Source organism: Silurus meridionalis, chromosome 22 (genome assembly GCF_014805685.1).
Source record: "Silurus meridionalis isolate SWU-2019-XX chromosome 22, ASM1480568v1, whole genome shotgun sequence".
NCBI classification, from domain to species: domain Eukaryota; kingdom Metazoa; phylum Chordata; class Actinopteri; order Siluriformes; family Siluridae; genus Silurus; species Silurus meridionalis.
In genome coordinates this window covers 17279242-17351330 of record NC_060905.1, presented here as the reverse complement: position 1 = coordinate 17351330, position 72089 = coordinate 17279242, and the positions used below count along the sequence as shown (strand labels likewise).

At 40.3% G+C, this 72089-nt stretch overlaps 2 protein-coding genes across 7 annotated transcripts in view; both read right to left on the bottom strand.

Annotated features, from left to right (window-relative positions):
• Window positions 1-21650, bottom strand: part of LOC124375896 (serine/threonine-protein phosphatase 6 regulatory ankyrin repeat subunit A) — a 41976-nt gene extending 20326 nt beyond the window's left edge. The window contains exons 1-2 of one of the 2 annotated variants that reach the window (XM_046834611.1): window positions 21460-21650; window positions 4694-4777 (exon numbers count right to left, since the gene is read on the bottom strand). In XM_046834611.1, the coding sequence (XP_046690567.1) occupies window positions 4694-4777; window positions 21460-21486 (111 nt within the window). In that variant the 5' untranslated portion in view covers window positions 21487-21650. Of the gene's footprint in view, window positions 1-4693; window positions 4778-9391; window positions 10065-21459 lie in introns of those variants that run through there. The other variant, XM_046834612.1, reaches the window with a different exon arrangement.
• A 2643-nt stretch (window positions 21651-24293) lies between these two features.
• On the bottom strand, window positions 24294-69780 carry snx13 (sorting nexin 13). Of its 5 annotated transcripts, none has more exons than XM_046834606.1 (26): window positions 69649-69780; window positions 51538-51650; window positions 51330-51432; window positions 48706-48795; window positions 45453-45574; window positions 44213-44334; window positions 39716-39820; window positions 39478-39566; window positions 38770-38853; window positions 37505-37643; window positions 36799-36887; window positions 36611-36710; window positions 36325-36518; window positions 35180-35284; window positions 34316-34448; window positions 34180-34217; window positions 34031-34100; window positions 33288-33430; window positions 31853-31960; window positions 31656-31766; window positions 31412-31573; window positions 29867-29938; window positions 28658-28803; window positions 28449-28517; window positions 28251-28363; window positions 24294-27088 (listed from the first exon to the last, which is right to left on the bottom strand). In XM_046834606.1, the coding sequence occupies exons 1-26, from the start codon at window positions 69763-69765 to the stop codon at window positions 26856-26858; spliced, it is 2970 nt and encodes a 989-aa protein (XP_046690562.1). In that variant the 5' UTR covers window positions 69766-69780; the 3' UTR covers window positions 24294-26855. The 5 variants fall into 5 exon arrangements, with proteins under 5 accessions (XP_046690562.1, XP_046690559.1, XP_046690560.1 ...); XM_046834603.1 differs by having other exon boundaries at window positions 33288-33463; window positions 51297-51432; window positions 69649-69669; XM_046834604.1 differs by having other exon boundaries at window positions 33288-33463; window positions 69649-69669.
• Window positions 69781-72089: the final 2309 nt, after the last annotated feature.

Genomic DNA, 72089 nt, shown 5'->3' with positions numbered 1-72089 from the left:
CACAGCTAATGCTATTACAACAACAACTACTACTACTATTACTAACATCACTGCAGCTACTACTACTGCTATCACAGCAACTACTACTGCTACTATTACTAACATCAACACAACTAATACTATTACAACAACAGCTACTACTACTATTACTAACATCACTGCAACTACTATTACTAACATCACTACAGCTACTACTACTATTACTAACATCACTGCAACTACTACTGCTACTACTGCTGCTATCACAACAACTACTGCTACTACTATTACTAACATCAGCACAGCTAATACTATTATTACTAACATCACTACAACTACTATTACTAACATCACTGCAGCTACTGCTACTATTGCTAACATCACTGCAACTACTACTGCTGCTATCACAACAACTACTACTGCTACTATTGCTAACATCAACACAGCTAATACTATTACAACAACTACTACTACTATTGCTAACATCAACACAGCTAATGCTATTACAGCAACAACTACTACTACTATTACTAACATCACTGCTACTACTACTATTGCTAACATCACTGCAACTACTACTACTACTGCTGCTATCACAACAACTACTACTACTACTATTACTAACATCAACACAGCTAATACTATTACAACAACAACTGCTACTGCTATCACTAACATCAGCACAACTAATACTACTACTATTACTAACATCAACAAAACTACTACTACTATTACTAACATCAGCACAGCTAATACTATTACAACAGCAACTACTACTACTACTACTATTACTAACATCACTATAACTACTACTACTATTACTAACATCACTAACTACTACTACTACTACTGCTATCACAACAACTACTACTACTATTACTAACATCACTATAACTACTACTACTACTACTACTACTACTATTACTAACATCACTACAACTACTATTACTAACATCACTGCAACTACTACTATCACTAACATCAACACAACTAATACTATTACTAACATCAACAAAACTACTACTACTATTACTAACATCAACAAAACTACTACTACTATTACTAACATCACTGCAACTACTACTACTATTACTAACATCACTGCAACTACTACTACTATTACTAACATCACTACAACTACTATTACTAACATCACTGCAACTACTACTACTACTACTACTACTATCACAACAACTACTACTACTACTATTACTAACATCAACACAACTAATACTATTACAACAACAACTACTACTATTACTAACATCACTGCTACTACTGCTACTGCTACTATCACAACAACTACTACTACTGCTATTACTAACATCACTGCAACTACTACTATTACTAACATCACTGCTACTACTACTATTACTAACATCACTGCAACTACTACTACTACTATCACAACAACTACTACTACTACTATTACTAACATCAACACAACTAATACTATTACAACAACAACTACTACTACTATTACTAACATCACTACAACTACTACTACTATTACTAACATCACTGCAACTACTACTATCACAACAACTACTACTACTATCACTAACATCAACACAGCTAATACTATTACAACAACAACTGCTACTGCTATTACTAACATCACTACAACTACTACTACTATTATTAACATCAGCACAGCTAATACTATTACAACAACAACTACTGCTACTATTACTAACATCACTACAACTACTACTACTACTATCACAACAACTACTACTACTACTGCTATTGCTAACATCAACACAGCTAATGCTATTACAACAACTACTACTACTATTACTAACATCACTACAACTACTACTACTATTACTAACATCAGCACAGCTAATACTATTACAGCAACAACTACTACTACTATTACTAACATCACTGCAGCTACTGCTACTATTACTAACATCACTACAACTACTACTACTATTACTAACATCAACAAAACTACTACTACTATTACTAACATCACTACAACTACTACTACTATTACTAACATCACTGCAACTACTACTACTACTATTACTAACATCACTACAACTACTACTACTACTATCACAACAACTACTACTACTACTACTATTACCAACATCAACACAACTAATACTATTATTACTACTAACATTACTACAATTATCACTACTACCATTACTACTATTAACACTGCGAGAAGTACTACTACTATTAAATAATACTACTGCTATCAATACTACCATTACTGCTATCATTTGTATTATTAAAACTACTATTATCACTAGTACTAGTACTTCTACTACTATTATTATTATGTTTATTATGAACATAAATACCACTTCTACTCCATCTACAATAATACTAATATTACAACTACTGAATACTACTATTAATACATTACTACCACTATTGTCACTAACTAACACTACGAGTACAACAATGAAATACTTCTTATAATACTATCACTGTTAATACTACTACGATCACTTCCACCATGACTACTGCAGATACCCAGATTTCTACTACTACTAAACATTTCTGTGATCAGCACATGAGGGTAATTCAAGAAGGCTAAAAGGTTAAAAAGGTTCATCTCTTTGAAATTTTGATTTAAAACAATACCACAGTCCTGGATGATACTGCAAGTGAGCTATCTGTGGTGCTGCTGTTACTATAACTAGCGAAGACCTGACACACAAAATACTTCACCCTCGGCATCCAACACGTGTTAAGCAGGAATACCTTCCATAATCTAATAAAAGGGAGGCAGGTGGAAACATTTCTCGTTCTCTCCCACATCCAAGGTCCTTAAAGCTACAGACACGCTTTAAATAGTCCAAATTATATAGTCAAGAGTCATAAACGCTAGGAAATCATCATGATATCGTAACTCTCATGTAAGAGATCATCATATCATAATTTCATGAGACCTTATTTTTTTATAAAATTATTATTATATTATATATTTTCATGAGACCTAGCTTTATAACTTCACACGGGATCATGACACCATAACTTAATGAGATCATGAAATCCTAATTTCATGAGAAACCATGACCTCATAATTTCACGAGAGATCATCATGACGTCAACTTTATGAAAGAGCATCATGACATCATTTAATGATGGATCATCATGACGTCTTAAGTTCAGGAAAGATTATTATGACATCATAATTTAACGAGAGATCGTGGCATATTAATTTACTAATCATATCATAACCATGAGATCTTGACATCATAAGCTCATGAAAGATCATTATGACATCATAATGAGGTCATAACTTCATGAAAGGTCATGACATAACGTCAGGAGAGATCATTTTATTTTTGGAAACAGATTAGTGTGTAGGAGAAACGGATTAGTGTGTAGGAGAAATGGATTAGTGTGTAGGAGAAATGGATTAGTGTGTAGGAGAACTAGATTAGTGTGTAGGAGAAACGGATTAGTGTGTAGGAGAAACGGATTAGTGTGTAGGAGAACTAGATTAGTGTGTAGGAGAACTGGATTAATGTGTAGGAGAAACGGATTAGTGTGTAGGAGAAATGGATTAGTGTGTAGGAGAACTAGATTAGTGTGTAGGAGAACTAGATTAGTGTGTAGGAGAACTAGATTAGTGTGTGGAGAACTGGATTAGTGTGTAGGAGAAACGGATTAGTGTGTAGGAGAACTAGATTAGTGTGTAGGAGAACTGGATTAATGTGTAGGAGAAACGGATTAATGTGTAGGAGAACTGGATTAATGTGTAGGAGAAACGGATTAGTGTGTAGGAGAAACGGATTAATGTGTAGGAGAAACGGATTAGTGTGTAGGAGAAACGGATTAGTGTGTAGGAGAAATGGATTAATGTGTAGGAGAATGCAGATTGCTGCATGATAAAGCACACTGCTAAATCCACAAGCCTCAGAGATCAATCGAGGTGCATCTCTCCTGGGGCAGTGTGTAAGAGTGTGTAATGCTGTGTGTATTTGTGTGTAGGTGCGTTATGAGTTTCGAAAGTCACGTGACATATAAGGCAGTACACGAGTGAAAAACTGCACCGAGCTGCCTGGAGATGCACAATAAACCCTCATTAGACCCACAGCACTGAGACTTGCTCACGAGTGTGTGTGTGTGTGTGTGTGTGTGTGTGTGTGTGTGTGTGTGTGTGTGTGTGTGTATGATGACTTTATATAGATCCCAGGCTATCCAGCAGCTCATTATCTAGAAACTAACAGGACAACACCAAGAGCAGGCAGTGAGGAGAGGCACAGCGAGGGGTGATTATAGGGAATCGATGGGTGAAAGGCCGGGGCATTATTTATTGTGTGTGTGTGTGTCTGTGCGTGTGTGTGAGAAGTGTGTGTGACTGGAAAACGAAGAGCCGAGGAAATGGGAAACTTTGCATGACGGACGCACCTCCCTACTGCTAATGTAGCTTTTAGTGGTCCAAAGAAAGTGGTGAAAGCTTCTGTGAGGATGATCTGTGAACTGACCAAACCATGGGATATTAACAATGAGACTAAAACACAGGCTTCCATAGAATATTGTGTGGAGCATCATCGCCATAGCGACGATTTAGAGTTCAACAAACGAGATTCCAGTTTCCTTCCTTTCCACGTGTCCTCATGTGGTAAAAAGGAAGGAAACAAAGGAACAGGAACAGACCGGTCCGTCCGGTGTTCGATCGGCTCTTAAATACGAGTTTAAAGCATTTTAAACAATAAATAAATAAACAGATTGAAAGATTTACCTGGACGTTGACGTCCTCCTTTTTGAATATGAGAGCACGAACTTCATCAGGATCCACATTAAAGATGGCTTTCAACAATGAAGGCTGTGGACAGACACAGTATTTATGGTTATTAGATCTCGTTTTTGCTCATCATGATCCGCTGAGATCAGCTCACCATCCTTACAATCAAAAAAATATTTTGTTGAAAATAATGAAAAAAAAAAGAATTGATATCGAATGACGCCGTCTGGAAGCGCCGCAGCTTCCTTTCATCCAGCTCAAATGCTCTTGAGCACGTTTGACTTACACATATACAGTGGTGTGAAAGCTTCATTTAAAAACTGCATGTTGTGTTCACTTGTGTTATCTTTGACTAATATTTAAATTAGTTTGATGATCTGAAACATTACAGTGTGACAAACATGCAAAAAAATAAAAATAATTTAAACAGGAAGGGGGCAAACACATTTTCACACCATTGCACATACACATATAAAGTGCATTCAGAATGTATTCAAAGAACTTTACATTTCCAGCTTAATTCCAAAATAGATTCATTATTTTCCTCAAGATTCTACAAACTAACCCACATAATGACAACATGAAAGTAGTTTGTTTGAAATCTTTTTCAAATTTATTAAAAATTAAAACAAAATTAAAATCATGTACAGTATTCACAGCCTTTACTATGAGCTCAGGTGCATCCTGTTTCCACTGATCATCCTTGAGATGTTTCTACAACTTGATTGGAGTCCACCTGTGCTAAGTTCTGTTGATTGGACATGATTTGGAAAGACACACACCTGCCTATATGAGTTCCCAGAGTAAACAGTGCATGTTGGAGCTCAAACCAATCCATGAAGTCCAAGGAATTGTCTGTAGACCTCAGAGACAGGATTGTATCGAGGCACAGATCTGGGGAAGGGCACAGAAAAAAAATCTGAAGGTCCCAATGAGCACAGTGACCTCCATCATCTATATTTGGATGAACCACCAGGACTGTTTCTAGAGCAAAGCCGCCCGGCCAAACTGAGCGATCAGGAGAGAAGGGCCTCAGTCAGGGAGGTGACTAAGAACCCGATAGTCACTCCAGGGTTTCTCTGTGGAGAGGAGAACCTTCCAGAAGCACAACCATCTCTGCTGCACTCCAACAATCAGGTCTATATGGTGAAGGGGCCAGACAGAAGCCACTCCTCAGTAAAAGGCACGACAGCCCACCTGGAGTTTGCCAAAAGGCACCTGAAGGATTCTCAGATTATGAGGAACAAAGATTAAACTCTTTGGCCTGAACGCTAAGCGTCATGGCTGGAGGAAACCAGGCACCGCTCATCACCTGGACAATACCGTCTCTACAGTGAAGCATGGTGGTGGCATCATCATGCTGTGGGGATGTTTTTCAGCAGCAGGAACTGGGAGACTGGTCAGGATTGAGGGAAAGATGAATGCAGCAATGTACAGAGACGTCCTTGATGAAAACCTGCTAAATAGGTGCCAAGCTTGTAATATCAAACTTAAAAACACTCAAAGCTGAAATTGGTGCCAAAGGAGCGTCAACAAAGTATTGAGTAAAGTCTGTGAATACTTATGTACATGTGATTTTTTTTATTTAATTTTTTTTTAAATTGCAATGATTTTAAACATACTTCTTTCATATTGTCATTTTTGGGTAACTGGACTCTCTATAGATTTAACACTGTGTTATTAAGTGTGTATTTTGCAAGTGAGGACCATTTCCTCACAATGTTACGACTCTGATGTTTCCTGTAATCAGCAGATCAGTTTATATTTCAGCGTATCTTTATATATCTGTAGAATTTCTCTGTATTACCCAGAAATAATCTGGGTTCTGATGTATAAACGTTTATACACGACAAAATTTTTCAGACTGCGACATGACAAAAATATTGCACCCTTTTTGTTAAATGCTGTTTCGAAGCTGCTTTTCGTGTTGACGTCGATGCACTGAAGTACTGACCTACTGCATCTGAGACAACTCGGTCTTAACGCACTCCCCAAAGTGTACCTCGTGCTAGCCGATTAGCGCTAATGCATACGTATTCTAACCGCAAGCAGGAACTAATGTTATATCCGGATGTCCACATGCAGTATATCACTCATATGGGTGTTTTACAGCATGGACTACTGAGATATGTTTGGTTCAGGTTTGTCCTCTAACTGAGTCGTCAGCTCGAGTGCACCAAGATTCTTGATCGGGAGGTAAATTATACATGAGCTGTAAAAAGCGCTGCATCGTCGTTTTCCCGGGCGGCGAACGCTGTGTTTCACGACCTCTGGAGAACTCCTGTAAATGGTTTGAGTTACGGTCCATCACGGAGCAACCATAAAAAAAATAAAAACCATTTTGAGGTGACATTATAAGTCTGTATCTACAGCCACGGCAGATTCTAGTCTCTCTCTGTACACATTTCCTGTACGGTTTTGTTGTTTCCTGCTCACTTTTAGTGGCATAAATTTAAAATTAAACTAAATGAAAGATATTCCAGAGGAAAGATGATTAGCAAAAGGAAAAACCTGTGATATAAACGCTATAAATACTTTTGTTACATAAAAACTAAACAAGCTACTTCAGATGTGGCTTTACCAAAACGCTTGCCACTGCTAACAAGCAGTTCCTGACCATGTAGATAAGAAAATGAATGCAGTTTAATCTTAAACAGTGTTCTGTCTTTTGTTATAAATGCTGACATATACAGTGTTCTCTCTGAGCTCGGTGGGAAATAAGCCACGGACTCCTTAAGAATTTGACAGCGTCTCTCAATTTCTGTACGGTTTATATTCCCTGTCTTGCGTAAAAAGACATTTTTTGCAGACACAGCAGGGTATAAACAGACAAACAAATCAGAATAAATAAATAAACAAACACAGAACAGATGAACACAATCAGACAACAAACCAATTACAGAACAGACACAGAGACAGGACTAGAACCAGGACCAAAATAGACACGTCGCACGTGGTGGGAATCGCCATGGGAACCGCCATACGAATGACACGAGCATATTAGTGCTGTAACATGATTACCCAGCGAAACCAGATACAGCATAACCACGCTAAAAAAACTGGCATAACGACCAGCTACTACGTCCCTGATGTACACAAATTTGACTAATATTTCTAGTAATAGACTGTAGAGTTCGAGATTTATTGTTCTAGATTAATTCTTTTATAATTCATAGCAAGTAATTGGCTTCTAAATGCGAGCCAAATCTTTACAAAATTATTTGTGCCGTATTATAATCCCATTAGATACCTTAGATTAGATTAGATTCGATTAGATTTGATTTAGACTGACAATCATTGAATTAAGGACCATCATAAATGTACAACATTGTACACACTGACACACACACACACACACAGAAATTTACATAAAATAAATAATAATAAATAAAAAAAAAATAAAGTCCTAATGCCGTTTCTTTCTTTCCTTCGGTCTCTGAACAGAAAGTGAATCGACCTGACAACAAGGTGTGGAAAAACAAAACCTCACACACCTCGAACTGCTGCAAACCAGGTGCAGAGACGTGCTTGTTTACACACACACACACACACACACACACACACACACACAGGAAAATCACAGCTGCTCCAAGTCTGGGAATAGCACACAGCAGCAGAGCCATAAAAAAAAGAATTCTTTTGTGTGTGTGTGTGTGTGTGTGTGTGTGCGTGTGTGTGTGTAGGCAAGACCAGATTTAAACACAGACATTCCGTGTTTTTCAGGGAATGAGGTTCATAACAGGAAATCCTGAGAATGATTGAACACCACAAGGTTCTTGTGCTTTACTATTGTCTCTGTGTGTCCTCATAAAGCAGGACCTCAGAACAGCAACTTCAGCGTGTCCACACACAGTCATAGCTGAGGTGGTAGCTTAGTGATTAAAAGTGTTGAAGGTCGTGAGTTTAAATCCCAGTCGCACCAATTTGCCACACGCTTTCTGGGCCCACGGCCCCCTAAGGCCCCATAGCTGTAAAATGTTATGACGTTGATGACGTCCTATAAAAGAGCCTGGGGTGTGTGTCGCTTAGAAACGGGGACAAAGTCAAGTTTATTTCTATTGCGCTTTACACAATGGACATTGTCTCAAAGCAGCATTACAGAATTTTATAATTAAGGTGAATGAAAAATCAAAGAATTCGACACCTTCCGACCCAATCAGAATGGAGAATTCAAGTGCCCTTTGATGTTTTAAAAAATAATTCGAATGAAAGATTTAAATAATAAAACATTTAAATTTTAAATCTGTAGATTAATCAATTATCAAAATAATCGTTAGTTGCAGCCCTGATTGAAATCGCTTCCTTGTAGAACCGGTATTCTGTTTCTCGTTGGCCGTGAAACACACACACACACACACACACACACACACACACACACACACACACACACACACACACACGCGTGTTAAACTATTGCAAATATCTGGATTGTTGCAGTGTCAGGATTCCGAAAGGTTACGCAGGACCCGAGTGCACGATATCATCGCTTTGTATGCTAACCTTTTGATCACGCTGCAAAAAAAAAAGAACTCAGGAGAAGAAACAGCAATGCAGTAATGAATGGTGTGTGCCCCCCCATCCCTCTTTCTCTCTCTCTCTCTTCTCACACGCATCAATTCAAATGATTAAGCGGAAGATAAAAAATAAACAACTATGATGCAAATTCTTCGTTTTATCCCATCCTGTCGTCCTCACCTTCTCGTCCTCGGTGTCGGACGGGGAATGCTGGGAAACGTGGTCCTGCACTGTTTTGGAATGCAGAGGGGAGGGCTCGTCGTCCTCTACCTCCTCCAGGACGACGATACACACGCGACTCATTCGCTCAGACCTCATCGGTGCTTAGAAAATAAAATTTAAAAAAAACGCAATACCCCCCCCATCCACCTCCACCTCTGTCGTCGTCCTCGTCCTCATCCACTCTGATCAAAGCCCTCAGGTCACTCCAGAGTGCAGAAGCAGCGATCCGGTATCCGACTGCGTTTCTGGAAAAGCCGCGAGCGTCCTGTCGTCATCTCTGGCTGACGCGCATGCTGGTGCCGAGCGGAGATCCGGGGATTCCTCGGCGCTAAAGCAGCGATCTGGGATGCCTGGAGGTCACGGCGCGATCCCCGGATCGTAAAAACCCTTGTTTAGATCTGCGCTGGGGCTCGACACTGCTGATTAGCAGGAACAAAGCTGAGCTGCGGGATCTCTCCGTCCTCCTGCCTCCCTCTCTCTCTTTCTCTCTGTCCATTCATGCCGCATGGCAGCCTGCTGAAACCAGCGTTTTTTTTGTTGTTTTTTTCCCCCAGCTCCAGCCCCCACTGCGACTCCGCCGTACCAGAGACAGAAAGAATGAAGGAGAGAATGAAAAAGAAAATGAAAGAGGAGGTTGGACGTAAAAAAAAAAAAAAAAAAAAAAAAAGCCCACTACGAACCAAACCTAAAAACAGAAAAGAGCAGCAGGTAAGGATGGAGTGAGAGGGGGAGGAAGAAAAAAGAGGGAGAGGAATTGAAAAGAAGAGAGTGAGACGCAGAGAGAGAGAGAGAGAGAGAGAGAGAGAGAGAGAAAGAAAGACTAAGAGCGTGACCCAGACGTGCAGACGAAGCCGCCTCTGCACCTCGGGTTATTCTGTTAATGAATGGCAGGAGGAGGTGCAGCGAGTCGTCCCAGGAAGACATGAGGACGGCGGTGAAACGTGAGAGGGGATAGGAAAAGACAGGTTTAACGGGGGATACATGGCAGCTATGTGCATGGCTCAAAGGTTCTGTTGGGGGAGGAGGGGGCTTGGGTTCGACAGGAAGACGACAAAGTCAGCACTTTTCACCTTCAAACTTCACCTTCATTTGCCCCCGAAATCAAACCTTTTCCTTTCACAGGAAAGCAACAAACACTCACACGTTCACTCAGATACAGTGGACACTTTTTTGGCCTTCAGCATCAGAATCATCAAGATCTCATTGGTTACTTGGTTCACTGACGAATACTGTCACAAGACCATTTTTTGGAGGTCGCTGGACGGAAAACACAGTCCAGTCAGGTTTTAGGTGAACAGGAGGTTCGCAGCAGTCAATCAATAAGCTCGTTTGAAAATTACGTCACGAAGGGTTCGATATGTGTGTGTGTGTGTGTGTGTGTGTGTGTGTGTGTGTGTACTATAAATTTACTCGCAGACAGACAGAGCTTTGTGTTTTATAAGAAAGGACGGGGCACTGGTTAGTACTCTGGTACACACACACACACACACTCTGGACGTTCAGGAGGCTCCTCTGTGTCTCTGCTGAATCATTCTCCACTCAACAGCTCAAATAGAAAGTGAAAAGGATCATCATTTGATGAACATGAATATGGTGAACATGTGCCTGTAAATCGTTTTAGTTCATTTTAGTTGCCATTTTGTTGCTTTTGTGCAGAAGAAACATAACAGTTTATTTGTTTTTAGTAACTTATTTCAATAATTTTTTACCGCCCGCGTTCACCCGTTAACTCTTGTCCCGCGACGCACTCGCTTGGAGTAGGACTTCTGAGGGCCTTTTTTTTTTTAGCTGAGTCCTTGACAGACCTCATATTTCCTCACAAAACTCTATCTATTATTACAGATAAATATACAAAATATCCACTTATAGATACATAAATAGATACAACTTTACTGTCACTGTACAGTACAGATACACATCCATCCATCCTACAATCCAGCCATCTATCCATCCATCCTCCAATCCATCCTACAATCTATCCAGTTAAAAACATCCATCCAATCACTCACATCCATCCATCCATCCTCCAATTCATCCATCCAGTCACTTACAACCATCCATCCATCCATCCTCCAATTCATTCATCCAGTCACTTACAACCATCCATCCATCCAGTCACTCACATCCATCCATCCATCCTCCAATTCATTCATCCAGTCACTTACAACCATCCATCCATCCATCCATCCATCCATCCATCCAGTCACTCACATCCATCCATCCATCCATCCAGTCACTCATCCATCCATCCATCCAGTCACTCATCCATCCATCCATCCATCCATCCAGTCACTCACATCCATCTATCCATCCATCCATCCATCCTCCAATTCATCCATCCAGTCACTTACAACCATCCATCCAGTCACTCACATCCATCCATCCATCCTCCAATCCATCCATACCATCCAGTCACTTATATCCATCCTCCAATCCATCCAGTTACTCACATCCATTCATCCATCCATCCATCCATCCATCCATCCTCCAATCCATCCATTGCGTCCATCCTCCAATCCATCCAGTCACTTATATCCATCCTCCATCCTCCAATCCATCCAGTTACTCACATCCATTAATCGATCCATTCATCCTCCAATCCATCCATCCAGTCACTTACAACCATCCAGCCAACCTCAAATCCATCCTGTCACTTACATCAATTCTCCATACTCTAATCCATCCAGTTAAAACCATCCATCCAGTCACTTACATCCATCCAGTCACTTACATCCATCCATCCTGTCACTTACATCCATTCAGTCACTTACAACCATCCATCCATCTATCTATCTATCCAGTCACTAACATCCATCCAGTCACTTACATCCATCTAGTCACTTTTATCCATCCATCCATCCATCCAGTCACTTTCAACCATCCAGCCATCCATCCATCCATCCTCCAATTCATCCATCCAGTCACTCACATCCATCCATCCATCCATCCATCCATCCATCCAGTCACTTTCAACCATCCATCCATCCATCCATCCAATTCCTTACTATCATCCATCCATCCACCTAGTAACTTAGAACCAAACATTATTCCATCCATCCATCCATCCATCCATCCAATCCCTTACAATAATCCACTCCAGCAGCATGAAGCATCAGACGCTCCATAACTAAGAACTACAAAAAACAACGGCTATTTTTTATTGTAACCACCAGGCGGAGAAATTCAGGAAGGTGTTTGCACATGATGTGTGGGAGAAAGGTACAAAGAGAAAAACCATTAGAGCTTCACAGACTCTGCTCCAGGAGATGCGTATGAAGCTAATTGCTTTCATATGAGCAAAGGAGAGTGCCTGGAGGAACATTCTCCACTCACCGCAGTCCGTGTGAAGCCAGCAAGCTCTTTTCCACATGCCATAAACAGATCTGCATGAGCTCAGAGGAGGAAGCAGTCTGGATCTCTGGATGTGAGCAGAAACTGATACATGATACATCCATCAACCCATTCAATTACTTCCATCCATCCATCCAATTATTTACATCCATCCATCTGTCACTTACAACCATCCATCTATCCATCTAAAACCATTAATACATCCATCCATCCATCCATTCCCTTACAGTCATCCAGCCATCCATCTAGTCACTCACAACCAAACATTCTTCCTTCCATCCATCCATCCAATTCCTTACTATCATCCATCCATCCATCCATCTGTCACTTACAACCACACATGCTTCCATCCATCCATCCATCCAGTCACTTACAACTGAACATTCTTCCATCCATCCATCCATCCATCCATCCATCCCCTTACAATCATCCGTTCATCCATTCAGTCCCTTACAACCACACATTCTTCCATCTATCCATTCATCCATCTAGTCACTTACAACCGAATATTCTTTCATCCATCCATCCAATCCCTTACAATCATCCATTCATCCATTCAGTCACTTACAATCATCCATCCATCCATCCATCTAATCACTTACAACCAAACATTCTTCCATCCATCCAATTACTTATATCTATCCATCCATCACTAACAACCATCCATCCATCTACAACCACTGATAGCTATCAATCCATCCATCCATCCATCCATCCATCCTCCAATCCATCCAGTCACTTACAACCAAACATTCTTCCATCCATCCAATTACTTATATCTATCCATCCATCACTAACAACCATCCATCCATCTACAACCACTGATATCTATCAATCCATCCATCCATCCATCCATCCATCCATCCATCCTCCAATCCATCCATCCATCCATACATCCAGTCACTTACAGTCAATGATAAATCTATCCATCCTTTTTTTATTTACATCCATCTATCAAATCATCTAATTACTTACATACACCTATCCAGTCACTTACAATCATCCATCCATCCACTGACAACCAGTGATCCATCCATCCATTTAACCAGGCAACCATCCATCCATCTATCTGTCTGTCTAGTTAATTACAACCAATAATCCATCCATCCATCTATCTATGCATCTATCTATGCATCCAGTTCCTCAACCATCCAACCATACATCTGTTTAGTCACTTACAACTATCCATCTAACCATCCATCAATCTATCCATCCATCCGGTCACTAACAACCATCCATCCACCCATCTCATCACTTACATCCATTTAACCATCCATCTGTCCGTTGACTTCTGAGAGACACTACCACTCTGAGAGGCTCTTTTTATACCCAATCATGTCGCCAATTGACCTAATAAGTTGCAAATTATTCCTTCAGCTGTTCCTTATATGTATTTAACTTTTCCAGCCTCTTATTGCTACCTGTCCCAACATTTTAGAAATTTTAGCTCTCATGAAATCCACAATGAGCCAATATTTGGCATGACATTTCAAAATGTCTCACTTTCAACATTTGATATGTTTCTATATTCTATTGTGAATGAAATAGAAGTTTATGAGATTTGTAAATTATTGCATTCCTTTTTTATTCACAATTTGTACAGTGTCCCAACTTTTTTGGAATTAGGTTTGTAATTTTGTCCATATAGTTTGTATGTGTGTGTGTGTGTGTGTGTGTGTGTGTGTATATAATTCTGCTAATATAAAAACACTCATGTTGGTACAAGGCCTGCTTTTCAATATGACAGCTCGGTTCACACCAGCAGGTGGAAACAAAAACAAAAAACGAGCAAAACCCTGCCTTATAGAGCAGCAGAGAGGGAAGCGTTTTTTATTTCCAACCTCCAAACTTAGATGAATTATTCTTAGCATCCAGTGAGATCAGTATCATAGTAACGGAGATACGTATCTGAGCTTTTAGGAACTAATGATCTGAGGGAGAAACTGCTGAGGGGAAAAAATAAACCCAAGAGGAATCAGGTGAGAAGAAGCTGTTTGAGATGAACACCAAAAGCTCACACTGTTGTTTGCCCTACTGCAGTCTTGCATCGATCTACATCTCATCACCTGGCTGAGAACGTTTTCATACAGGTTCCTGATCCCGTTCCTCTCCCTCCCATTGTCCTCAGGCCCCCTCTAGAGGAGAAGCAGCACATTGCTTCGGTGGAAGAAGGTTTCTCCTGTCACACACTTCTGAGATCAGGTTTCTAAAAAGATAAAGATCTCTGTGCCTTGAGGAAGTGATGCTACAGTGACCCCCTGACATCTATAGTTTTTAGCACACACTGAGTTACACTCTAAACCCTCTACTTTCCAGAAGAGCAGCTCCGAATGTAGGTTTGTCTGAAGGCCCTTGTTTGAAAACCTGTTTCCGTAGCAACAACGAACATGTATGGAGGATGTTCTGTGTACGCAGGCATACTATAAAATATAATGTGTGTGAGTGTAAGATATGTGAGGAGACGTTCACTGAAGAAGCCTCCAGTGTCAGAGGGAAAATAATTCACAGAGAAAGTTCTTCTGGTTCTTTGTAGATTGTAAAAGATTGAGACATGGCGTGTGTGTGTTGAAGCAGTGTTACGTTGTGGTTGCATGGCCACAAAGAGCAGCGTAGGCTCACGTTGCAGGATGCCTGAGTCTCACATACAGGAGTGGACTTTCACTTACTTTTATTTTTGCAACATGATGAGGAGAACTACATCACACACATGAGGAGGAAGTGCGGGGGGACTGGTGAAGGACAGGAGAACGAGTCATGTGTCTAAATGTGCATTTAACTGTGTGTCTCCTCTGCCAAGTCGCTCAAGTTCCTCATACTTCAACTACCAATCATTTCATAAAGGACATGGAGACAAAAATAGCTTATAATGTCATGTCGGGTTTATGAACCCAATGTGTGTGTGTGTGTGTGTGTGTGTGTGAATACATATATAATATATGGTCTAAGATGATTCCAATGAAATGGTTTGTTTGAAATCTTTGCAAATTCATTAGAAATAAAAAAAAATAAAATAAAAAAATAATTTACTCAATATTTACTCGAAACTCCTTTGGCACCATTTTCAATTTTTTAATTTGATATTACAAGCTTGGCACCTATTTTTGGGCAGTTTCTCCCATTTTTCTTTGCAGGATCTCTCGAGCTTCATCAGGTTGGATGGGGAGCGTCGGTGCACAGACATTTTCAGATCTTTCCAGAGATGTTCAATCAGGTTCAAGTCTGGTCTCTGGCTGGTCCACTCGAGGACATCCACAGAGTCGTCCTGTAGCTTAAAGTCGTTCTGGTGGAAGATGAACCATCGCCCCAGTCTGAGGTCCAGGGTGCTATGGAGCAGGTTTTCATCAAGGATGTCCCTGCACTTTGCTGCATTTATATCTTTCCCTCAATCCTGACCAGTCTTCCAGTCCCTGCTGCTGAAAAACATCCCCACAGCATGATACTGCCACCACCATGCTTCACTGTAGAGGTGGTATTGGCCAGGTGATGAGCGGTGCCTGGTTTCCTCCAGACATGATGCTTAGCATTCATGCCAAAAAGTTTAATCTTTGTTTACATTTACATTTACATTTGCGGCATTTAGCAGACGCCCTTATCCAGAGCGACGTACAAACGTGCTTTAAATCTCTAGTAGTGAATAAATCTACACTGGTACGCAAGAATACAAACTCAATATAAATATAACTCGAATTCTACAAACTTGGAAAGTGCTAATTTAGGTATTTCAGGAAGAGGTAGGTCTTCAGTCGTCGCTTAAAGATAATCAGGGACTCTGCTGTACGGACATCTAGGGGAAGTTCATTCCACCACCTCGGTGCCAGAACAGAGAAGAGCCTTGAATTGTACTTACCTCTCATTCTGAGAGAAGGTGGTACCAGTCGAGCAGTGCTGGAGGATCTCAGACAGCGTGGTGCAGTGCGAGATGTGATGAGGTCACTGAGGTAAGATGGTGCTGGTCCATTTTTGGCCTTGTTCCTCATAATCTGAGAGTCCTTCAGGTGCCTTTTGGCAAACTCCAGGTGGGCTGTCATGTGCCTTTTACTGAGGAGTGGCTTCTGTCTGGCCCCTTCACCATATAGACCTGATTGTTGGAGTGCTGCAGAGATGGTTGTTCTTCTGGAAGGTTCCCTTCTCCACAGAGAAATGCTAGAGTGACCATCGGGTTCTTGGTCACCTCACTGACTGAGGCCCTTCTCTTCTGATTGCTCACTTTGGCCATGCCGCTACGCTCTAGGCAGCGTCCTGGTGGGTATTTTCTGTGCCCTTTCCCAGATCTGTGCCTCGATACAATCCTGTCTCTGAGGTCTTCAGACAATCCTTTGACTTCATGGCTTGGATTGTGCTCTGTGGGACCTCATATAGGCAAGTGGGTGTCTTTCCAAATCATGTCCAATCAGGTTGAAGTTGTAGAAACATCTGAAGGATGATCAGTGGAAACAGGATGTACATGAGCTCAATGTTGGGTGTCATGTCTATTGTGTGTGAGCACCATTGTCATCCAGCACTGCCTTTATACTCCTGGGTATGGAATTCACCAGAGCTGCTCAGGTTGTTGCTGGGATCCTCTTCCGCTCCTCCATAATGACATCACGGAGCTGCTGGATGTTACACACATGGAGCTTTTCCACCTTCCACTTGAGGATCCCTATAGGTGCTTAATAGGGTTCAGGTCTGGAGACATACTTGGCCACTCAAACACCTCCACCTTCAGCTTCCACATCAAGGCAGTTGTCATCATGGCGATGTGTTTGGGGTCTTTATTATGTTGAAAAACTGCTGTTCTGCCCGGTTTCTGAGAAGAGGGCATCATGTTCTTCAGAATGTCACAGTACATGTTGAAATCCATGTTTACCTCAATGAACTGCAGCTCTCCAACACCAGCAGCACTCATGCAGCCCCAGACCATGATGTTACCACCACCATGATTGACTGTAGACAGGACACAATATTCTTGGTTCTCCTCACCAGGGCGTCACCACACAGGACACCATCTGAGCCAAACAAGTTTATCTTAGTCTCATCAGACGCCAGACATTGTTCCAGTAATTCATGCTCTTGGGCAGGTTTTTCTTCAGCAAACTGTTTGTAGGTTTTCTTGTGAGCAGTTTCAGAAGAGGCTCCTTCTGGGACGACGGCCTGCAAACCGACTTGTTGCAGTGTGAGGCGTTTGGTCTGAGCACTCTGTTTCTGTAAACTCTAAATCAATGCTGCAGCACTCATGAGTCTGTTTTTTTTAAGCAGCTTCTGCACCTGACGCACAGCACGAGGTCTCAACTTCTCTGATGGACCCTTGTGAGGTCTGTTCTGAGTGGAACCCGTCTTGGAAAACCTCTGTTTGACTGTACTGTAACTCAGTTTCAGGGTGATACTGATCTTACAGCCTCGGCATCTTTGTGGAGAACAACGATTCTAATTCTCAAATCTTCAGAGAGTCTTTACCATGAGGTCCATTTTGAACATCCAGTGGTCAGTATGAGAGAATTGGACTCAAAGCACCAAATTATAACTGCTCTAATACAAAATACACATATCTGTATGGTCCTGATAAGCAGATAAAAACATGAACATGATGAATAGGACATGTGGCTTTGCCTGGTTACACCACGTACAGCTGTTATCACTGAGGGTGTACTTACTTTTGTTGCCAGTTATTTAGACAATAATGTCTGTTATTTTTAGAGGACAGTAAATCTGTACTGTATACAAACTGCACATTAACTACTCTAAAATATATCCATGTTTCAGTTCTATAGTATTGTTTTTAGAAGATAAACTATAATAATTGCTGAAATGTGAAGGGTGTACTTACTTTTGTGAAATACTGTATAATTATATATATATATATATATATATATATATATATATATATATATATATATATATATAAAAATTAATGAACCAAGTAAAAGGACAGAGTGACAGAAAGTGCGTGTCGAGACAAAGCAGAGACAAAAAGCAGACATGCACGTCTGTGTTGAGTAGAGAAAAGCAGACGAGTGAGCGTCCAACACGCCATCAGGAGGACCAGCTGCTCCTGCACACGAAGTCCAAACACAAACCACACACACGCTGTGCTGCTTTACACACACTCCCCTCATCTACACGTGTGTGTGTGTGTGTGTGTGTGTGTGTGTGTGTGTGTGTGTGTGTGTGGACACACCAGGCAGAACCCTGAGCTCCATCAGTTAAACTCTAAACCCATTAACTCACTTCCTCCCATCCCTCAATTCATCAATTCACTCACTTCCTCCCATCCCTCAATTCATCCATTCACTCACTTCCTCCCATCCCTCAAGTCATCAATTCACTCACTTCCTCCCATCCCTCAATTCATCCATTCACTCACTTCCTCCCATCCCTCAATTCATCAATTCACTCACTTCCTCCCATCCCTCCATTCACTCACTTCCTCCCATTCCTCAATTCATCCATTCACTCACTTCCTCCCATCCCTCCATTTATTAATTCACTTACTTCCCCCATCCTCAAGTCATCAATTCACTCACTTCCTCCCATCCCTCAATTCATCAATTCACTCACTTCCTCCCATCCCTCCATTCACTCACTTCCTCCCATCCCTCCATTCATCAATTCACTCACTTTCTCCCATCCCTCAATTCATCAATTCACTCACTTCCTCCCATCCTCCATTCATCCATTCGGTTAATTTCACCTATCCCTCCATTCATCAATTCACTTACTTCCTCCCATCCCTCCAATCATCCATTCAGTTACTTTCTCCCATTCCTCCATTCATCAATTCACTCACTTCCTCCCATCCCTCCATTCAGTTACTTTCTCCTATCCCTCCATTCATCAATTCACTCACTTCCTCCCATCCCTCCATTCATCAATTCACTCACTTCCTCCCATCCCTCCAATAAATTCACTCACTTCCTCCCATCCCTCCATTCAGTTACTTTCTCCTATCCTCCATTCATCAATTCACTCACTTCCTCCCATCCCTCCATTCAGTTACTTTCTCCTATCCCTCCATTCATCAATTCACTCACTTCCTCCCATCCCTCCATTCAGTTACTTTCTCCTATCCCTCCATTCATCAATTCACTCACTTCCTCCCATCCCTCCATTCAGTTACTTTCTCCTATCCCTCCATTCATCAATTCACTCACTCCTCCCATCCCTCCATTCATCAATTCACTCACTTCCTCCCATCCTTCCATTCAGTTACTTCCTCCCATCCCTCCATTCATCAATTCACTCACTTCCTCCCATCCCTCGATTCATTCATTCATTCACTTACATTGTCCTATTATCCATTCACTCACTTCCCCTACCCCTCCATTCATCCTACAACTCACTTCCTCCCATCCCTCCATTTATCCATTCACTCACTTCCCCCTTTCCCTCTATTCACCCATTCACTCACTTCCTCCCATCCCTCAATGTATTAATTCATTCACTCACTCCGTCCTATAATCCATTCATCCATTCACTCACTTCCCCCTATCCCTCCATTCACTCACATCCTTCCATCCCTCCATTCACTCACATCCTCCCATCCCTCCATTCATTCATCCATTTACTCATTTACTCACTTCTTCCTATCATCCATTCACTCACTTCCTCCTATCCCTCAATTCATCCAATCACTCACTTTCTTCTATCCCTCCCCATTCATCCTTTCACTCACTTCCTCCTATCCCCCATTTATCCATTCACTCACTTCCGCCTATCCCTCCATTCATCCAGTCACCTGCATCCATCCATGTATCCACTTTCATCCACCCTCCTATCCATCCAATTTCTTCTGTCTATACCTCCATTCATCCAGCCACATCCCTCCTTCCATCTTTCGGTCCATCAATTCAATCAATTTATCCATCTGTCCATCCATCAATCCAGTCGCATCTTTCCATCCACCACATCATATGCCTATATCCACCCAATCACATCCCTCTATTAATCCGGTCACTTCCATCCATTCATTTCCCTTCATCCATCCATCCATCCATCCATTCAGTTGAATCCCTTCACCTATCCAGTCACATCCAACCACCCATCCAGTAACATCCCTTCAGTTACTTTTATTCTTCCATCCATCCATCCATCCATCCATCCATCCAGTACTTCCTTTCATCCCTCCATCCATCCACATCTCTCGGCCCTTTTATCTAATCACTTCCATCCATCCCTCCATCCATTCACTGTAAATACAGTGAGATCAGGTTTAACCCCGAGTTACTGATTGATAGATTGTGAGTTTGATGTGTGATAGTGATAAAACCAGCCTGGTGCTCCTGCTGAAACAGTCACACAGAGAACTGTGTTTAGCTGCAAGTTAGTATGATGAAAGATCTCACTAATATTGATCAGTGTATAAATGACATTCAGACCATACCGCAGTGTATAAAGTGTTCTGTGTGGAAATAACATGTATTTCATTACATATAGTGCATTATATTTATTTCATTATAAGCTAAACCAGCTCACTTCACCTCGTTAGCTAGTTTTTATTCCCACCCGAATTACGACCAATCCCGCCCATCCGTTCTGATTGGCCAGGACTTATCGTCGCGTCCTTCTATTCGTTGAAAGTACTCATAAATTGACCAATAACAGAGAAGCACTCGATTTGACACGTAAAACGGGCGGAGAACAAAATATCCCTACGAGTACCAGTAGCGGGTTTGAGTACCGATAATGAGCGCGCGTACCTGCTCTCGGATTCGGAGAACCGCCATGTTTCTGGCTGGGCGCTGGATTTCATGCGTCCAGGTACGGAGCCGGACCTACACCCGGGAGCTCGTTCAGGAGGTAGACAGGTTTGTTGCTGCTCCCCCCGGAGCGCTTCCCACACACGATCTGCTGCTCCACAACATTACCGCCACAGTGACCGAGCAGATAGAAGACACGTGATTGGCTGGAGCTGTGCGCGACCTGGCAGTAACGTCCGCGCTGATTGGTTTAGAAATGTATGGGGAGAGTAAACTCGTGCAGTTAAGTAGTTTACAGATGAACCCTGTTGCCTGTGGAATATATTTAACGTTTATAAAAAATAAAAAATATGTATCACTCCATTTACTTACTTCCTCCTATCCCTCCATTCATCCAGTCACCTGCATCCATCCATGTATCCACTTTCATCTATCCCCCTATCCATCCAAATACTTCTGTCTATACCTCCATTCATCCAGCCACATCCCTCCTTCCATCTGTCCGTCCATCAATTCAATCAATCCTTCAATCCAGTCAAATCCCTTTATCCACCTGTCCATCCATCAAGCCAGTCTCATCCCTCCATCCACCCCACCATATGCCTATATCCACCCAGTCACATCCCTCTATTAATCCAGTTACTTCCATTCATCCAGTCAGTTGAATCCCATATATATATATATATATATATATATATATATATATATATATATATATATATATATATATATATATATACACACATATACACACATACATACACACATATATACACACACACACGCACACACACACACACCTTCTCCTTCAATAGTTTTCTTAATTTGTATTTATTTTATTGTAATTTTACATTGATCCTGAAACAATCCAAACTATAAAAAAAGAAAGAAAATGTATGGAATTATGTAGTAAACATCATAATTATATTTTGTGTACATCACATAATCTCATGCCATTCTCTGATCAGATTTATGATTCACCTGATTTTCAGTTCACAGATTTGCCTTGTCAAGAGTTACTCTGTGATGTTTCTGGCCTTTTTATTATATACTTTAGACCATCAGAAGAAAGTGTGAGTACACAGTCAATAGCCCTGTTAGTGCTATGACAACTATTCAAGAACTTTAAATGTATTCCCAAATGCCGTCTCCAAAACTATCAAAAGCTCTCATGAGAACTGTGCCAAAAAAGGAAGACTGAGAGCTACCTCTGCTGCAGCGGATAGGTTTATTAAAATTACCAGCCTCTTCAAACTATATGTTCAAGGAGGACAGTGATTGTGAAGGCCAGGTCATCCATGACAGCTAAATCACCCGGTCTAAATCCAGTTGAAATGCCAAGAGTGTGCAAAGCAGTCATTAAAACAAAATGTGGCTACTTTGAAGGAACAAAAATATAAAAAAGTATTCTGGTTTAACACGTTTTTGTTTACTACATAATTCCATACATGTTCTTCTACAGTTAAAGTTATAAAGAATATAATATAAAGAAAGAAACCCCACTGAAGGAGGTGTTTAACTAAAACACATTGCTCAGTTCTCTACATCTGGAATCAGTCACGTTTTAAATAACTATAATAAATCATTGTGTTGAAGTGTGATTTTGTAGCAAAAACGCTCAAGGATCAGGTGTGGTGCGCCACCTCATGGCCACTTTTTGTACAACAACCTGATAGATATGAGTCTCGAGTGCTATATACAGTAACACATATAAAGGAGTAAGATATTTGACACCACGTGACCAGTCATGCGAGTATAAGGATCTGAGCGACTTTGGCATTGGCTATGTTTGGATGAGTGGACAGGGTGAGGACATCTCCAGACCAACAAGATCTTGCACGGTGTTATTGGTATACCTACCAAAAAAAAAACAAAAAAAAAACACTAATAAGGTTTAGGAGCAAAGATTAGCACGTTTGGTCTGATCTCACAGAAGAGCACCTGAGACACAAATTATTGAAAGAGTTACAAAGATGCCTGACCACCAACATTGGGCATCTGAACCAGTCCACAGAGTGATGAAAAAAGATCCTGCTGAATCATTTTCTTTTACCTGAAGGAGAAAAGATGGCATCAGGATAGGAAGAAATTGAATTCTGGCATAAATGTGGATTATCTCTCTTCCGGAATGGGTTGAGGGACATCAAAACACATCCACAATCTCCATGTCAAGATGATTGAGCTTCAATGGTACGTGCTGGACAAGCAAGGAGGATCATCTGCAAGGAAGGAAAACCGGTGTACCAGATAAAACCAGAAGGCTCTCAAGATTGTTTATGCTGATAGACCATCACCAACCCAACACTGGGCATCTGGACCAGACCATGAAGTGATGAAAAAAGTCAACCTGGTCCTGATGAATCATTTTCTTTTACCTGGAGGACAAAAGATGGCTTGACAGTAGATATTGACCTGGTGGGCGCAGTGTGATCCTCTGGGTGGTGTTCTGCCAGAAAACCGTGGGTCCTGGGCATATACAGTTTGTGGATGTTAGCTCTTCAGGAACTGTTTGGAAGACATCACAAGGCAACTAAAATGTCCATCTCCTGCAAATCGAGGAGGATCATCTCCCAATTTGCTATAGCAAAGCTCCTTCTGAGGTCGTGTGGACAGTCTTGGTGGCACGAGGAGGAACTATACAATATTAGGCAACCCTAATCCTGGATTAGGCTCCTGGAAAGATGCAGTTCATCTTCAAGATCTCCAAACATGTGGTTCAGTAGCGCCAAACTTTGCAGGTTGATCCTGAGCCCAGGATCAACCTCTTATCTGAAAAAGAGATTTTTTTTCAATTTTTTTCATTCTCATAAAAAAAAAAAAAACCAAAACAAAAACAAAGTCAAACTGTTTATTATTATTTTTTTATTCTCATAAAAAAAAAAAAAACAACTGGGGTGGTGAGAACTTCCTCAGACGGATTCCAAATCATGAGAAATGACACCGTTTACTGCACAGTGAGTTAGTCAAAGTTTTATTAGTGTTATACTGAGTTCTGCTGCTCAAAAAGAAGGATCTCAGAAGCAGGATGCAAACACTCGAAACCATTTAGTGTCTTTTTTTTTTTTTTTTTTTTTTTAGTCGATTGACCATAACATTCATCTTCACTTCATTAATTTTTTTGTTTGTTTGTTTGTTTGTTAAAGAAAAATAAGAAAATATAATCGACAGGACGTTTAGGCACACTGTTGACACGTACTGTACACGCATATGTACATAATTATCCATTCATACATCTGGAGATACATACGGAGACTGGAAAGGAGAGCTGTGCTGCGTTACCGAGAAACGTTCACTCTGGGGATTTCTCGGTGAAATCGGAGTGTGTTAACTTGTTCGAACATCAGTTCAACCGGTCGTAAAACAGAGGTTTTTACTGTAATCAGGAATGACCGGTTGGTGTGTGTGTATGTGGGAAATATAAATAAAATAAAATGCATCACCCTCATCTGTACGATTTAAGTGCTACTTCGTTCAAAAACCTCGGACGAACCCTTTAGGGCTTACTGTGCTGACCGAGAAGATCGCGTGATTGCGCTTTCCAAACCCCACCTCATGCATGCTGTAGTGCCTAGAGGATCCTAGAGAAGCGTAGGGGATCCCAGAGACACCCTAAAGGAGCCTGGAGGATCTTAGAAGATTCTAAAGGATCCCAGATGAGCAAAAAGGTTTATCGAAGAGCAAGGAGGAGCATAAAGATGCCTAGAAGAGCCTCGAGGATCCTAGAGAGGCCTACTGAAGTCGAGAGGATCCTAGATAAGCAAAAATAAGTCTAGAGGAGCATAAAGAAGCTTAAAGGGTCCTATAAGAGTAAAAAGGATCAGAGGAGCCTGGAGGATTCTAGAGGCACAAAAAGGACCCTAGAGGGGCCTAGAGATGTCTAGAGGGTCCTGGAGGATCATAGCTGAGCAAAAAGGATAGTAGAAAAACAAAAAGGAGTCTAGAGGAGCCTTGGAGGAGCATAAAGAAGCCTAGAGGGTCCTAGAAGAGTAAAAAGGATCCTAGAGGATTCCAGAGAAGCCTGGACAATCCTAAAGGAGTGTAGGGGATCCCAGAGACATCCTAAAGAAGCCTGGAGGATCTAAGAGGAGTCTGGAGGAGCCTAGGAGAGTAGGTATGAAGCCATGAATTGATGTGCAAGAAAAGAGAAGCACTATGGTCATGGGGAGAGGGGAAAAAAAACCCACAGACTTATAAAACAAGTCTCTAACATAAGCTGAGTCATTTACAACGACGGAATGTATTCGGATGGGGTTTGATTTTTTTTTTTGGGATATTTTTGCATTATTTTATTACTTTAAACCTGAAAATATTTTTTTTTTTACCATTTCCACACGTGCAAAGAAAAGAAAATAGATATATATATTGCACAAAAGAGTGACGACAAAATAAAACTGGGATTTGGGATCTTCCGAAACGTGTGTTCGAGGGGAAGCGCGTTGGCAGCACGCTTAAGTGTCATTCGGTTGTATGGAATTCATTTCCAAACTGGCGCCGGGATGCGCTTCCTTCTCGGACGTTAAAATGCTACAACACGTGTGTGTGTTTACGGCGTTTACTAGTGTTTAAAACGTCCAGGATGTGCAGTGTGGTAGCTTGAAGGACGTGAAAGACAGACAGGAGACGGATACATTCTTTAACGCGTAGTGCCGGAGTCCTGCAAGGTGCTGAAACGCGTCCGCTTGTGTGTGTGTGTGTGTGTGTATGTGTGTGTGTGTGTGTGTGTTTGAGGGTCCTGCTAGTAACGCAGTCTGAGTCGCAGTAGGACATTTCGCCGTTCCTCCCTCAGAAAGCCGTCGGTGCTGGACGTGTATTTGGTTCACAAATCGATCACGTGTTTTCGACGTGGTCATTAAAAACCTGCCGCCATGCCACCAAAAGCCCGCCTCCCGGGCCCTAAAAAAAAAAAAAAAAACGATCTCGCGATTAAAAATCCGCGGTTCACGTCGGATTTCCCTCCTGGGATGCCTAAAATGTTAAAAGTTTTTTGTTTGTTTGTTTTTTATCCACTGCTGGGAATCGTCCCACATTGCAACTTTACCCCGAAAATAATAATAACATTATTAATAACAATAATAAAAAAAGGACAAAACGAGAGAGAAATACTGAAACGCTGGACTGTACTGATGAGGCACCGCAGCATCTTGGTGGTGATGCTCCACAACGCTAAAAGAAATCGTCTACGCTACGGTGTGGAGGCGGTGCTTCTTCTCGTACAACAGGAAGGACTGCGAGGGCTGGGGTGTGTGATTCACATGCACGCACACACACACTCTCACACATACGCCTATACACACATCCCCAGCCCTGTGTCTAGCTCCAGCTTCAGCATTGGCCGGTTTCCTCTCCCTTGTGGGAGCGCTGCTTCCTGCTGCTTCCTCCTGCCCCGAGCCTCTGCGTCACCTCTTCTGTAAGGTGCGGACTTTCTGGGTGTAAGTGCGGACGCGGGGCGAGCGCGAGTGCAGCTTGACGAACAGCTCGGGGAACTTGTACTGAGGGAACATCGTCTCCAGGAAGCCCTCCAGGAACACGTAGACCAGGCGGCGGTTCAGCTGCTGGTGCTGGAACATGTCGAAGACCCGGAGGATGCCCTTGCGTGTCGTTTCCGCCCCGATGATGTGCTTCAGCTCGTCTGGTGGGGGGAAATGTGGGGGTTGGGGGTTTAGAAACACAAGAATAAACAGCGATGGTGAGGAACGCTTCGGATGTGTGTAGAAATATATCGATGCGCGTCGAGTATCGCGGTTCTTTGCTTGCCGATACTGTACACGATCTCAAAAACGCAATATCGATATTTACAGATTGTTTAGTTTTGAGTTAGACCGCTAGATAGGAGGTACTAGCAAAAGGATAAGCACAGCACTAATGCTAGCGGTAATATCCACCTGTTTCCTAGGGGGCGCTGTTGTAAAAACGATTAGCGGGAGAACTTCCAAGATCAGATAACGCTTCTACTACTACTAATATAACGCGATCATCAATCCTACTTTATATTAGGTGTCTTTCCTCTTGGAAACACTGCAAGATCGCGCCCCATGTTACCTTTTTCAGTTGTTGAAAAATCGATCTAAACTTGTTTTTCCACACATCGATTACTCCAATGCTTTGCTCGTTAAGGTTTCAAAATGGATCTTGAACAAATTGCAGCTGCTACAGTAGGGTTCTGATGAAAATCAGGAGTTTTTGGAGTCGTTGCGTCGGCTCTCTGTTAGGTTTCAGATTGATTTTAAAATTCGTATGCTAAACTAAAGACCTTACATGGTGTGGCACCTCATTACTTGTCACTTCGCTCTTCTAAATCGGGTCTTTTAGTTGTTCCTCCTACCCGTTTACATTCTAATGATCAGGTTTTTACTTCTTGTGCACCAAAACTTCTTTCTCTCCCCATCGAAGTAAGACAGGAAGAATTTTATTTAATTATTTTATTTATTAAAAAACTCTAAAAACTGACTTTTTCAGGATAGTTTTTAGGTGATAGTTAGGTTAGCATTTTCTTTTTTTTTTCTTCATTCTTGAAAAATTACTTTTTTCAGATTTTAAAAATGCTAAATTGCTAATAATAATAATAATAATAATTATTATTATTCTAAATGTCTAGAAAGCACCATTTAGTTTTTGTTTATGGTGTTTCTCAACAATTGTGGCAAAAAAACAACAAAAAAAAGCAACAGGTTTGCGCGAGAGTGCGCGTTTCTTTCAGTCATTTTCATCTAAAGTGCATCACCAGTCCCTGTGATCTGGCGTTTATCTGGGAGAAGTGTACGTTCTGGCTGGAGATAAATGTGTGAACAGACCTGGCATGATGCCCAGGAGGTTAGTCTTAGCTGCTACTCTGGTTCTCATGCGTATGCTCTTGTCTCGGCGTGGCGGCGTCTCCGCCAGGATTCCGTTCGGCCAGTAGGAATCTCTGTGAGGACAAAAGGTGATGTCAGGAGTAGAACAAAACAAACACACACAGGTGTGAATCTTAAATACAAATACATGCGTTTTACCTGAACCTCTTGACGTAGTCGGCTACTTGTTCTGGAGACGTCATGAAGTCCACGTGATCCACGATTTTCCTGAAATGACAGTAAACTATATATTAATTAATATTAATTAATTAATTAATTAATTAATTAATAGAATTCAGTGTCCTCACAAAGAGTTGGAGTCGTCGAAGAGTTGATTCCTTGTGTGGGCTTAGATGCACATCACGTACCTGTTGATTGTGTCTCCATACGTGGCTCTGATGAGCTGCTGTAGAAGGTTCTTGATGTTCCTGCGAAGCCACTGATTCCTCTCCTTCAGGTCAAACACCTCATCCATCAGCAGCAGCATCACACGCAGGGGGATGTTATCGTCCACCTTTACACCGTCAAGGACAAATCAGGCTGTACGTTAATCAAGAACATGCAAAACAAAGTGTTATACGAGTGTGTTGCCTTTACACCCATATGTGGTCTACAAGACCTACGGAAGTTCCACATAGGCCTTACTGATCATCACACCCATATTTGGCTTACAAAACCTACAGGACTTTTACAAAGGCTTTACTGATCATCACACACATAAGTGGCCTACAAAAACCAACAGGACTTCCAAACAGGTTTTACTGACCATCACACACAAATGTGGCCTACAGAACCTACACGACTTCCACACTACCACATCCATATGTTGCCAACAGAACCTACAGGACTTCCAGAAAGGTCTTAATGATCATCACACCCATGTGGCCTACAGAACCTACAGCACTTCAAAACAAGTCTTACTGACCACCACACCTATATGTGGCCTACAGAACCTACAGGACTTCCACAAAGATCTTACTGATCATCACACCCATATGTGGCTCCTTATCAAACGGGTGCACGTGACCTCATGTAGTGCTGTTAGATTTATAATAATATTAGACAGAGACTGTGCTGAATCTGTATAAATAAAGGAGCTGCTGAAGTTAACGTCTGGTGCTGTTTTTCGCTCCATTTCTCATTTTTCTTCTCGAGTTCATCTCCAAATTCATCTTATGTTTTTACTAAAATTAATGTATTCACCAAAAAAGTTACACCGCATGCAGAAATTCTCACTCTGCATGGACCTGGAACTGTATGTTACTATGGTTACAGTTCAGACACTGATCATTTACATTAATGGTATTTGGTAGACGCCCTTCTCCAGAGCAACTTACAGTTATCGCAAGTGTACAGCAGAGCAATGGAGGGTTAAGGGCCTTGCTCCGAGGGCCCAGCAGTAGCAGCTTGGAAGTGCTGGGATTTGAACCAATGACCTTCCGATCAGAAGTCCAACATATTTTCTGCTCAGCTACCACTTTTACCTGTGCGTTCAACACTCGGAACTCCCAGCCAATCACAGTCCAGTATTCAGACCAACCATGGGAAACGAGTGTTTATTGGAATTGGGAACTCACATTGTCATCCAGCTGAGCAGACACTCGGCAATGTTCAGGGTCGATGTCTGACTTTGGGATTAAGGGCGGCACCTAAAGGGAAAAAAAAATCAACACTTTAGATTAGATTCAGCTTTATTGTCATTACACAAGTTACAGTACAAGGCAACAAAATGCAGTTGGCATCTGCCCAGAAGTGCACTGGAAGCAGTGTAAAATATTTATATACGCACTGGTCGTTAAGGATATGATACTATATGATAGATATAAATAAATAATGACAGATGAATGAACATGATAAAATGAACAATTTCCTACACAATTTTATACACTTTTTATACCACAATAGAAGGAAAAAGGAGTGAAGTGACAGCTGAAAAAGGAGAACATCTTTCTATCCATCCAACCAACCAATACGCTCTACATAGAGAAGTATTGAGACACCTGACATTTCCACCCTGATATGGTTCTTCCCCAAACGGTTACCTCATCTTTGGATGCTGTAGCATTCAATTTTCCATTCACTTGAACTTTGAGGTCCAAACCTGTTCCAGCATGACAATGTCCCTGTACACAAAGCCAGATCCATGAAGATCTGCTGTACCTGGGTTGGAGTGGAAGATCTAAAGACTGAACATCTTTAGAATGAATGTGAACGCTGACTGCACCCCAGGCCTCATCACCTCGCCTACATCACTTCCTGACTTTATTAACACCCTTGTGGCTGAAGAAAACCTCCCGCAAATCTCCACAAAGTCTAGTGAAACATCTTCCCAGATGAGTGGAGCTTTTTATAACTCAAACGAGGACTTTAAATGTTAATATTGCTTTCTGGAGTTGAATTGGCAGATTAAATCAATTTTAAACACGTCAGTGCCAAAGAGGCGATTTTTAACACTATAAACAAAAAAACAACAGAAATGAATACAATATTTGAGCAAATACATGAAAAAGCATTAAAAAAAAGTTAATCAACTAAAGTATTAAGCAATAAAATAAGTTTTGAGGGTTTTTTGGGTTTTTTTTACCTCAGGTTTATACATTTTTAGTCACAATTGCACATATATTCAGGATTTCTTTCAAATTCCTGTAGCAAATTATAGATTCGATCCAGCATTCGTCTGTGCTACAAAATTTAATGATAATCTCCTATGACTTTAATAACACCTTTGTGTCTGAATGAATCTCCACATCTTCCTAGAACACTGGAGGTTATTATAAGAGCAAATGTGGAATGTGATGTTCAAAAAGAAGAACACAAAAAAACCTCTTATGGTCAGGTGTCCACAAATGGGTGTATCTATTTGATGCCTGTAGACTTTTCATAGCAAGGACACGTCCAATAAATATCGGGTTTTCTGCAGGTTTCACAAATTGAAGACCTTTTTAAGACCATTAAGAACGAAATTTAAGACCTATATCACTTCCCCTATAGCAGCGAGAGCATTTCAATGAGCGTTAGAAGTTGCGCTACATGGACATTGGAGAATTAAAAAAGCGAATTGAAGGCTTTTTAAGACCCTGTGGAAACCCTGAAATGCTATTTAGCAACCGTAATGCACCTGCCTTGAATATGGACTGTTTGATATCCTGACCCAGTCTCTCGGACATGCGCCCCATGTTGTCCGACACTTTGGTCATTCCTTCGGCAAGACTGTCGGGGAGCGACTTCACCGCGTTCGACACGTTCCTCATGGAGCTACGCAGAGGGTTCACAAACGTGTCCATCTACACACACACACACAAATAATCAGTATATATAAAGGAGCTGCGCCGGCTTGAACCTGGTAAACCCGTAACCCGCTCTCACCTTCCGTGCGAAGTCGCCCTTGCCTTTGTTGTACGCCTTGTTCTCCAGGAAATCGTAGACGTAAGGAATCAGCATGGGGCAGGCTTTCACCATCTCTGGATTCAGAAGCAGCTGAAACACAAAAAACAGTGCGTGTTCCTACACGGATCCTACGAGGAACAGAATGGGTTGGTGTTTGACCCCCAAAGCATGCTTACCTGCAAATACGCATTCAGATCCTTTTTCCTTCTCTCCAGGAACTCCCTGTCCATGTTGTTGAACGTTTTCTTCCCAGGAAGTTTTAATATCGAGTTGAGGTTCTCAAACTGCAGTCAATAAACAGAAGACACAGGTTCATAGATCAGTTCCTGCTTGATGTAGGACATGCATTCAATTCAATTTTTTATTTGTAGAGATTTGTAGGGACCAAAACCATCGTCAAAGTTCTTGATATGAATTGAGTGCCTTCACGTTATACCACAGTGCTTCTGAATTCTCCATTCACATTCTTCCTCGTGAAGTCTCCGATTTTATCCTCGCCACTGGCTCACTCATTAGGAACAATCTTTCAAGCACTAAACTTGTACACTCTTTTATACTTTTAAATCTCTATCTCTGGAAAGCTGCTTTGAGACAATGTGCTTTGTTAAATACCCTCTACAAATCAAACTGAATTAAATATCAATTTTGCAAACAGGAATTTCTACATTTTTTTCATGTTTTTTTCTTATTATTTCCTTTAAAAAAAAACACAGAAAATACCGGTGCCTGAATGGATGTTTATAAGCCAATATAAAACTGTAACTGTTTCACAGCATGGAATGAAACTAAAAATGGACAAAGTGTACAACATGTCATCCTTCAACTAATAGAAGTAGAAGATTTATTGGTTTTGCTGATTAATCGGCACCGATAGCTGATTGCTGGATCTATAGGCAAAAATCCACAGATTTTTCCGGGTTGCGTTGTACAGTACGAGAGCGGCCTCTAGAGGCGAATAACTGCCACTACGTGCTGCTTAGTTGAAGTATCATTCATATTGGATGGAAGTGTTATTTATTTATTTGTAGAAAAAAAAAAGTAAAAAAACAAATTAAACATGTATTTTAAAAACCAACAGTTGATTAATCGGCTATCGGCAAGTACGATCCATTTTGGTTGATCTATAAATAGGAAAACTGGAAAATTGGAAAAATATTTGAGGTATAAGTTACTAAACACATCAGGTCATGCTGTTATTAAAATTAATCTGGTAGTAATGAGTTACTCTGAATTACTTATTAGTAAGTTGGGGGTTCCACTGCTGCCACTGTTGGGCCCTTGAGCAAGGCCCTTAACCCTCTGCTTTCTAACAAGTTGGGATCTTTCACTGTGCTGTAATGTATATGTGAATAACCAAAAGGCTCATCTTGTAGGGAAGGTCAGGGGTTATAAGACATGGTGATCGGGAGCTTATGAGTTCAAATCCCAACAAGACGAAGCTGGTCACTGCTGGGCCCTTGAGCAAGACCCTTAAACCTCACCTGCTCAGTTGTATAAATGAGATAATTGTAAGTTGCTCTGGATAAAAAAACGTCTGTCAAATCCGACAAATGAATCCCGAGTGTCCTCCTGCTGATGTTCATGCAGAGTCTGCAGGTTCTGTGGGTTTACCTGCTCGGTGATGCGCATGTGGAAGTCGTGGAAGTCGCTGTAGCGGCGGTAGGTCTTCCAGATGTCCTCACTGCCGTCAGGGTTCTTCCGGAAGACGGTGATGGCGTACAGGGCGTAAGTCTTCCCGTGGTCGTTACACACGCCTAGCACGGGAACGTGGGTTAGAGGAGCATCGACTACTCAACACAAACCAGCGGACACCAGGATACAAGCGCAGCGGCAGATGAAGAAGAAAGTGGGCGGACGCGATAGACATCGCGTGAACCCCCGGGGCCAAGCCACAGGAGACGAAGGAACAACAAGAGTGGCAGGAGAGGGGGAAATCAAAAAAAGGTGAAGAACAGAAGAAACGGTGAAGGTGTTGGAATGACAGAGCTGTGATAGAAAAAAAAAAAGATCACACAGACAAAAAAAAAAAAGAAAAGAAAGAAAGACATGCGAACAGCCGGTGACTTGATAAAAATGGTCTGACTGAAAAGACTGGAGAGTGACTTGAAAAGAGGAGAAAAGAAGAAGGGAGGGAAGAAAACTAGCATGCACTGATGAAATTTATATTTAGTTCAATAGGATCTTTGCCATATATAAAACAGTTTAATGGCATCAACAGTGTTAATAAGTTGTTTTCTGTACATTACAAATAATTTTTAGAAGTTTATAAATAGAGTAAATAATGTTATTTCAGAAAAGCTTCAAGTTCATTTAAAATCACATGGAACACACAAACCCACACGAGATGTTCGTACCGGTATCGGAAATAAAAGCATGCAGCGGCAATGACTCGTCTGTGGTGGCGTTGGTGAGGTCATCCAAAGACTGAAATACCACAGAAAACACACATTAGACAAAACCCAGGAGTCAAAGAGAAGAAAAATCATGTCAAAGGAAAATGTACCAAATTAATGCTTCCAGTTGGGGATCCATTAAAAGACTCTGCAGGCAGACAGACAGACAGAAAATAAAACTTCAGTCAGCACTGAGTCAAGTATGAAGGGTGTTGGGTGGTTGTGACGTGCAAAACGTCTCTTCACCTGCGTCGCCGTCGTCTGATCCCCGATAGCTCGGCTCCTTCAGCATGTCCAACTCAGCCAGCATGCGAACATACAGGGGGTGCTGCTTAAACGAAGGGTAGAACCGTTCGTCCTTCAACATCATATCGTACACCTGTGTGTGGGGGAAGAATGGGGAAAAAAAAGTGAAAACCAGTATAATCTAAAGTTTTCAGACCCTTTTTGGGACATTATCTCAAAAGCATCACACCCCTATAGATTAGAGGTCGACCGATTTATCAGTTTTGCTGATTAATTAGCACCGATAGTCGATGGCTGGACTATCTGCAAAAATACGGATAGTTTTTCCGGGTTGCGTTATGCAGTACAAGAGCAGCCTCTACAGGACTCACTGACGCCTTTATTTATTTTGGATATAACTGTTTTTATAGATTTATTTTAGCCAAGAATGCTGGAGTGTTGTATGGAAGCTGTGGCATGATTAATCAAACATATAAAGTAGCGACGGCAGGTTGAGGGAAAGTAGCGCAGTAAAAATACCGTTCTGGCACGAAAAATTTTATTGAGTAATAGTAGTTTTTTTAACTACTTAATAAAATACGATTCCTTAGAAAACCTATTTAACTACAGTAACGAGAGTATATGGAATTCTTTTACACACTTTACACCACTGTTTATCGGTTATCAGCAAGTAAGTTCCAACCAAGCTATCGCTAAAATCCACTATGCCACGGCCTCTACTGTAGATGGTCTTCCTGAACTTGGATTGATCTGGAAATCTTTACGTCTAAGGCTGCATCAATAGAATGGGTGTGGAAGGGAAGCTAAGGGGTCGGAAGAAACCTCCTGATGAAGTTCAAGAAGCTCTAGTGGACGTTGTACTACCTTTCTCTGGATATCGTCGAAAATCTCTGGGGTTGGATCCTCTTTGTTGAGTTTCTCGGCCAGTTTCTCCACACAGGCCCGATCCACTTGCACTCTGGGAGATGCCTACGCGAACACATACAGGACAACATTTCTGGATTTATTTGTTTCGTATTAATTCCCTACATCTGCAGCCAACGATCCATGCCTCTGAAAAACTTTTCTGGTTGCTGCAGAGAAACCCATATATTAGGGGTGTAACGGTACTGAATTTTTCAGTACTGGATTATCGTGCAATCCTTTTTACGGGCAGAACATGGTTAAAATCTGAGGTTCCTCAGGTACGTATTAAATGGTGGACGGCAAGTTGTTTAGTCTCCGCCTCCCGCTTTGAGCGCATTTTTTTATTATTAAACTTGAACACGTACACAACAATACCAGGGGTATAAAAAAAGAAACTAGAGTTAGCGCAGTGTCACTGTGGCTACTCACTCCGTACTGGAAATACGATTTGTAGTGTGTTGTTTTAGCGCATGCGTGAAATCACACCACTTCCGGCCATCGCCAACGCTATGGATTCTTTAGTGTTTGCTTCAAAAGAGAAAATCCTGACCTCCACATTTCGAGGGAGTGAATGAATGAAGGATGAAAGGAATGAAAACATTTTTTTAATTAATGCTGAAATAAGTTTACAGTTAAGTAGAATGTATCTGTACAAAATTAAATATCAAATATAAACACACACACACATTTGTATTACCCAAATGGGGTCCAACAAACTATTTAATTAAATTTTTCATTTATTTAATTTAATTTCATCAATTAAATTGTGCTGATTTAATCGATTACTCGCTTTAATCACTATAATAAAAACTGTATTGCATTAATTTGATTTACTCAATTTTATTGCTTATAAAACATTATTTTATATATTATTAAACCAAGCAGGCACTTTATTAAAAATTGTTTTTAAAAATATAAAAATGTCTACGTCCACAAACGTGAATCATGATAAACTTTGTTAATAAAAGAAACGGCAAGCAATTTTATGTTTTGTATTTGTTCCACGTACCGAAATTGAACCAAACCGCGACTTAAAAACCGAGGTACGTACCGAAGCGTGAATTCAGTGTATCGTTACACCCGTACACAATAGTGTGGCTGACCTTGTCAGAGAGGTACTGCTCGTAGACACCGAGTGCAGCGGCCTTCAAAAGACCCTTAGTCTGACCGCTCTGCTTCCTCCCGTCCTTCTGCCAGCTCTGCAGAACCTCGAGCTGCTGCTGTGCTGTGACCCGGTATCCCTCCACTGTCAGCCAGAAGAACAGATCCGCCTGACCCCCCATCTGCTGCATGTAGTCTGAGTTACATGTAGAAGGAGAAGGCAGCAGTGAAATCATTTGCGATCATGATGATAATTGGAATGACAAAATGTATTTTTGCTGAACCGACCCATAAAAAACTGCAGCGCTATGTTGTGCACGAGGATATGATCCAGCGGGATTATGCACAGCCTGCCGAAATTCGCTGCAAGTTTCATAGCATCCACTTCCTGTGGGAAAAAAGACAATGGGGTACAATGAATAGCGGGAGACTTGTCACAGTTATAAAGTGTATTTATGTCAGGTTCAGGTTCATACCTTCCCCGACTGTAGCCTTTGTATTCTTGTTTCGCAGACTTTTTTGACAAAAAGTAAACTGTTAATCTGATTCTTTATATTGTTGATTTCTGCGGAGAAATGACACAATATATATAATATATTAATTATATATAATTAATAAAAATGTGCTATACATTTGTTATTTTGAATGTGACCAATAATTTGTGACCGATAATTTGATATGTAGATGGATTTCTCGTCGCTTAACCACTTATCACACGCGTTCTCTCAGCACCGCTGCTGCTACATTAATATGACGTATCGCAATGCAACGGAGACCGAGACGTGTCCTGAGATTCACATAAAATACAGATTAACATGGCAGAGGTAGAGCTGCATCTTCCTGTAGACTGCACAAGAAAAGAACATGTTTTAGTTAATCTTGCACTACCAATGCATGTTTATGAAAAGGGCATGCGTTAGAAAGTCAGAAGGCACTTAAGTAAACTATTTGTACCATATTGAATTGCAGAGCATCATATTTTTGCCACTGAATCGCATTGTGTTAAACTGACTCGAAATCAGATCGTTCTAAATCGTATTGCATCGGTAGGTGCTTCATATGTATCTTTAGTGTATCGCATCATTGGCTATGCAGCGAGATGCGAATCACATTGATTTATGGAGATGCGCATTCCTAATATCTCTATACACACACCGGTTTGGTTTGTGTGTGTGTTTTTACCATCTCCTGCGGTATCGAGTGAGCGCAGGTACTGGAGCTCCTCCAGTACTTTGTCTTTGACAGCCTCTAGTTCAGCTGGCTTGTCGGTCAGTTTCAGGATATTCATGAAGGCTTCGTAGTTGCAGCTGGAGTCCCGGATCTACACACAAGCACACAAGGGACTTATATTTAAACTAGTGTCGCACTATAAACACACACCAATACTACAAAGGTATTACGCAGCCCTGCATATAAAAACGTTACAATTCCTTATTTTATTAGTATCGGTACTTTAAGAGTGATAGCTTTAGTTCTGAGTGTTCGACAATAGGGGGCAGCGTGTGGGAAGCGTACTGCTTTTACAACAGTGCGTGACGATTTTGTTTATTCGTCTCAGATGCACTCCAAAGTTCAGTAGAGGCATGAAACAAAACTTATAAATAAAAATGTTAATGTATTTTTTATTTAGATATTTATTTGAAATGTAAATAGTTCTAATTTATTATAGCGGACACCAAACATGTTTATTAATAAATCAAAAAGTTCCATTATTCAATAGTTTTTTTTTTGTTTTGTTTTTTAACACATAAGCAACTCCTGCGTTTGTGGGTCCTTCAGTGCGCTCTCCATGGTGCTATTTTCCTACGAGTGTCTGTAAGAGCTCCAGTAATGACATTGATGTTCTGATCAAAAAGAAGCCATACGGACAAAAGTTTGTGGACATCTGAATATAAGATTGGTATGTGTTTTATTTTTTTAACATTTAATTCCACAGGGAGTCTCCATTTGCTCTTATAATAAGCTCCACTATCCTGGGAAGATGTTGCATTAGATTTTGTGGAGATTTGTGTTTATTGGTGTTAGTAAATTCAGGTCCTGAAGTAGGTGATGTGAGGAGGCCTGGGGTGCCATCAGGGTTCCAATTGATCCCAAAGGTGTTCAATAGGTTTTGGAACTCTATAGAAGATGATCTTCCACTCCAACCCATGTAAACCAGATCTTCATGGAGCTGGCTTGGTACACAGGGGCGTTGTTTTGATGAAACAGATTCGTGTCTCCCAGTTCAACTAAATGGATGATTTCATGCTATGCATCTAAAAGTACAGCTGTGCACCTCCAATTTTGTGGTGACAGTTTAAGGAAGAACCACGTTCAGCTTGGAAAGATGGGTGTCCCAATACTTTTGGCTGTCCAGTGGGCCGTGGTGGAAGGAATTGCTGTTACAGACCATGAAACATCTGCTGTAATTCAGAAACACACAAGAACACAACAAGTAACAGACTTACCATCCAGATGATGAACTGGTTGATATAATCAGGATCACTCAGCTGGTTAATGAGCGGCAGAAGGACTCCTCTTGCCAAAATTTCCTGGACAGATGAAGTCATTTCAGTGAACACCTTTGTGACAAATAACAGAACTGACCATACAGGTTCATGATGATCTTCCATGAATGTTAAAAAGGAAGTGATTAGCTGTAACTAATCACGTTATAAAATTGACCATTTCCACTTCCAATTTCTATTTCAATTTCTATTCCCATTCTCAGTTCCATTCCTGCCTTAAATTACAATTGATACTTGCATTCCCACCTCCAGTATCCATTCCCACATCTAATTCCACTTTCATTCCCATCTTAATTACCATTCCCGCCTATCATTTCAATTTCCACTTCTATTACCATTACCACTTCCTTTTCCACATTCATTCCCACTTCCAATTTCTTTTCCATTTCTCATACAATAACTATTCCCACTTTATTCCCATTTCTGTTACCATTCCCATTCCAACTTCAATTACCATTCTCACTTCCAATTCCTTTGCCATTTCTCATACAATTACTATTGGCACTTAATTCCCACTTCTATTCCCATTTGTTATATCATCACTCTTTGATTCCTATTACCATTCCTTATACCAATATCATGCCCAATTCTATTTCCTGTTCCAGTTCCATTACTATTCCCACTTCCATTATCATTCCCCTTCCTCACCCTGAGGAAGTATCTCATGTTCTTGTTGTGGAAGTCTCCAGGAGGTAGTAAAAGATACAGCAGCACCTCGCACAGATCTCGCAGGAACCCTGGTGTGAGAGAACATGGTTATAAACCTCGCATCTTCACAAAGCGTTCTGCATCATGGTCTAAACTATGACGCAGGTGACTGAACACTGTATCTATGCGTGTGTATGTATGTGTACTGTCTCCTTCAGTCCTGTACAGCGAGACCCACCTTCTTCATCTTTATTTGAGGTGCACACTACATCTCTGCAGATCTTCCTCTCCATCTCCACCTCGGTCTCAAAAAAGGCATCCAGGAGCTCATCCGGAGCTTCACCTGCACCAAACACACACACAGAGATGGAGACGATATGTCCAAGTTTGTCTGAGAGTCTTTGTCTCAGTCTTTCAGAATTCTTGCTTGTGGGTTGTCTTTCTCAATCTCACTCTCTTTCGGTCTGTCTTGTTCTTCATCTATCTCAGTCTCACTGTCATTCTGTACTTCTCATGTTCTCACCATCTCTTAAACACTCATGTTACTCAGACCTAAACTCAGCTCCATGTAAAGCAGAAACCAAACTACACACTATTGTCAAAAGTAAGGGGACACCTGACTTTTTCACCCATATGTGGTTCTTCCTCAAACTTGGACGCAGCATGAAATTTTTCCTTCATTTCACCTAGGACACCCAAACCTGTGTACAAAGCCGGCTCCAGGAAAATTCACATGGGTTGGAATGGAAGATATCGTGCTATACAGCTCTGAGTTCAACCCTATTTGGGTTTGGAATGAATGTGAATGCTGACTGCACCCCAGATCTCCTTGCCTCACCCTCATCAGTACATACAGCTGAATCTCTGCAAAATCTAGTTGAACATCTTCCCAGAAGAATGGCTGTCATTATAAGAGTAAATGGGGACTCAATGTGGAATGGGATGTTCAAAAAGAAGCACATAGCATTCTTATGGTCAGGTGTCCACAATCTTCTGGGCATATAGGTGGATATTTGGTGGATATTAGGTGAATAACTGTCTGTCTGTCACAAACCATTAAAAAGTAGATTTATTTTAGTAATTCAATACAAAAAGTGAAACTGGTACAGTATATAGATTCATTACACACACACACTGATATATTCCAAGTGTTTATTTCTTTTCATTTTTATGATTTTGGCTAACAGCCGATGAAAACCCAAAATTCTATAAAAAAAAATAAAAAAAAAGTTCAATATTGGAGACTCATGGTGTCTCACTCTAATCAGCTCATTAAATCCAAACACCTGCAAAGGTTTCCTGAGCCTTTAAATGGCGTCTCAGTCTGGTTCTGGCTACTTAATCATGGGGGAAGACTGCTGACTTGACAGTTGTCCAGCAGACGATCATTGACACCCTGCACATGGAGGGTAAGACACAAAAGGTCATCGCTAAAGAAGCTGCTGTTTACAGAGTGCTGTATCCAGGCACATTCATGAAAAGTTGAATGGAAGGAAAAAATGTGGTACAAAAAGGTGAAACGATGCCCATTCAAAAATTTAAGGAGCTTCACAAAGACTGGACAGCAGCTGGAGTCAAAGGACAAAAAGGACTGGACTGTTGCTCAATGGGCCAAAGTCATTTTTTTAGATAAAAGGAAAGAAAATTTGCATTTCATTTGGAAATCAAGGTCCCAGAGTCTGGAAGAAGAGAGGAGAGGCACAGAATCCGAGTTGCTTGAGGTCCAGTGTAAAGTTTGCACACTCAGTGGTGGTTTGGGGAGTCGTGTCATCTGCTGGTGTTGGTCCACTGTGTTTTATTAAGTCCAAGGTCAGCACAGCCGTCTACCAGGAAGTTTTAGAGCACTTCATGCTTCCCTCTGCTGACCAGCTTCATGGAGATGCTGATTTCATTTTCAGCAGGATTTGGCACCTCCCCACACTACCAGAAGCACCAAAAGTTGGTTAAATGACCATGGTGTTGGTGTGGTGACTGGCCAGCAAACTCACCAGACCTGAACCCCATGGAGAATCTATGTGGTATTGTAAAGAGGAAAATGAGAAACAAGAGACGAAAAAATGCAAATGAGCTGAAGGCCACTGTCAAAGAAACCTGGGCTTCCAAACCACCTCAGCAGTGCCACAGACTGATCACCTCCATGCCACACTGAATTGAGGCAGTAATTAAAGCAAAATGAGCCCCGACCAAGTATTGAGTACTACTCTTCTTCTTCTTTCGGCTGCTCCCGTTAGGGGTCGCCACAGCGGATCATCCGTCTCCATACCACCCTGTCATCTACATCTGCCTCTTTCACACCAACTACCTGCATGTCTTCCCTTACCACATCCATGAACCTCCTCCTTGGTCTTCCTCTTTTCCTCCCACCTGGTGGCTCCATCCTCAGCATTCTTCTGCCAATATAATTCATGTCCCTCCTCTGCACATGTCCAAACCTTCTCAATCTCGCCTCCCTCACCTTGTCACCAAAACGTCCTACATGCGTTGTCCCTCTAATAAACTAATTTCTAATCATGTCCATCCTCTTCACTCCTAACGAAAACCTTAACATCTTCAGCTCTGCTACCTCCAGCTCCACCTCCTGTCTTTTACTCAATGCCACTGTCTCTAATCCATACAACATCGCAGGTCTCACCACAGTCCTATAAACTTTCCCTTTTATTCTTGCAGATACCCTACTATCACAAATCACTCCTGTCACTCTTCTCCACCCACTCCACCCTGCCTGCACTCTTTTCTTTACTTCTCTAACACACTCTCCATTACTTTGCACTGTTGACCCCAGGTACCTGAACTCCTCCACCTTCTCCACCTCTTCTCCCTGCAACCGCACCACTCCACTGCCCTTCCTCTCCCTCCCTCACGTACTCTGTCTTACTCCTACTGACTCTCATTCCCCTTCTCTCCAGCACATATCTCCACCTTTCCAGGCTCATCTCAACCTGCTCCCTACTCTCACCACAAATCACAATATCATCTGCAAACATCATAGTCCAGGGAGACTCCTGTCTGACCTCGTCCGTCAACCTGTCCATCACCACTGCAAACAGGAAAGGGCTCAGGGCCGAGCCTTGATGCAGTCCAACCTTCACCCTGAACCAGTCTGTCGTACCTACTGCACACTTTACTGCCGTCACAATGTCCTCATACATGTCCTGCACCACCCTCACATACTTCTCTGACACACCTGACTTCCTCATACAATACCACAACTCCTCTCTCTCCACTCTGTCGTACACTTTCTCTAAATCCACAAATACACAATGCAATTCCTTCTGACCTTCTCTATACTTCTCCATCAACCACCTCAAAGCAAATAATGCGTCTGTGGTGCTCTTCCTCGGCATGAAACCATACTGTTTCTCACAGATGGTCACCTCTTCTCTCAGCCTGGCTTCCACTACTCTTTCCCATAACTTCATGGTGTGACTGACCAACTTAATTCCCCTGTAGTTACTGCAGGTTTGCACATCTCCCTTATGCTTAAAGATCGGTACCAGCACACTTCTCCTCCATTCCTCAGGCATCTTCTCACCTTCTAAAATCCTGTTAAACAATCTGGTTAAAAACTCCACTGCCATCTCTCCTAAACATCTCCACGCTTCTACAGGTATGTCATCTGGTCCAACCGACTTTCCATTCTTCATCCTCTTAATCGCTGCTCTCACTTCCTCCTTACTAATCCTATCTACATCCTGCTTCACCAACTCCACATCCTCCAACCTTCTCTCTCTCTGATTTTCCTCATTCATCAGACCAAGTATTGAGTACATATACAGTAAATGAACATACTTTCCAGAAGGCCAACAATTCATTCACAACAATGTTTTTTTGGTTGGTCTTATCAAGTATTAAAATTTTTTGAGAGAGTGAATTGGTGGGTTTTTGTTAATTGTGAGCGAAAATCATCACAGTTGAAAGAAATAAACACTTGAAATATATCAGTCTGTGTGTGATGAATCTATATAATACCAGTTTCACTTTTTATATTGAATTACTAAAAGAAATCAACTTTTTAATGATATTCTAATTTATTCAGATGCACCTGTATTTATACACGCATATATACTTGTATAATTTACTTCATATTTACACAAATATCTATAAGAAATATAACACGCACGAGGGGTGTAATGGTACATGTGCTCGTACCGAGATTTTTCGGTTCAATGTAAATCCTTTTCACGTCCGAGTTAGTTAAAATCCCTCAGGAACGTATTAAGCAAGTTTGTTTAATCTCTGCCTTGCAATTTTTTTTTTTTTTTTTTATTATTTGTATTAAACACAACAATGCCATTAGTATAAAAAAGAAACTGGAGTTAGCGCAGTGTCACTGTGGCTGCTTATTTTGGCTCTGTACCCAAAATAAGATTTGTTTTATGCATGCATGAAAAATTTGTATTACCCAAATCAGGTCTACTAATTGTAAACTTTTTTAGTTTTTCATCTATTAAGTTTTATTTAACCAATTTAATTTAAACCAGAAATTGTACCGAAATTGAACTTTTGAAAAACCGAGATACTTACCGAACCATGAATTGTGTGTACTGTTACACCTCTAACACGCACACACCGATAGTCCCCGAGTTACACACATGCTCAGGTGTCCACACTCTGTCCCTACACTGCATTAGCATTAGCATCATCCAGACTGAATAGATTCACGAACATACAACACACAATCCGAATCTCTGAGGTATTACGACTTTCTATATGAACTGGAAGGTAGACGACTCACGTTGTTTAGGGTCCTCCCTCTCGTTCAGTCTCTCCTGGGCCTTTCTGAAAACCCGGAGATGAGTGGCGAAGTCGTCCACCAGCCTGGTGGTGAAATAAGGCTGCCAGTCCACCTCTTTGGACCTGAAAATGTCAAGGCATCAAAGTCATTAGACCTTTTCTGCACAGGAAGCCCCAGAATTCATATTAACTCATATAAAAGTGTGATGCTTTGATGTAAGCTTTGCGAACTAATCCCTTCCTGTGCGTTCTGATTAGCATTTACAAATTGTTTAACCCCGCCATGACGTGTATTCGGTCTGAACTTCTGAGTCTACAGTGGAATTATTACATGTTATTAGAAAATGTTCACATCTACACTTGTATTATTTACATCATATACTTTTGGAGATTTACTTTTTACATTTGGAAAATGCCCGTATCCAGAGCGACTTGCGATGAGATCATTTAGACAAAAGGGCTGTTGAGGACTTTGCTCAAGGGACCAGCAGTGGAACTAAACAACTTGCCATATGTATATGATATGCCAAATATAATACACAGGAAACTATCACTAAACAAATTTTTCTTTTTGTCCTATACCAGCGGTCCCAGTTTCATGGAAGACAGTTTCCACAGAGTCCGTATACTGTCACACGCAATAACGTGCAAATTATATAGTAGGGATAGTAAGAATCACAGTTTCGCGTTAAAAAATCGCGGTACTTCGTTATTAGCATATTGCATCTTTAAAAAATGATTTATTTCGATATAATTATTAGTAGATGCGCTATATTAATTTTTTTGTTTCGAAAATGACCAATAATTTGTGCCCAGCATTTGATATGTAGATGAATTTCTCGCCGCTAAACCGTTTCACGAGCGCGTTTTTTCAGCACCGCTGCTGCCTTGTGAACACGACGTTTCGTATGGCTCCAAAGAGGCGTGTCCTGAGAGTCACATAGAATACAGATTAACATGGCAGAGGTAGAACTGCACCAGCTGTACAGTGAATTGTACAGCAGCATATATTGTTCCATGGAATTGCCTTGTGTTGAATTGAATGGAAATCGGATCATAACAGGGGTGAATCGTATTGTATCGTTGGCAATGCATTGAAAAGCACACAAAAGAAAACTGACTGACTGAGAAAACACTAATAAAATTTAAATAAACTAAAAATGAAAGTTTTAATTCTATCTGGGACGGCCCGGTACCAAATGAAACACGATCTAGTAAAGAGATGAACGATGGAGGAGTACCGTGTGGAAAACTGCACAAGAGCGTTCTGCACCGTCTGCCTGATCTCCAGCAGGAAGGACTCGTCCTCGCTCAGTGTGTAATACCAGTACTGGATGTAGTCCCTCAGAGCAAACTGAATGACCTGCAGGAGGATGAAAAGAAGCAGTAATGTGATGGAGACGCCATGAGATTCAGATTATCGAGTCGCACACGAGCGCAAGATGTTTACACGAGGTTTAGAAAACTGGTGAGATCTTAATCGGACCTTCTCAAGCATGTAAAAACTGCAACCGAGCGAACCAGTTGAGGCAGAACAAGATTTCAAGCTGACGCACGCCCTGTTCATTCATTCCACACATTTACTCATGATTAGCATTGCCACTTCTTCATTCCACACCTGCCTGATTCATCATGGCATACTTCTGTATGGAGTTCTTTTCGATTAAAACATCTGGTCTATGAGGTCACCAAGTTCAACTCATGAACCATGAAGACGGATTTGGTTTTTACAGTTTTGCTATCCAGCGTCCATCAATAATCAGCTGATAACCTCAACAAAGAATATACTGGTGCCATCCGGATGAGGATGCGATTCCTTTTGTGTCTGGTTCTTCTCGAGGTTTCTTCCTCATGATTCCTTGATATCTGGATTCTATTGAATTCTGTAAAGCTGCTTTAGGACAAGGTGCATTGTTAAAAATAACATTAAAATCTACTACATAGTTATTGGGAGTTTAATATTTAGTAAAGAAAAATGTAAACGTATTCCTGTCATTTTTTTGCCCATTTTTAGGGTCCAGTTTGGTCCAGTTTTAAAAATATTACCAGGTTATATTGAAATTTTCTGGTTTTGGTATTTAGGCTTCGCTTGAGGAGGTTTTAATAATATACATTTAACTTTTAATTTTTATTTTTAAAACCGTTACCTTTCATTTTTATTTCAATATAATAGATAAAACAAAAAACCTGATATAATACAATATTCACTTTAATTTTTATTTGTAGAACATCCTCTCAAAGCAGCTTTACGAAGATAAAGCGCTTTTAAAGTTGTATACGTTTCGCGCCTATAAGTTTGCTTCCTTATAAGTATATCCCTAATGAGTGAGCCAGAGGCGACTGTGGTAAAGGGAAAAACTCTCCGAGATGGTATGTGGACGAAACCTTAACAGGAACCAGACAGAAAAACATCATCGAATGTCCGTTCATTACAGTTCCATCATTGTTGAGCTGTCCAGTGATTGGTGCTGAATTGAAAAACTGTTCATGCAACCTGTGGACCTGAGCCTTTGTGGCCTTTTGATATAAATTTTTAAATCCGTATCCATCCTGAAAGTTCTTGATTTGCTCAGGATGAAGTGAACTCCAAATATAAAATGAAGAGAACTCCATCCAGAGAGAAGACGTCAAGATGAATAGGGTAGATCTAAAGACAGAATGAGACAAACTCTGGTCACTGGTACCTCAGAAACATGTTTGTTGAATCATAAATGATTATTTATGCAATAAAATAAACATGGGTGAAAACATGAAAAAATCTGAACTGCAAATCTATTAAGATAAAAGGCAACTGGGAACAACTTTTTTCAATTGTGGGTTTAATTGCAAAATATATGTTTATGAAGAATAAATCTTTTTTTTCCAAAAGATTTGAAAATATATAAAAACATACAGACAATAATGTTTGTACAACAAAGTCCTAAATGTCTTAACATAATATAACTGGTTTCTAATAATATCAGTGTTGGAAACTTGTTTGATATCAGGGGGTCCGAGAGCCATGTCGCCTAAGGGGGCCTTGACCAAAAAAACGCTGAAGACCCCTTGCGTATTTTCCGAAATTCTACGCGTTTTTTTAATTTTTTGCTTATACTGCTGAAGGACGTTTAGTTTTATCTGGAAACTCGCTTTTATTTGTATTTCTGTTAACGACGGTTATTTTGAGCGATTTAGTTTCTGTTATAACCTTGCTGCAGATTTGCAATGCTTCAGAATTGTGTGTGTGTGTGTGTGTGTGTGTGTGTGTGTGTGTGTGTGTGAGAAAGTGTATACATGGTCATGTGGTCCAGAATCTTTACTCCTAGATCAGAGTGAATAAGCAGGAACAGCAGTGCCGAGTGCAAATCCTGCTGTATTGTTGACTGTATTGACTCCTGGAATGTACGTACATATTCCTGCTGAATCGACAGCGTTCTTGGTATTTTTAATTTTTTCACTCCAAACAAGCAGATTTGGGCTGAAATGGTTTAATCGAAAGTGCATGAGTCTTATTGAGAGAACGATAAACCGTAACGCGTCGAATTCCCTCGTCCTAATCTGCTCAAGCTGAAACCCACTTGTTCAAAAACGGGGTAACGTAGGGTTGCAAAGGGGCGGAGAATCGACCTTATTTTTCTGGAAGCGTTTCGAAAACATACCATGGGAACTTCACCTGGGGAACTATTCCTAGTTGGAAACTTACAAGGAATGAATGAGCAATTTTATGGGAATATATGGGAATTAATAGTAATTTATAGAAGTTAACAAAAAATGTGGGGAAATTAATATAAACTTTATGACGTACGAAACAAATATAAACATTTGTATGGTCATAAGCTGACATGCATGCAAACTAAAAGACTGATTGAATTTTGTTGCACAATAGCTCACACACGGCACAAGGACGTTTTAAACATGTGTGTGTAATGTAATTTATGTAAATACTCACCCACGTGGACATTTTTTTGACGTGCAGGATTGAAGAAATGATGTGCGTTATGTGATGGAGGAACTCGCAGTGCATGTAGGGGGCGTGGCCTGTAGCATGTGCTGTGTGCATGTGATTGATGAACGTGCAGGATAGTAAGGACTGAAATTGCGTTGGATCTTGTTGTTTTAACTAAAATTATACTGCAACTTAATTCTATTTTTTACTACATTTGAGTTATCGGCTCGCCTGCAATTATGTAAATTCCCAGTTTATTCCTGTAAGTTCCCTTGAAAATTCCTGACATTTTACAACTAGTCAAAAGTCATCAAAAAAGTCTTCTCTACATAAGCACCGGATTATATACAGTCATCAGAGACGTTTACAGGGTTTAAAAAAAAAAGTTTTTCCAGCAAAAATGTCGTGTCTGCACTTTAGAACTCCGACCGCATGCACTCAGAGAGAGAGCATGTGACATTTTTTTTTCTGCTGCTGTGTCATCACTCTGAATCAGAGACACACGCAAGGTTTCGCAAGTTCAGCTTCTGCAGAGTCGGGACTCTGAGCGCAGTTCACGCAGACTTTACCTGTTGCAGAGGCTCGTCGATGAAGTTAGAGCCCGTCAGACGCCGGTCGATTTTGATGGCCTTCGTCTCCTGCTTCAGCTCCTCTAAAGTCTGAGGAAACAGGGAAAACTCTGGAATTGGGCTGCCGGACACTTTCGGCTGCAAGGATTAGCTGAGAAAACTCACGATTCGTTGCTACTTTGATTACGTGCTAAAAGAAAACAAGTATAGACTTGAGTGTGTATTAAAGGAGGGTTTAAAAACCAGGACATACCAATACATCAACACGCCATCACCACAAGAACTCCTCATTGCTTATACATTCCCTATACACTTTATGGCCAAAAGTACTGTTCCACGTACATGTTCTTCATCCTAAAACTGTTACCACAAATCTGGATGCATGTCTTTGGATACGGAGCATCAAATTTGCCCGTCACTTGAACTACGAGACCAAAACCTGTTCCAGCGTGACGATGCCTCTGTTCACAAAGCCAGCTCCGTGAAGATCCGCTTTAAATGGGTTGGCGAAGATTTCCTACTGGACACCTTTAGGGATGAATGTGAACCCTGACAAGGCCTCTTTATCTCACCTACATCAGGACCTGACTTTACGAACACCCTCGAGGTTGAATGAAATCTCACATGAATCTCTACAAAATCTAGAGGAACATCTTCCCAGAAGAGTGGAGCTTATTATAAGAGCAAATGGAGACTAACTGTGGAACGTGATGTTCAAAAAGAAGCACAAAGCAATCTTATAGTCAGGTGTTCAATCTTTTGGCCATAAAGTGTGGGTAGGATGGATATTAAATGACTATTAGGTAAATAATTGAGTAATTAATCTGTAAATGAATCAATCAATTATCTTTGAGGGTGTCAATTAAAAACCTGAAGAATTCATTTTTTCCACTGAAGGAATATGGATACTGGAAAAACCTTTGGTGCGAATCCATGTAACATTACACGCTTAATTATATAATATATATATTTATGCAATCCTTTTTAATCCTTTTTTATTATGCGGAACCTAGTTAAAATCAGAGTTTCCTAAGGAACATTTAAAGTGACAGACCGAAAGTTTGTTTAGTCTCTGCCTCACAGTTTGAGCGTTGTTTTTTTTAGATTTTTGTAGACTTTGGCCACCCGCTCCGTACTGGAAATAAGATTTGTTTTGCGCATGCATGAAAAAGCGCTAAAGAATCAATAGTGCTAGCCGCTAACCTGGAAGTGGCATGCGGCTCACGCTAATATGGATTTAAGATTTTGTTATTTGTCACGAACATAATTATATCCAGGATACTACTTGCAGTGAATAGAAAATTAGAAAAAAGGAAACATTTTAAATCTTTAATCCACAGAAAAATGGAAATGGATTCTTTAGTGTTTTTATGTCCAGCTTCAAGAATCCGGAAAATTCCGCATATCGAGGGAGTGAATGAATGAAGGATGTTAAAGGATGCTGAAATATAAATACTTAATTAAATACTAAATGTAATACACACACACACACACACCCACACCACTGTATTACCCAAATGGGGTCTATTTAAATTTTTAATTTAATAAAAAAAATATTTAATTTTATTTCATAAATTTAATTAATGGCAATTTAATTGATTACTCGAATAAATTAATATTAATAAAATAAAAAAATTGTATTGCATTAATTTGATTTATTAGATTTTTTTATAAAAAATATTAAATATTTTATATATTATTTAACCAATCATTCATGTCCTTTAACAATATACATAAAAGCCAATGAAACAAAATATGCTGCCTTCTAATAGCAAAATACTATATACAGTGAAACCCCGTTGTACGAGCAACCTATAGTACGAGCAAACGGAGATACGAGCAAACTCGCTCGCAAAATTTTACCCTGTTTCACGAGCAAATTTCGAAGGCACGAGCAAACCCACGCTGCCGGTTCCCCGTTTTCGGCGGAGGGTCGCATCAGTCGCTTAGTTGATGACGCTTAGTTCAAGTGATCGAAGGGTGCATTTAAGGAGGAGAGCGTGTGTGTGTGTGTGTGTGTGTGTGTGTGTGTGCACGCCAGAGACGTGCTGCGTGGGGCACTAAGTAGACCGACACAAAAAAAATTGGCTCTCGTATTCGTACGCTCTCCCACAGTAACTTTTTTTAGTTTTATACTTTTATTTCACTAGAAATCTTGAAAAATGTCTCCCAAGTAAATCAGTGATGGTGCTGTGAAAACGAAATAGAATTACCATGGAAACCGAGGAGGTTACGAGCGTGGTGCGCGTCTCACACTCGCAATTAACCACTACCACATGAGTAACTGTTAAATTATGTTTATATTACGGTCATTTGCGGTGTGTTTGTTTTTAAAAATAGGCTACAAAGTGCAGAAATAAGCGATCGGAAGAGATCTCGGAACGGATTAAATCACTTTTACATTCATTCTTATGGGGAAAATCAGTTCGAACATACGAGCAAATAATTATAATGTATAGCAGAAAACTCATTTTCAATGTGACTTTGTAACAAAAAAAACCTAAAATGCTAATTAAGTAATTGAATAGTGAATTTCGCATTTTGCTTGTATTGTAAAACCGTTACAGATTGAAGAGCAAAACGGGGCTCACGTTGTTATTTTTCCTTCCGGTCTCATCACGTACCTTCGTGATGCCTGTCGGGGTAGGGGGCAGGTAAGAGTGTTCACATTTCTCCAGGTGTTTTTCCGAATTTGTCTTCCCGAATAAAAGCGTGACAGCGAAGCCCCTGTAGAGGAGGGAAGAAAAGATAGAAAACAGAGGCGTTACTACAGAAAGCGGATGAGAAAGAAAAAAAATAATAAATAAAAAATAAAAAAAGACCGCTACTTACCCGCCGAGAAAACAGAATATATAAAATGGCAAATAAAATATGGCAAAGGGTCCGAATGTGATGAGGAAAAGCAGGACCCCCAGACCTCCCCATCCCCAGATGGACAGACTGGCCTAGAAAAAACACACAAAATAACGATGTCAATGATCCAGCCGAAACGATCAGCAGAACAAAGCCAAGAAACACGTATAATTATTAGTAGACGCGTTATACTTTAATTATTTAGAAAGTGACCAATAATTTGTGAGCAATATTTGATACATAGATCGATTTCTCCTCGTTAAACCGTTTCTCTCAGCACCGCTGCTGCCACGTGAATGACGTATCACATGCTACGGAGACCGAGGTGTGTCCTGAGTCACATAGAATACAGATTAACATGGCAGAGGTAGAGCTGTAACCGCCTGTAGACAGAACAGGAAAACAAACGTCTGTTTTAGTTTATCCTTTTTCTTGCACTACAAAAGGCCTGTTTGTGAAAGAAGCCTCGCGTTCAGAAGACCAATGGTTTTCTGTCTCTCTGAAACAAAGACACAAGAACCAGTGTCATATTTTTTTCCACTGAATCATATTGCAGTGTGTTGAATCGAACTGCATTGTAATCGGGGTGAATCGGATCGCAATCGGATCGCTAGCTTCATATGCATCTTTAAAAATGTAGCATATCGTTGGCTATGCATCGAGATGCAAATCGCATATCTCCCTAATTTATATATCTTTACACAGCTCGAACCTGATTGGCTCAACCAGCGTCCGATACCTTTTGTGCACTTGTCTGCCAAACGGCTTCGGAATCAGATGCTACAGGCTGATTGGCTGCTGTAATTCCCTTTGCTGACTTTTTCTGCAACATTCTGGACACTGTAACCGATCCGGTCCCTGCCGAAAGCAGCTGAACACTATTATTATTTAACGGCCTTTTTCTTTGCCTTCGCATCCCAGAGCGTGGACTGCCTGAAGTCAGCAGTGCGGAGGAGAGCAGGTGTTGAATTTGAACATACACTACAGAGGCGGCGAGTGGAGAAAATCTGATCCAGACATCCATCAGTTTCTCCGAGCGCAGCAATCCAGCTGACTGAGCACTTTCGGATTTATTTTTAAGCACCGCACAAGGCTTACTTAGAACATGGGTGTGTGTGGTGAGGAGTGGGGGTGATAGTGGCAGACCTCCTTCCCTTATTATATAGCTTTATAAAGTGGCAACTTTATTTTAATAGCAATTAATAGTCCAAAAAAAAATTCTTGCAACTACTAATAAGATACTAATAACAAAACAACTGTGATTAACAAAAAAAAAGCATCTCAGACTCCAGAAAACACCACACCAAGGTGGATGCGCTACAAAAGCAGAAGAGAAGGTTTCACTACCCTAAGCCAAAAACATGAATTTGAGGCTACCAAGTCTAATCATACTGTCCTGGTTTCTTTCACTTATGTGCTCACGGGATGTTTTCTTGCACAATTGTGTGTGTGTGCATGAAAATCCTAGAAGGTCAGCGAGTTCTGGGACACAACCCGTGTTCGTGAGATCAGTCATCATTATGGTCGGAAAAAGAAAGACTTTTTCTTTCGTTCTGACGTTCGACGGGAAGCCGAAGCGCTCGATCTCGACTTTAGGACAAAAAAAGGACATGGAATTATGAAAATAAAATCAATTAACTCCAATGTGCATCAAGCTACCGCAAGAGAATGATTAATTAATATATGCATTAACAATAATTTTATATTATTAAATGAATATTGAATATTTATAAATATATCCTAGCGCTCTCCGTGCGGCACGCAATCTCGCGTGTAAAAACAAACAGCAATGTGTATTCAGTGATTCGCCTCTAGAGGCCGCTCTCGTAATCACAGCGGAAACTATCGGTATGCATTTTTTCCCAGCGATCGACTATCAGTACCGATTAACTGGCAAAACCGATGACCTCTAAACTGAAGGTACTCGCCTTGCAACCTCCTGCTGACTCAAGGATTTAAAGATCAAAGTTCGCTGAGAAGAAGTCGACACACAACGCTGAAGAAAACATTAGGATAAAGCAAATCGGTCTCTCATACCTCATGGCTCTAAAGATCTGTCCGATCTACATAAGTATTGGGACGGCTGACTTTTCCAGCCATATGTGCTTCTTCTCCAAGCTGTTACCACAGAATTGGAGGCACCCCGTTGTACAGGACGTATGGATGTGGTAGCAAAGTACAAAATCTTTTCTTCTCTTGAACTAGGAGACCCAAGACCTGTTCCAGCATGATCATACACCTGCTAAATTAAGATCTGCTTTACATTGGTTGGAGTGCAAGATCTCCTGCTATAGCTCGCCAACCATATTGAACACCTGAAAAATTTAAAATTCACAACGAAACACACACCTTTAGGCCATTTCCGAACTAAAAGGTAGCTTTTCAAACATGCTCTCCAAAGCGGATTCATTTGAAGACGGCGTTGTGGTAAAGACTTTAGAAAAACGATGACGCATTTTAAAGGAAAATGATTGTTTGAACACGGAGCGTTTTAAGAAGAAAAATGCCGTTTTCAAATGTATCGGTATCAAAAGCCTTTGTTTTATTACAAAAATTTGTAAAAAATTTTATATTTTAGAAAAGCCAATAGGCCAATAATATTTAAACACAAACATTTTTCAATAACCCCCTCTGAACGATCGGATCTGAGCCTCTTGTACCGATTCTCTTAATAAAAGATCATAAAAAGCCCTAAAACTAAGAGCGAGCATGTGTCCAGTCAGCAGACTTCCTGTTTTTGTCAGCGCAGGAAAGCCGGCCTGTTGCATCACGAGGTGCACTCCTGACCTAGAACTTCTCTCACTCACACACACACACACACACACACACACACACACACACACACACACACACACACACACTCTACACACTAAACATTATACTCACATGTCACACTCCTTTTTTTCGAAGAATGCAGACATGACTCAACCGGTTTCTAACTACATGGCAAACTTTTACAGCAGCTCTTCGCTTTTTTTTCCCCATGATAATCAGAGGAAAGTCTGCTGAGCAAATGATGTTCTTTGATCAAAAGTGAGCCAAGATATGATTATTGAGTCTCTGTGGCTGATAAACTCCCGACTCAGCGAAAATAATCTTGGGAAAAAAAAAAAAAACAACTTGTTCCAGCTCCAAAACAGAGTTGAGAAAAAGTCAAGATGACCTCACACTTCACCTTTCGCTTGCTAGGCTGAAGGATAGATGGATGAATGAGGCGTTCCCCTCTTTTGCAGCAGATACAATGTAGGCCTATTATTAGTGAGCAAACACAAGTCGTTCAGAGAGCAAGTCGAGTGAGGTTCTCACAAGACCTGCCTCGAGCTCTCCAGCATGCTCGTGTGGTGCAGCGGGGCGAAGAGCAAACAAAGGACACAATGCAAAGATTTATTTTTTCATTCAGCATTTGGTCTCAGAAAGAACGAGCAAATGGCAGAGTAATGGCTGCATTGTAAGGTCTCAGGGAGGTGGTGGTTAGATGTTGGATTCAAAGGTTGCGAGTTCAAATCCTAGCCACACCAAGCTGCCAGTTCTGGGCCCCTGAGCAAGGCCCTTAACCCCATATCTAGAATGTGTCTGACAGCTTCAAAAGTTGGATTTTGCTCCATTTCCTTGATAGGTTTCTACCAGGTTCTTCTTTGCTATAACATGTGTGATGTCTAGGGTTGAGATGAAGAATGATAAAGAAACCCTGAAGACACCAGGACAAAGTGATGGATAAAGGAACGAATGAATCACGGTGTACAAAATCTGATCGAGAAATGACGACACTGCAAAAATCCAAACGGTCTGTACCGTGATGACGTCCCAAATCCGGCGGAAGACGTGTGCATAAACACTGCATTATTTGTAAGCTAGCAACTTTATGTGGAGTGGGCGAGGCTTAAGTCTTCTCCGATCACGTGATGAGAACGCTTGATCCTCACATCCTCATTTAAGGACAAGGATCCTTATCTAAGGACATCTTTATGGACAATAGTATTGGGACACCCGACCTTTCCAACTGTGTTTTTCCCCAAATACAAAAGTTGGAGACACGATTGTCCTTTGATGCGCAAAAAAAATAAATAAATTTAAATAAAATAATAAAATAAAAAAAAACGTTCCCACCAGGCTCGACAGCACAGGATTCTCTGGAAATGTTTCCAGAATTGAGAAGAAAAAAAAAACCCGGAAAGTGTGGCTGCTTATAGAGGGTAATGTACCAGAACTGATGAAAAAAATCCTCTGGTGGTTAAAAAAAAAAAATCCTCTACTAATAAAAAAAAATAAATAAATAAAAAAATAAAACACTCTATTGATTAAAAAGCGTAAAAAATAACCTACTTCTCTCACACTCACACACACACACACACACCCCTTCCTATTTAACTTAAAAAAAAATAATTTTTGGTGTAAACAAAAACAAAAAAAAAAAACATAAAACCCTTTACCAGTAAGCAAAACAGTAAAAAGAACTGTTTAAAAAAAAGGAAATAAGAATAGATTTATTTATTCCATAAACAAGAAATTAACAGTCTAAAAAAAAATATTAATCACTTTTCAGTAAAAAATAAATAGCCATGTTAAAAAAAAACAAAAAAAAAATACAAAACAATACAAATAAAAACAAAACCTTTACCAGTAAGCAGAATGGTTACAAAAAAAGTTTATATAAAAAACAAAAAAAAAACTTTTTTTGCCAAAATATAAAAATTCCTTAAAAGAAAAAGAAAAATACAAAATATTATACACTAATATTATTTGGTAAAAATTAAAAGCAAACAAAATTAAACAGCGAAAAGTATAAAGTGGGTTTCAAAAAACAACAAAATATAAAAGTTCTACATTGAGTGAAACAGCTATTATACACATTTCCTAAAGACTTTACTGATCTTCAAGGAGGAGTATTGCGTGTGCTGCAACATATGGTGAATATGCTGATTTTGATGAATGGCTCGAGATAAAAGGTGAAATTTGGAGATGAAGTGAAGAAAACAATAAAAAAATAAATAACAAAATAAAAAAAAAAGAGAGGGAAACAATGAAGAAAAGAAAAAAAAACAGGACCAGGTGATAACTCCAACAGCTTCATTATAAGTGAAGATGCAGCACGCGCTCTGTCTCTCTCTCTTTCTCTCATTACCAACTTATTAAATCTCTGTGTGCGATTCTGAGAAGCAGAATTCTACATCTAACAAACTGTGTTTGTTTTCGAATTTGTGGATTAGTTTCTGCATTTGTGGATTCATTTTTTTTTTCTGATGCGTTTCTCCTAATTTGTTAATTTGCTTGTCCTGATTTGTTGATATGTACTCTGATTTGTTTTTTTTTTTTCCTGATTAGTTTTTTGTTTTCGGATTCGTTCTTTCGTTTTCGATAATCAACACGTTATCACATTTCACGCTGGCTGATGAACATGTATCAGAGCTGTTTCATGACTTGCAGCTGTGTTACAGGGTCTTGTTAAACACCAACCGGACAGAACACACACTCGGTTCCTGACTACATTATGGCTTTCCCATGGGATGACTGACGGGCGCATTACCATCATTAGGAGCGAGAAGTTACACAGCTGCTAGAAGCTGTAGCTGCCTCAGAAATGATGCGTGCTCGTCTGCTTTACGAGCTAATCTATATTTCCTCGACCGTCACCTGAACTATAAAAGGGCCATTACGGCAGGAGAGAAAACCCATGAGCCCATCCTCTCAGCAATTTATGGTGCATAGCTGATTAAGTGTGTAATGTGTGTACTGATTAGACAGAACACAGAGGTCAGGCTTACAGAGACTCCTCGTAAGATGATTACTGCCTGGGTGGACGATCGAGTCCAAGCCTGTGTATCCCTATGGACCAAAAACAGAGCTAAATACCAGACTATAGTCCCCAGATACTGACTTTTTCCTGCTTTAATTATCGCAAAAAACCCCAAAGGGCCCGGAATCAATTAATGATGGGAAATGATTATTATAATTTTGGAGGAACAAATTGAAAATAAAATGCAAGTCAGCGAAGTGAATCTAATGCATTTAAAACATCACTCAACCTGGAGGTGGAACCTTAGTGGTTAAAGCATTGAATTCTCAATCCAGCAACAAGAAGCTGCCATTCCTGGGCCCCTGAGCAAGGCCCTTAACCACACCTTTGAATAATAAAAGACAGATATAACATCGTCTCTGGAGAATGTAAAAGGTGAGGATTGTTGGTGACTGTTTACGAAAATAACTCTTTACAACCGCGGTAAGCAGAAAAGCATCTCACGTGCGCCAAACTGAGGTGGACTGGGCTGTAAACAGGAGAACAAACATCAGGTTACTACTGCGATCAGCAAAAAAAAAAAACCCAATGTGGGCTTCTGCTGTTGTAGCTCCAAGTGAGTTATTACCTCTCTTACAGCAGTTATAACCTGACCTAATTGCCACTAAAAGTGTCAAAGAAGTGACTGGTGTGAGAATCATCCCACTCTGTGCAGCTGAACGTGGGTCCACATAAACATCTGAAAGATCCAAGAAGTTCCTGAGCAACTCGAGAACTTTAAGAATAGATCTGGATTGAAATTATTATCAACAGGCTGCAACAATGCCAAAGGATTCCCTTCCTGGTTCCTCTTAAGGTTTCTTCTGCCATGCAGAGGTTTTCTCTCTTTATTTATGTAAAGCTGCTTTAGGACAATTAAGTGTCCACCAACTATCAGCTGATGATGTAAAATGAAAATGATGGAACTGCAATGAATGGACATTCAGAGCCATACCAAAACCGAAGCTCACGTGTGAATGATACAGATGCAAATGCAGGTCGGACTTTTCAAGTAACGAGCGATTGTGTACGATGCTTGAGGAAACATCGTTACCAGAAGAATCGTTGCTATGATTAAGACCGTAATACACTGCAGGAACAAATGGTATTCTAAGGAAATCTTCAACCATTCATACATAAAAATACAGCCCTTTTGGCATTCATATAAACGACCCTCGGCTCGACCCGATGCGCATGAGCCCCTGAGCGAGAGCGGATCATGAGATTAACATTAGCGTTTCATCATATTTAATAAGTGCTCTATAAATACTTCTCGAGTGGATCCAGGGCTTTGTGTGTATATTAAGAAAAAGAAAAAAAGGTGGGTCGGAGTTTACATCTTTAACGCTAATGGAAAGCACTTAATGTGGCGCTCCGATAGAACAGGCGACTCATCGCTTTTTAGCGATCGCAGCGCGGGCGGCATAGGACACGCTCGTGCTTTTAACCAAGTCCTGACAGGAAAAAAAAAACATAGAAATTACGGGATACATCAGGCTTACCTACACCGGTTTTAATCATGGTTGCCAGATCTTCAAAACTTTTGCAAGTCGATTGGGTTTGATATTTCTTTCTTTCTCAGTATAATGAAAATGCTGAAAGTTAAATGATTCTGGTGGAAAAAAGTAAATAATAGGACAATAGTTGTGTGTGTGTGTGTGTGTGTGTACACAGTGGGGGGGTTAACGGTACACAAAATGTACAGTTCACGACGTACCTCGATCTTTAAGTCACGGTTCGGTTTAATTCGCTACAGTTAAGGGTTAAGAAATGCAAAATTGCTTGCCATTTTTTATTAGCTTTGTTTATTATTATTAGCATTTGTGAACAACAGTTTGCATTTATTTTTTTTTTTTTTACAATTAACAAAACAATGTCACTTTATTATATTTATTCACTTGGGTATATCCATAGCGCTAGGCAGTGGCGCTGTGCTACTCAACCCGTATATGAAAACACGAATTTGTACTGCGTTGTAATGTGAACTTTTGTTCTATGTTTTATGACAATCTAGCGGTATGGATTTATAATCAATTTATTTAATATATTAAAACAGTGTGTGGCATTAATTTAATTTATTTCTATATATTTTCTTTTTTTACCAAGCAGTCATTTAAAAAAAATGTTTTATATGTATACTGCTGACTAAATAAACTTGAGGTCTGCCACTTAATATGTTCTTGAGGGAACTCTGATTGTAACTATGTTCTGCAAGTAAAAAACTGCATTCGTTGTTCAACATGGACCTCATGGTAAAGACTTTGAGGATTTGAGAATTACAATCGTTGCTCTCCACAAAGATGCTGAGGTTGTAAGAAGATCAGTAACCCCCTGAAACTGAGTTACAGTACAGTGGTCTTTCAAGACGGGTCTCCTCTCAGAACAGACCTCACAAGGGTCCATCAAAGAAGTTGAGACCTAGTGCTGTGCGTCAGGTGTAGAAACTGATAAGATAAAAAAAAAAAAAAAAAAAACAGACTCATGAGTGCTGCAGCATTGATTTAGAGTTTGCAGAAGGTCTGCATGTTACAGTGCTCAGACCAAACACCACACACTGCAACAAGTGAAACTGCTCACAAGAAACCTGCAAACATTGTTTGCTGAAGAACAACCTGTCCAAGAGCATGAATTACTGGAACCATGTCTTGTGGTCTGATGAGACTAAGATAAACTTGTTTGGCTCAGATGGTGTCCTGTGTAGTGATGCCCTGATGAGGAGAACCAAGAATATTGTGTTCTGCCTAAAGTCAATCATGGTGGTGGTAACATCATGGTCTGGGGCTGCATGAGTGCTGCTGGTACTGGCGAGCTGTGGTTCATTGAGGGAAACATGAATTTCAATGTTTACTGTGACATTCTGAAGCAGAACATGATGAACTCCCTTTAATCAGAAACTGGGCCGAACGGCAGTTTTCCAACATCATAAAGACCCCAAACACACCGCCATGATGACACCTGCCTTGATGTGGAAGGTGGAGGTGATTGAGTGGCCAAGTATGTCTCCAGACCTGATACCCTATTGAGCACCTGTGGGGATCCGCATGCAGAAAGTGGAAAAGCGCAATGTGTCCAACATCCAGCAGTGGGAGAGTGGAAGAGGATCCCAGCAACAACCTGTGCAGCTCAGGTGAATTCCATACCCAGGAGGATTAAAGCAGTGCTACATAACATTGCCACTTTAGACACAGTTTTGACATGTTCACTGAGGGTGTACTAACTTTTGTTGCCAGTTATTTAGACAATAATGTCTATGTTGTAATTTTTAGAGTACAGTAAATCTGTACTGTATACAAACTGCACATTAACTACTCTAAAATATATCCACGGTTCATTTCTATAATATTGTCCCTTGAGACGATAATAAAATTGTGAAGGGCGATACTGTATATACATGCATACACAAAATATTACCAAAAGTATTGGGTCACCTGACCTTTCCTGTCATATGTGGTTCTTCTCCAAACTGTTACCACAAAACTGGAGGCATACAATTGTGCAGGACATCTTTAGATGGGCTATAATAATAATAAATAAATAAAAATTAAACAATTTTGCGTTCACTTGAACCTGTTCCAGAATGACAAATGTGCACAAAGCAAGCTCTATAAAGATCTGGTTTACATGCTTTGGAGAGGAAGATCTTGGGTGGCCTGCTATAGAGCACTGATCTCAACCCTACTGAACACCTTTGAGATAAATGTGAACACTGACTTCACCCACATCAGAACCTGACTTTACTTGTGGCTGGTGACCACAAATGTCTACAAACACACTCCAAAATCTACCTTCACTACAATTCCACCTGCCGCGATCATTACTAACGGATTCGTGTAGCTTTCTTCAGTCATGCATTTTCGTCTGCTAAATTGCAAAGACAAGAACGATCTCGAGCGTGTTGCGTTTTGTTCCCGTGTCCTGATTCGCTAAAGCTAATCAGCCGATCTGAGTTTTCTTTCTTGCCGACGAGCTCCGCTGCTGACTCAACACGCAGAAAGACAAGACAAGATGCGGTCCGACAACAATCAACGACGCGGAAAAAAACTTCCTGCCAAGTTCTTATCATTTGCTCTTAATCTACTCATATATTTCATTGGTTAAATATGATGTTGCATTTTGAAGGACAATGAGAAAATCCTTACGACAGAATGAGAAGAACATTTGGAGGGCGGATGAGAAGAAGCTTTAGAAAGAGAATGAAAAGAACCTTTGGAGGAAGGACGAGAAGAAGCTTTGGAGGGAGGATGAGAGGAACCTTTGGAGAGACAATGAGAAGAAGCTTTGGAGGGAGGATGAGAAGAACCATTGGAGAGACAATGAGAAGAAACTTTGGAGGGAGGATGAGAAGAAGCTTTGGAGGTAGAATGAGAGGAACCTTTGGAGGGAGGATGAGAAGAAGCTTTGGAGGGAGGATGAGAGGAACCTTTGGAGAGACAATGAGAGGAACCATTGGAGAGACAATGAGAAGAAGCTTTGGAGGGAGGATGAGAAGAAGCTTTGGAGGGAGAATGAGAAGAACCTTTGGAGGGAGGATGAGAAGAACCTTTGGGGACTGTGTCGTTAGCAATCCTTCAACCAGCGGTAGTTTATGCTACAGGTAGACTCCGACACCAAATCCTGGTAACCAGGTAACATTTAAGCAATTTTCTGTATTACATCTTAATTAATAATTAATAATATTATAAATAAATAAATAAATAAATAAATAAATAAATAAATAAATAAAAGTTGGCATCGTATATCATCCATCCGCTGCCCTGATTTCTAAACATCGGCATCGGCCACAGAAAACCCATATCAGTCGACCTCTAATATTTTATTTATATAAATATAAATATAAGTTCTTATTTAATATTTAAAGAGAAGAGGAAGTGAAAAGAAGGAAAAGGCTTTTTTCAACCACAAACTTGCAATGACTTCAAAGTGTTACATCACAGCAAACTGATGACACGTGCAGTAGAAAAAAATATGATGTCATTTAGCATCACGACTTTAAAACCCTTTTAAATCCCAGTGATCCAAATATCATTTATATACACATATATACAAACAACCTGAATTCCTGGAATATTTTTTAAATTTGAATAAAATGAACATCACTTAAGCCAATATTTTATTCACAATAGAAAATAGAGAACATAAATGTTATGCACAAAATGAGCTCATTTTAAATGTTATGCCTGCTACGGCACCAAACAGCTGAAAAAGCCAGACATTTTGAAAATATTCAGCTGGAAGAACTTCTAGAGACTAATCAAGTTAATTCACATCAGGTCTGTAACATTAGTTTTAAGAGGGAGGTCTTCGAGAGGCAAAGTCTCTCAGAAGTAAAGATGGGCAGGGGCTCTCAAATCTGTAAACGAGTGCGTAAAAAGATTGCGGAATACTTTAAAAACAACGTTCCTCAACGTCAAATTGCAAAGGCTTAGCAGATCTCATCATCTACAATACATGACATCATCAAAAGATTGAAGGCTGGAGAAATCTCTGTGCGTACGGGACGAGGCCGAAGACCTTTGTTGGATGCCTTGGGTCTCAGGAACCTCAGACGACACTGCATCACTCATCGGCATGATCATTGACGTTACTAAATGGGCGCAGGAATACTTTCAGAAACCAGTGTCGGTAAACACGAACCATCTGCTTTATCATCCACAAAGGAACCCATATGTGAACATGGTCCAGAAGCACCGTCGTGGCCTGTAAACTAAGACTCCTTTAAAATGGGGTCTGTTTTAAAGTGGAAAAGTGCTTTATGGTCAAACGAATACAAATTTGACGTTCTTGTTGGAAATCACGGGCACCATGTCCTCCGGGCTAAAGAGGAGTGGGATCTTCCCAGTGTTTTATCAGCGTTCGATTCAAAAGCCAGCATCTCTGATGGTATAGGCAGCTTGTATGTTTTGGAGGCACTATGAATGCTGAAAGGTATATAAAAGGTGTTAGAGAAACATATGCTTCCTCCAGACAACGTCTATTTCAAGGAAATCCTTGTGTATTTCAGCAGGACGATGCAAAGCCACATACTTTCTCATAACATCTAAGGGAGTTTTTCCTTGCCACAGTCGCCACGGCTGCTCATCAGGGATAAACACACACCATTCACCTTGACTGTTGATTTCTGTGAAGCTGCTTTGAGACAATGTCTGTTGTGAAAAATGCTATAGAAATAAACATGACTTGACCACTGCAGCTATTACAACAGCATGGCTCTGTAGTAGAAGAGTCCGGGTGCTGAATTGGCCTGCAGTTCACATCTTTCACCTAGAGAGAACATTTGGTGCATCATTAAACAAAAAAACTCTTCAGCAGCTGGAAACCGAGGTCAGAATGAGACCAAATACCAACAGCAGAACTCGAAAATCTCATAACCTCAATGCCCAGATGTCTTCAAACTGTTTTGAAATGAAGAGAAGATGCTACACCGTGGTAAACATGCCCAAGGCATGTTTACCACGTGCACAAGGGCATTGTCAGGAGGTTTGGACCTCCTAGCTCAAGTGAAGGGAAAATTTTATTTAACTTTGTGTTTACAGTTTGGGGAAGAACCACATATGGCTGGAAAGTCCAGGTGTCCCAATACTTTTGTCGATATGGTGTATATAAGAGATAGAGAGCTCAAAATGCATAAAGAATCAAGTTTCAAACTGATGACAGTTCAGCTCTGGACAGACGTGAAATCTCTGTACGCCAGTTCGACACGAATTTCGCTGCCGCAAACGAAAAGCTCACATCGTGCGCAAGAATTATGCGCAATCGCCAAAGATCACGTCCAGGAATAGTTTAATCTTGCCAAAAACAGAATGCGAACGCTGCTATGACGCTATGAAACCCACCGATATATGAGAATACCATTAGATAGCACCAATAAATAAATAAACACACAAAATCTCTTTCCAGATGCAAGCAAATGTTCTCATGAAGTTCACGTCTGTTACGGCTGATAAAAGTCATGTGACACGAGATTACCGTAGGGTTGCGAAGGGGTGCCAAGTTTACGAAAACCGTCCATAGGAACTTCATCAGAAGAACTTTGGAATCAATATAAGATGGACACTTTCCTGGAATTTATATTAATTGTTTAGAAAATGTACAGAAATGTATATAAAAATATCATAAACAACAGTTTGTTTGGTCAGTTTGTATGGAAAATTCTCTCCAAGATGGACATTTTCTGACATTATTTTGTGTGCAGGATTCAAGATATGGTGTGTCTTGTGTCATGGAGGAACACACACACACTGCATGTACGGGGGTGCATGTCATAGGCCAACCTGTACTTTAGTACATTCCCAGATTACTTTCAGAAACCCATATGTGAACATGGTCCAGAAGCGCCATCATGCCCTGTGGGCCGAGACTCATTTAAAATGAAAATTTGACGTTCTTGTTGGAAATCACGGCCACCGTGTCCTCCAGGCTAAAAAGGAGTGGGATCTCCCCAGCATGTTATCAGCGTTCAGTTCGAAAGCCAGCGTTTCTGATGGTATGGGGGTGCATACGTGCAAACGTTTTAGAGCAACATGCACTCCCCTCCAGTTTATTTCCATTAAATCCCATGGAAAGTTTCCAGTCTTATAAATTCCTGGAATTTTGCAACCGGTAGGACCACGTTTTACGACTCACGACCCAGGAGGTCTACTGTAATACGAACAGTGCTGCACGGACTTCATGATCAAATCAGAATAAACCCCCTGGTTACCCGATTGAGCTTTTTGTTCGTACTGTCCTCAGTGAAAGACGGAGAAATGATTAACAGCTGCTCAATTCTCAAGAAGTTGAGAACTTTATTAAGGACCTCTCAGGAAGTCTCCCCACAGTCTCCTCTGGTTTGTTGATAAACCAATGCTAAACCCATAAACGTGTAAAAGGGGTAAAGAGGTTTTTTTACTTGCACACTGAAATTCTCAACTATGATACATCACCCCTGGAGCACAGAGTTAGGAGTTAAGGGCCTTGTTCAAGGGCCCAACAGCCGCAGTTTGGCGATACTGGGGCTCCAACCACCAACCAGATCAGCAACCCGGCCTTGAACACTGAGCTACCACGTCTACACGTATATACACAGCAGGGGACGTGCTGAAACCCTAATGAACAGAACCTTCTCATTATCTCAGGTCCGCTTTGGAAACCCTGATTTCCACATGCATTGCAGGTCACTCCAGGTCATTCCATTTATCCCTTTCGATCTACGTGCTACACCGATCATGTTCAAAAGACCTAAAATAATAACAAGAAGAAGTAGATTTCTATGGTGGAACCATAAAAACCTTGGTGAGATCTGGGCTGGTTATAGAGTGTAATCTGGTTCCTTGGTTTCCTGCTGACCTTTCATATCACCTTGGTGTATGTGTGTGTTGTGTATAGTTGGTGTTTATAGTTCTATCAAGATATGCATAAGGAATGGAAAGATAAAGAGGCTGATAGGTTCATGTGTCAGCTCCGGTCACGATCTTTGAGAAAGCGGGTTGTGTTCGGGTTCAACATGGAAAAGAAGAAGTAGAAAAAAGGTTGTGTGTGTGTGTGTGTGTGTGTGTGTGTGTGTGTGTGTGAGGATTGTAAAGGACGTTATGTTGTGTTAGAAGCAAGTGGTGAGAATTTTACCCTGGAAACACTGGGTGTGTTTGTGTAATGAATCATTCATCTCCTACCTGGGCTTTCAGTCCTAATCTAGGGTCACAAGCAAGTCAGATCGTGGAGCTAAACATCTAAGACAGTTTCAGTTGATGGTAGGAACCCAATTTTTTGGATCGAACCCACACATACTGGGTCTGATAGGAGCTGCAGCGTTTCCATCTGGAAGTGTCAGAGCCACTATGGTGGATTGATAGCACTAGATCCAGGGGGATTAAGGCGGAAAGGGAAGAAAGGTTCGGATTACAGCATGAGAGTTGTAATCCATGCATACCGGGTCTGCAGGATTATTTCCTGCACTTCTCTCCGTGTTTACCTGGTAGAGCTAAGCTAGCTAGCTCCGGTCTCGATCATGGAGGCTAATCCCAACTGGTGGCACAGAACACGGCGGAAAAACTCAACTCTTGTCTGCCCGGAAGCGTCCACTCACCTCGGCGAACATGGTGCGACACGTCCGAGCACGTCAGCCCCAGCACATTTTCCCCCCGCTGTCTCTCGGTGGTTTTTTTTAATTTAGAATAGAACTAGAAAAGAAATGGATATTACTATTTAAAAGCAGCCAGGTTTCCTCCAGGCTCGCTGCCCTCTCCCACGAGTCTCCATATTGCTAAGGTTTACGTGCCGGATGCCCCGCCCACAACACGCCTAAGTCGCTTTCTGATTGGTCGGCAGGTTCCGTGACGCCATGCCAGTGCAAAGGCATTCAAACCCGAATATTATACTACTAATACAAATACTAATAATAATAAATCATATGACAACTAAAACACATTATCTATTAAAATCCATTTACAAAAATAAATGATCTGTCTCTATTACACGACCTCCACTCCCTCCTCAGCCTGTGTTTCTTATCCTCTTTCAGGGGAAAGTCTTCACTCAAGGGAGACTCAAAAACCTGACCGAAAGACACCAGATGACGTCATGCACTAAGCTCTAGATTGACGTCGCTTTGTCGTTAAATCACATAGTGCTTTACCTGTTTCTTTAAACCCGTTAGAGACACTAGTATGGAAACTGTACTTTTTTTGTCATCCTTCAGCACGTAACTTTAGAATTCGGTCCCTATTTCTAAAAGAGCTCACGAGTGTTTGGATTAAAGGCCTCTATAAGCATTAATGGACACACACACTATAAAGCACAAATTTGGGGGAGTGTGTGTTCTGGTTTTAATAAAACCGGGATTCTAAATGCATACTTATCGTGCTGCCGCTGCCACAAAGTGATACTGTCTGTTATTTGATCCGATTTCATGATAAAGTCACCAAAATCAGATTTTTGTTTGAATACAAACTACTGCCACCTGCTGCTATGAGGGAGTTCTCTTCTTTCACGCAAGCCCAGAACACACACGCTAGTTGGCTGTCGTCTGTCGGGTGTGTTCGACTTTTATTTTTGCGTGGATGCAGGCGAAGAAGGTGTGATTTCCTCAAAGCTAGTTCTTTTGGCATCAGTTTGGTGTGTCCCTAACTTAATGGTTGGTAACGAAAAAAAAAAACAACAACAAAGGAATTAATTTTAATATCGAATAGAATAAGTGTTGATCATGATTGCATAGAATAGAATGGTTTTGTGATAATCGAGTAGAATTAAGTTTAGAATAAAATAGAACAGTTATATAGAACATCCAATAAAATAGAACATATATTTCTAGAATAAAATGGAATGGTAGGGTGTTAGAGATCTGGCTTTACAAATCAACCATTGTGGAAATGGTTCAGAATATCACACACTTGTATTTTCTAAAGGTGTGTGATCACTTAAAAAAAATCAGATTCAATAGTAAAATATCCTGCGCTAATAACCGTCTTAGATGTTTAGTTCCTGGATCTGGCGTGCTTGTTTCCCTAGCTCAGGAGTGAAAAGCTCAGGAGTAAAAAAGCCCAGGTAGGAGATGAATGATTCATTACACAAACACACCCAGTGTTTCCAGTGTAATTTTCTCACCATTTGCTTTCCACATCACAGCACAATATCCTTTCCAACACACACATGAAACCTTTGATTTCTTTTTTTGCTTCTTCCTTTACATGTTGAACCCAAACACCACCCGGATTCTTCATTATATTACAGTACATCTAAGAAAAAAATGTAGAGAGGTTAGATGAGTCTGGAATCGCAGCAGAATGAGGTTTTACTACCAAAAATAAAAAAATAAAAAAGAATAATGATTAATAAAAAAAAAGGATTTGCTTTTATATATATATATATATATATATATATATATGTATATATATATATATATATATATATATATATATATATATATATATATATATATATATATATACAAAATCGTTATGATCGATTAGAACAGAATGTTTTATAAAAACGAAACAGTTTTGTGATGTTCGGGTAGAATTAGCTTCAAACTAAAATTAAGCAGTAGAATTGAATTTCTAAGAATGGAATACGTTCAGAAGAGTAGCATATTGAACTAGACTTACATCCAAATATCTAAAAAGGCAAATAGAATAGAATAGAATAGAAAATAAATAAATATGATCGTTTTTTTTATAGAATAGCTCTCTCTCTCTCTCTCTCTCTCTCTCTCTCTCTCTCTTTCTCTCTCTCTCTGTCTCTCTCTCTCTCTCTCTGTCTGTCTCTCTCTCTCTCTCTCTCTCTCTCTCTCTCTCTCTCTCTCTCTCTCTCTCTCTCTGTCTCTCTCTCTCTCTGTCTCTCTCTCTCTCTGTCTCTCTCTCCCTCTCTCTTTCTGTCTCTGTCTCTCTCTCAGTGTAGCCCCACCCCATTTTCCTTCCTTTTCACTGGCAGTGGTTTAAAATGTAATTAGTTGCCCATACAGCAGGGGCTGTTTGAATGACACACTCTTTCTCTAATACCCTGTACAGTGTTTTATTACCCCTCTTTATTGACCCTCACAGCACAGAATTCCTCCTGCATCTACAAACACCACACCACTGCATTCATGTCAGATTCCCTGATTTCTTTTTTAAATCCAGAAACAAGTTTGCTTTATTCCTAAAACGTTTAGGATTGACTGTAAATACGTATATAAGATCCCAAGATACTAAATATATATATATATATATATATATATATATATATATATATATATATATATATATATATATATATATATATATATATTTTTTTTTTAATTAATTTATCTATTTATTTATTTTTCAAGCATTTCATTGCATGTTGTAATCTGTATGAATCTGAATACATTTGTATATATACAGTATATATATGTATATACTGTGTGTGTGTGTGTGTGTGTGTGTGTGTGTGTGTGTGATTCACATATGATTCATGTACAAATCGTAATAAATATAAATTATAATATAAATATAAATAAACTTGACTTGTATATATATATATATATATATACACACACACTTTATATTTTATACCACAACATACCGCACACGGACACTTTATGGACAATCTAAACCACCTTAAATTGTTTAATTGTTTATTGTGTATATTCTTAGATTTTATTTTATATAGTTTTTATACTTTATTTATCAGTCTTCTTTTCTTTGTATTATTTTTCTTCCCATCCTATTCCCTCCGTCATAATAATAATTTCACTGCATGTTGTACCCTGTATGTATGTGTATGTGACAAATAACATTTAATTTAATTTAATTTTATATATATATATATATATACACAGTCTATTTGTGAGTGTGAGAAAGGGAGCGTGTAAATAGAGTATATACCTGTCCCAGATTGAAAAAGGCTCCAAGTGGGTCACACTGTAGATACGGGTGCAGATAAACATAATCCCAGGTTCCATCTGAGGCCCTGTAGGAGGTCACAGTCAACAGGTTCCCCATACATGAGCTGAAGTTGTCACTCACTCGCTTCCCACATCTCCTTCTTTCCCTGTATAGCTTCTTATTAGAATAATGCAAATGTAATGTTTTAGACTAAGCATGATGCATGTTGACACTGCAGCACTGATAACACACACACACACACACACACACACACACACACACACACACACACACACACACACGAGATTCACGTATGGCTGGGTCATGACCTTCCACATGATTTTATCAATCACAAGGTAGAGCAAACTTTGAACCCTTGGACACTTTATGGCAGCAATTTACTGTGTAAATCTTCAGGCTACTCTCACTTTCTCCTACAAACACCATCTTCAGAGATGATTAAGCAGCCAGTGGTTAAATATACCATGGTTTTATAAGTGTCCCGTTCTTTAAAAACCGAACGACAAACCTATCCGGTGAGGTGCATGATGAGAAATCAGACCATGGCTCATACATAAAGAAAAGAAGTGAAAAGAAAACTGGTTTAGGGTTAGGGTTAGTAAATCCTCTGTAAAATGTGACTCCAGTAAAAGTAAAAGTGTCCCTTTGAACTTAAAAGCACAAATGTTTTTGTCTTCAAATGTACTTAAGTATCCAAAGTGCTATGATTTATTATAACTCTAATGTTCCTATTATCATTTTATCACAAGATTCTTTACTTAATCAACTCAGTTGATGTGAAAAGACTCTGTGACGCTCAGCACACTGATCTATGAATAGATTGATATTAATGACTCAAACACTAATTGATTTCTATTAAAATGATCATTAACCCAATACTTCTAAACTAAAAAAAATCACGCAAATACAGACACGGGTGTTCGGCGAGTTTGGGTCTTGGAGTGTCTTCCATCGTTTATTCCTCTCTAAATGTTCTGCTTGCTGTTGAACTGATGCTGAACTGTATGTTGGTGATGAGTAGATCAAAACAAGTTCAAAACAAGTTTTAAATAGAACGTGCGTGTTTGACCAGTTAAGTTTTTATCCACTCAAATAAAAAATAAAAAACATCTGATTTAAAAGAAAGTGGTAAAAAGGAAGATATTTGATCGAAAATACTTCAGTACAAGTACAGATATGCAGAAAGCTTCCTAAGTGCAGTAATGAATAACATTTATTTTTTTAGTGTTTATAAAAATGTGGATTAAACTTTTTGCGATTTGCCCCGGATCTCCATAACGGGGTCAAAACGGCGACCTCCGAGCTGATCTTCATCTAAACAAAACTAGTTGCACGGCCACTGATTAACACAGGACGATGTCTTTCGGCACACTGACTTATGAAGAGCGGTGCTTCCTGTGACTGTGCGTGCAGCCTTGTGCTGCCATCTGCTGGCGTGTTACAAAACTAGTCTCGAAACGTTTTGATACCACCCTGTATGTACTGGAAAGTTTTAGGCAGGTGTGAAAAAGTGCTGTAAAGTATGAATGCTTTTAAAATAGAAGTATAAATCGTTTTTTTTTTTATTATTATTATTATTATTAATTTACAAAATGGAAAGTAAATAAACAGATGAGAATTCCAAATCAATATTTGGTGTGAGCACACTCTGCCTGAAAACAGCATCAGATCATCTTGTTACACTTGCAAACAGTTTTTGAAGGAACTCAGCAGGTAGGTTGTTCCAAATATCTCAGAGAACTCACCACAGATCTTCTCTGGATGTAGGCTGCCTTGAATCTCGGTCTCTTCATGCCTTTGCATGAAGAACCCGAGATTATAAATTCAATGACTCCTTGTTTTTACACTGAAGATAGTTGATGACACCATTAATCCTTTCATAAAACCTCTACCATGCTTCACTGTTGCCTGCAGGCACTCATTACTGTGTTTGCTCTGCAGCATGTTTTCATGCACAATTAGTCTCTTAGCCTTGTTTCCATGTTGGAAGTATGGCTTTTGGCAAAAATTCTTCTATGAAGGCCAATTCTGACCAGACTTCTCCAGAGATTTAATTGGAGTACTGGACATCTTTTAATGTCAAAGGGAAGTCCTTGCCTGTTACATTGCCCATTTCTTTGTGCTTCTTTCAAATAGCTTGAACATCACATCGTTAAATCCCAGTCTGCTCTGAAATGCACACACACACACACACACACACACACACACACACACACACACACACACACAACTGTGTGACTGATCTGTACAACTCAGACTCAACACACACTTGTACTCACTTGGAACACCCATGACTTCAGCACCATCCACATTACATCACCTCATCACCACAAACTTTTAAATGCTTTCTTTGCACATCTTTTCTGAACTGCAGCTATATTGCTCGTTTGCACAACATTTTTGTTTACATTTTGTACTGT

Bases quoted from the DNA above. Each gene is read 5' to 3' on its own strand.
- snx13 (XM_046834606.1), bottom strand. From the start codon at position 69,765: ATGGGGAACCTGTTGACTGTGACCTCCTACAGGGCCTCAGATGGAACC. The intron at 34,449-35,179 runs GTAGTACAACGT...CCCCACACACAG, and splicing joins TCGACGATATCCAGAGAAAG to GTGTACGATATGATGTTGAA. The intron at 33,431-34,030 runs GTACGAACATCT...TTCCCGTGCTAG, and splicing joins TGCTTTTATTTCCGATACCG to GCGTGTGTAACGACCACGGG.